At 39.7% G+C, this 72,089-nt stretch overlaps 4 protein-coding genes, 1 long non-coding RNA gene and 1 pseudogene across 5 annotated transcripts in view; all 6 read left to right on the top strand.

Annotated features, from left to right (window-relative positions):
- Window positions 1-1,592, top strand: part of LOC111333111 (UPF0764 protein C16orf89 homolog) — a 6,398-nt gene extending 4,806 nt beyond the window's left edge. The window contains exon 4 of the mRNA XM_022938631.2: window positions 215-1,592. Coding sequence (XP_022794366.2) covers window positions 215-330 — 116 coding nt within the window. The 3' untranslated portion in view covers window positions 331-1,592. The remainder of the gene's footprint in view (window positions 1-214) is intronic.
- Window positions 1,593-3,867: 2,275 nt separating this feature from the next.
- On the top strand, window positions 3,868-4,725 carry LOC148729220 (uncharacterized). Its single transcript, XM_088725115.1, has one exon. It carries the CDS (start codon window positions 3,868-3,870, stop codon window positions 4,723-4,725), a length of 858 nt encoding a protein of 285 aa, XP_088581241.1.
- A 277-nt stretch (window positions 4,726-5,002) lies between these two features.
- LOC148729219 (uncharacterized) lies at window positions 5,003-5,761 on the top strand (annotated as a pseudogene).
- A 19,528-nt stretch (window positions 5,762-25,289) lies between these two features.
- On the top strand, window positions 25,290-30,264 carry LOC148729218 (pancreatic secretory granule membrane major glycoprotein GP2-like). Its single transcript, XM_088725463.1, has 4 exons — window positions 25,290-25,385; window positions 26,443-26,512; window positions 27,153-28,805; window positions 30,059-30,264. Exons 1-3 carry the CDS (start codon window positions 25,341-25,343, stop codon window positions 27,542-27,544), a joined length of 507 nt encoding a protein of 168 aa, XP_088581589.1. The 5' UTR covers window positions 25,290-25,340; the 3' UTR covers window positions 27,545-28,805; window positions 30,059-30,264.
- Window positions 30,265-30,304: 40 nt separating this feature from the next.
- LOC148729217 (polycystin-1-like protein 2) lies at window positions 30,305-50,491 on the top strand. The gene is made up of 19 exons (XM_088725224.1): window positions 30,305-30,765; window positions 31,104-31,181; window positions 31,323-31,445; window positions 32,063-32,185; window positions 35,089-35,472; window positions 35,916-35,996; window positions 36,946-37,068; window positions 37,434-37,547; window positions 37,748-38,540; window positions 38,973-39,561; window positions 40,055-40,240; window positions 40,838-40,963; window positions 41,173-41,367; window positions 42,025-42,285; window positions 42,854-43,564; window positions 44,132-44,365; window positions 44,915-46,213; window positions 47,024-47,192; window positions 47,555-50,491. Exons 1-19 carry the CDS (start codon window positions 30,531-30,533, stop codon window positions 49,303-49,305), a joined length of 7,575 nt encoding a protein of 2,524 aa, XP_088581350.1. The 5' UTR covers window positions 30,305-30,530; the 3' UTR covers window positions 49,306-50,491.
- A 3,771-nt stretch (window positions 50,492-54,262) lies between these two features.
- On the top strand, window positions 54,263-56,175 carry LOC148729216 (uncharacterized). Its single transcript, XR_015988842.1, has 3 exons — window positions 54,263-55,061; window positions 55,162-55,287; window positions 55,971-56,175. It is a non-coding gene; the product is annotated as an uncharacterized LOC148729216 (long non-coding RNA).
- Window positions 56,176-72,089: the final 15,914 nt, after the last annotated feature.

Below are 72,089 nucleotides of genomic sequence, written 5' to 3'. Positions count from 1 at the left end.
TGACTCAGGGATGCTAATGTATGGAGAAAATGGAGAAAATAGATAATGGTCAATCTTAGGAGCCAAAGAGTTAATCAAAAAAATGTAATGTTGTGAAGATGCAACAACTCTAGCTGATAAGTTAGTCTTTTATCATTGCTTCTTTGCCAGGTACTGCATAAAAATTGTAAGGAGAAATAAAATGTTAATCGTTACCGTGTGGGTTTTTTTGCAGATGGATGCGAATCACACATCACCGGAGTTGGCACGGCCCTACTGTCAATTTACCTTCGTTTCGTAATTGATGAAGAGTTGTTAATAGTGAATTCAACTAAAGCTAGCAATTTCTAAGAACTTAACCAGGATTTGTCAAAAAATCAGGACTTATCACAAAAATATTTATGATCTCGAAGTATTAATTGTGTAAATAAGGTGCTGAAAAGATTTACAAACATTATTACAACTGTCGTTGAAATATAAAATGAAGGAGTGCTGGAAACGCGTTATATCGGAAAGGAGCAAACTAAATAGACATAACTTAAACTGCAAGTGATTAAAAAAAATTAAGCCGTTTAGTCAACTACACTTTTTTAAGTAGTTGACGCATTTCCAAGTGACTAAGGAAAAAAATTTAATGGCTCGACGTATGATGTTTGATTTAAATGAAAATGGTGCAAGTCGTTTAAACTTGAAATCCAATCTCTTCAGTACCAAGATTACTAATTTTTTTTCCTGCTAACTAAGGCATTTAGTAATTGTCCTGATGAAAGCACGTTCCGTGCACACCATGGCTCGCGAAGAGATTATTCATGAGATGCTGTCACAATTCGAAACTAAGAAAAGAAATTACTAAATAAGGCAAATCGAGTTATGAGCTAAAAACTTTCTTTGATCAAGTTATTTTCATGTCAAGATGGTGACACCTGCCTCTAAGAGTACTCTAATATCTTTATAGACCTATTTAGACAAAATGAATTCAAAATTATCAAGGACTGTGCACATATTTCAGGGGCTCAACCAGAAAGATCTTCTTTGTAATTCTATCCAAGCAATGATTGATTTTCCTGAGGGTAATTAACACGCAGTGTGAAAGAAGGTTGCGATTTTAAAGATGAAAACTCTAGACGAGTTATAGCTTTTATTTAAAGGGTGGTTTCAATACGCAGTTGATACAACAAAAATATTTTTACAAACCCACTATTCTTTCCCTTTCCTTTTCCGCGATATTCTCGAAACAGCCGAGAATCTTTTCGTCCATCAATTCTATAGTAAGTAGTACTTGATGTTTGCTGAAAGCTATTACATACAATTTTCTGGATTGACTTAGGCAGCTTTTTCCGATTTGATTGACTTATGTAGAGTATTGGATTGCAAGAACGAACAATATTGTACAGGTAGGTATTTGAAAGACACTGGATTTAGCTTAAAACTTTTAAAACTAATGACGAATTGAGAACAGTTGTGATCCTTGAACACTAATGAATACACTACAAAAGAGACATTTATAAAGAAACATTTTTAAAGGAAAGAAACAAAAGCCCTCATCCCAAAAGAAGGTGTGATCAATTTATTTCAACATATTAACTCATACAAGTATATTGTAAGTCGACTTGAAATATGATATGTCTTCTAATTTTTTTTAGTTTATTCGATTAATATCCATATGTTTAGATAGTTCTAAGAGAAGAATATAAGAATAGGATATTACCGATCGTAAAGTGTGATCGCTTTGGTGGGAGTTGTCTTAAAAGGACTATTGTCGGTGACAGAGACAACTTTTCCACAAACTGAGAAGAAGTCACCGTGGGCGTCAAGAAAGATGTTGGTTTTTTTTTTTTTTGGTCAGTTTTTCTGTAACTAGCATTTTCTGTGAGACTCGTACGCTCAAAACCCGTCATTAATTCTGGATTTCTCTTTAAAGACATATTTTATAATTTAGTTAATTCGCTTTCGAAGTCAATCGTTGCAAGTACTTTGTGGTGTTGGTAATATATTCTCCATATATAGTCCCATTTAAAACCAGGTGCGATCCCCATACCTGTGAGTATAAGACTGAAAAATAAGTGTTCACTCGACTTTGTTGATGATTCAGTTCAGGTGGCCCATACGTCAGATCCTGTCTCTAACAACAGACGCTGTCATAACTACCCTCACAAGAATGGTCAGACTACACGATACGATCATTTCTAATATTTGGCAAATATTACTCCTGGTCGCAAACTACCTACTCTAAAAAATCGCTAGCGCTCGATTGTAAATTCTCGTTATTACATTTCAGCTAATGTGGATTATTTGTGACAGATTTTCCTGTATTTGCTGACGACACTCTTATGTCATCATAGCCGACCTGGGAGCTATTATTGGCCACCGGGTAAGAAAGAGTTTCTTTCGGTATTCATATAAAACCAAAACCAACATGTTAAGAAGACGTTAATGAACTTGTGCGCGTGCTTTGGGACTACGTAGGCTAATAATATCGTAAGTAAATCAAGCGAACGTCGACCTTTTAATTTTGAGCGATTTTTTAGAGGGAAGAGTTGAAGAGTTTTCAGTTTATCGAGTAGCAGTTTTGTTTAATGGTCGTTGTCGTTTACCGTGAGTCTATAGTTTATCGTGTTGGAATTAAAGTGTTTGTTTGGATTTCCCGTTTCGCTTCGGAACATTTTTGGCGACCACGATGGGAGCAAGGTATGAGCTGTATTTTTTTAGAGATTTTGTTTGCGAGTTGAGTGCTATAGCTTCCGCTGAATCCTAGAATTGCGAAGTTGTTGAAGTTACCGTGAAAAACGACAAAACTGGACCGAGTGGAGTCGACAAACAGAAGCAAAAGGACGTTCTGTTGATAGAGATTAAGAAAAGAAAACGTAACGCTAAGACGAAATTGACAAAACTCAGACATGAGTTGGAAAAGTATGCTTAAGAGATTAAGAAATAACGGACATAGAAAGTGCGATTGAACAGCTGTGGGCAGCGCTAAAGGACGTACAAGAGATCTTAGAGGAAGTGGCCGCATTCTATGTGGAATTCGAAGAAGAAGCTGCAAAAAAAGAAGCGTTTGAAGAGTCCGAAACGATCGAAAGAGAAGTACAAAAAACGATTGAAGCGGGTCAAAATGCGATTAAAGTCCGCGCGTCCAAAACCGAATATATGAACTGGCCATTAAGCGAGAACACAGCGGATCGCTACGAGCAATCGGCCCGAGAAGATCAGCTTAACGAAAGTCACGGCAGCCACGACGTCCGGAACCGATATTTGAAGCCGTTAACAGTTCTCACGTTCAATGGTGACAAGAGAAAGTTTGAAGATTTTTTGGCCCTTTTTACAAGTCTCGTAGACGAGTCAATGGAGCCAGTACATTTGAAAATGGCAAAATTACGATAATGCCTTACAGGGAACGCTTTGGAAGCCATCCGTGGTCTTAGAATCACCGCCCCCGAATACGAGGAGGCAAAAGAAATATTAAGGACGAAGTATGGAGGTACGCGCCGGCTTTTGCGAGCCTACTTGGATCAACTAGAATAGGCGCCGTTAATAAGAAGCAACGATATCCACGCGCTGGAGAAGTTTTCTGACCTTGTTAGAATTACAGTGGTAAAGTCACAGGCCGAAGGAGGAGACGGTGAGTTATGAGATGTAACTCTTCACAGCCTGCTGGTAAAAAAGTTGCCTGAGTCGTCAGCTAGAGAATTACAGTCGCTGGAAAACGAACGCGCCAGACAAAGATCAGTCATAGCTTTCAGAGACTGGTTGAAAAACGAAGTGAGATTCCGAATAGAAGCGCTGGAAATGGTGGATGGGATTGAGTCGAAACCTGTCGAGCGCGCCAGATTGCCGAGAGTACCGAGGTACCAGGATCAGAGCAGGATGTGAAATTTACATACTGTTGCGATGGGGAAAGAGCCGCGTGGTGTGAAGCCTCCATGTTCTCTCTGTCACAGTTTCGATCACGGGGTGTGGTATTGCAAGGAGTTTTACGACAGAGGAGTGGATGACCGCTGGAAGATCGCGAAAGGAAGAAAGCTGTGTTTCCCTTGCCTAGCCTCTGATCATAGGGGAAAAGATTGGCTGAGAGCCCGCAAGTGTGGTGTAGACGGTTGCTCTCAAAACCACCACCGTCTTCCTCATGGAGGTGAAGTTTTGTCGGAAACTGGACCGACGACAACGTTGCCTTATGTTGAAGACGAGAGACGCCCAGATGTTCCACGGGAGGGGGCACCCACTGTGACCCTGACCAGCTGTAATGAAGGAACGTCGACTGAATCTTGTTCGTTACGAACTGTCCCTGTGTGGATGAAGGCCAATGGTAGAAAAGTAAAAATAAACGCCATTCTAGACGACTCATCGAACGAAACTTTCCTAAATGAAGAAGTTGCAGGGGTACTAAGACTGCAAGAGTCTTTCGAAAAAGTTCAAGATCATGTTCTCAACGACACCGTCGAAACGTTTCAGTCCATGCCATTACAAATTGAAATCGAAAGTGTAGATGGCAGGTTGTCAGAGGAAGTCAGGGTAAAAACATGTCCTCAGAAAGTCACAGGTAGTTACCGAGCTGTGAACTGGAACAAACATCAGGATAAATGGCCTCACCTGACCCAGTGCAGTTTTCCCAAGCCGGCAAATGATGGACTTGTCGATCTTTTGATTGGCATTGATAACGCTAAACTCCGTTATTCACATGTTGATCTCCGAGGAAATCTTGGTGAAAACCTATCGCCTGCCTCGGACCACTTGGGTGGAGTTGTATAGATGCGCCTGACGAAAGCGAAACCGCGAGGACACGATCCCACGTTATTCGTTCCTTGTTCACTAGAGAGCCAATTTAGAGCGAGAGAAGAGAGTCCTGTTGTGATGTCGACAACAGCTTAAAGAGATTCTGGGAAATTGAGAAGTCTGACGCAGACCGCGATGACAGACTCGTACTCACCGAAGAAGAAAGACTAGCTTTAAGCAAAGTGAAAGATTCCCTAAAGTACAAAATTGGAAGGTATCGTGTAGCCGTTCCTTGGAAAGAAAACAGACCCGATCTCCCTGACACTGAACCTATGGCACTGTCTCGACTACGAAGCACCGAAAGAAATTTGAAGAAGAACAGCCGTGTCGCCGAAGAATATCAAGCAACCATCCAGGCCTATGTTGGTAAAGGATATTTACGAAAGGTTCCCTCAAACAAACAGCTGCCAGCTAACGTATGGTATTTGTCGCATTTTCCGGTCGTGAGAATGGATAAATCGACAACAAAAGTATGAATCGTATTTGACTGTGCCGCTAAATGTAATGGTACTTCCTCAAATGACACGATTCATCCTGGGCCGAAATTACTGCAAAATCTTTCCAAAGTCCTCGTCCGTTTCCATCGAAACCCTGTTGGCATCGCCTGCGACATAAAAGAAATGTACCGCCAGATAGAGATTGAGGAGAAGGACCGATCTCACTTCCGACTTTTGTGGAGAGATCTTGACCCTACCCGAGAGCCAAATGTATTGGAGTTTAACCGTGTAGTTTTTGGAAAGAATTCAGCCCCTATGGAGTCGCAGCTCGTCGCGCAGGAAAACGCTCGAAGAAACCAAGACCGTTATCCCCTTGCCGCTGAGACCGTCCTTAAGTCAACTTATATGGACGATTCTATTGACAGCGTTGAAAACGATGATAAAGGAGTGGAGATATACCGTGAATTGAAGGAATTATGGGGAGTCGCCTGGCATGGAAGCCAGAAAATGGATCTCTAATTCACCGAAAGTTATTGAAGCGATTCCATCAGAAGAACGCGCCACAGAGATCGTGATTAGGGAGCTTAAGATACAGACGTTTTCGGGGCGACGGCGACGTTACAACCCAGGTAAACTGGGTCGGAGGTTGCCGTTTTCGCGCCATAATTGAAGTTGTTAAGATTCTTATGACGGCCGGCCTTTGCGACTTCTGCGAAGTTCGTCGAGTTTCGCTTAATAAATTGAGGCTTTTTTGTCATAGCATGGTTACGTTTGAAGAATTCCGCCACCTCCTCGTCCTTTACTATGACGCTAATCTTATTAGCGATGGAGAGTTCTTGGTTTTGTATGAAATATTTCCGTCTTAGCTAATATCCCTAATTTTCCAAATGAAGATCACCATAGATCTGAGGTGTCCGTTTTCGAGGTGTATCTACAAATTGATAAAGGAAATGGCAGCAAGCAAAAATTCCCTTTTATGTTAAGAATTCAAGTACTGTATGTGTACGTGCCCAAAACTTACCTCGACGATTTGGACTTCACTGTGTTGCCTCGGTCATTTTAACCTAAAGAGAAAAAAAAAAGGTTTCTTGAGTTGGCCGAGACATCGTGAGATGATTTGTGCGAAATGTGATAATGCAGTCACTTTAATACAAGTGACAAAATTGGCAGTATATTAAATAAAACAACAAGATCAACTCACGTTTTCACCACGACGGCAAACTCGCTGATCTCACGTCGCCGACGTGAAGGCGACGGCGAGGCCGCATGCGCAGTCAATCTCGTCCCAATCTTAATCGGTCTCCACGTCGCCGTCGCCCCGAAAACGTCTGTATCTTAAGCTCCCTATTAACAGTGGTCAAGACCTGATAACGAAGACACTGGGAATTTCGTGGAACAGTACTGAAGACGTGTTTACCGTTACCGCTACTCCGGTTTCCCCGGAATTTCAGACAACAAAGCGAAACGTCCTGCGTAAAGTAGCAACGATTTTTGACCCACTGGGACTCGTATGCCCGTACGTCATTGTGGCAAAGATTCTACTTAAGGAATTGTGGATGCGAGGTTACGACTGGGACCACGAATTCAAGATGAGATAGCTAACAAAATCGGGACTTGGTTCGAGCAATTGAAAAGTCTGCACGAGGTGACGATTCCTCGGTGTCTGCGAAGTCCAGAGCCCGTTAAGTCGAAGCACATTGTGACTTTTGTCGATGCCTCTCAACAAGCTTATGGTGCAGCAGTTTATATCCGCTGTGGATACGATAACGATACTGTAACCAGGCCCCTGATAGCAGAAAAGAGCAAAGTGGCACCACTGAACCTGATGACAGTACCCAGACTGGAACTCATGGGTGCGATTTTGGGCTTGCACTTAACACAGTCGTTACTGACGGCCTTAGAAGTACCGATGCAGAGCGTGACGTTTTGCTCTGACAGTACAGATGTTCTATGGTGGATTCGAGGACGCGGCAAGGACTTCCGATCGTTCGTAGCCAACCGAATTGATGAAATACAGATGTTCACTGAGCCGAAGCAGTGGCAGCATGTCTATACCAAAGAGAATCCAGCCGATTTATGTACAAGAGGGGTCACGCCTTCAGAATTAGCCAAATGTTCTTTGTGGTGGAATGGTCCTGACTGGCTGACAGATGATTTCAGTAAGTGGTCAAAGATGAAAGTCCTAGACAGGTCTAGTGAAATGCCAGAGATGAGAAACTGGAAAAGGAAAGAAGACACGAATGCCTATGCAACCCTTATGACGTGTAATCTTCAGAAAGGAACCGCACCGAAACAGAGCAATACGTTAAAAGAGTGGAGAATAGATCCGAAACTGTTTTCCAGTTGGACACGTTTGGTTCGAGTACACGCGAGAGTGAGAAGAGTACTACAAAACATGGGCAACAGAGCCAATAGGAATGAAAGTATGGGACTGTTTCCCGAAGAATTGAAGGATGCTGAATGAGAAATAGTGCGCTTGGCACAATGCAACGCCTCTTGTGACGAGTACACAGCTTTGAGCTCAGGGAAGCCGATAGCAAAGAAAAGCCAGTTGATAAAGCTTAACCCGTGCATCGACAACGATGGAGTTATCCGCAGTGATGGCCGATTAAAGTTCGCAGGCTTTCTTCCATATGATAGCAGATTTACAATCATTCTACCTCGGGGACATTGGGTGACGAAACTTATTGTGAAGCACTATCATAAGAGATGAAATCATGCTGCTGGAGTAAACTTCACTCTTTGCCAGTTGAGTGAGAGATTTTGGATTATCGCCGCACGCGAGGAGAATCGCGAGTGGGATCGTGAATGTAACAAATGTAAGAGAAGACGAAACAAGCCAGCTTGTCAGATTATGGCCCCACTCCCGCAAATGAGGCTCCGTTTCAGTTTCAGACCCTTCGCCCAAACAGCCGTAGATTTTGCAGGTCCTTTCTATACTGTTCAAGGACGCGGAAAACCACGACAGAAAAGGTAGCTGTGCCTTTTTACTTGCTTGGAAACACGAGCAGTGCATTTAGAGATAGCCTGGGGACTGGATACCGACACGTTCTTAAACGACTTCACACGTTTTACCAGTCGTCGTGAGGTTCCTAAAGAAGTGACAAGCGACAGAGGCACAAATTTGGTGAGTGCAGTGAGCGAGTTAAAGAAACTAGTCCATCAGTTAAACCGAAAACATCTTCAGACCAAGACAGTCGAACTTGGAGTGACATGGAGATTCAATCCACCAGCTGCCCCACATTTTGGAGGATCCCATGAAATAATGGTGAAAGCTGCTAAGAAAGCCACATACGCCGTTGTTGGAGAACGGGACGTAAACGACGAGGAGTTAATAACCGTGTTCGCAGGGGTGGAGTCCCTTCTTAATTCCCGTCCGTTGACTTATCAGAGTTCAGATCCACGAGACGATGTCCCATTGACACCTAACCATTTCTTGCAGGGCCAAATGGGAGGACAGTTCGCTGCTGAGGCCGTTGAAACCACTACTTTGCATCCGCGTCAACGATGGCGAAAGGTTCAAGACATTATTTCACGACTGTGGAGGAGATGGCTCAAGGAAGTTGTTCCAGCCCTTAACAGTCGACCAAAGTGGACTTCAGAATGCCGAGACCTAAAAGTTGAGGATGTGGTCCTTGTAATCCAGCCCGATACCCCAAGAGGACGTTGGCCATTAGGACGGATTGTTGAAGTGTATCCGGGACGATATGGCCACAACCGTGTAGCTAAAGTTGCTTGTGGTGTCAAGACTGTCATGAGACCGATTAACAAACTGGTTCCGCTTGGAATTAACTGTTAATTGCTTAGTTGGAAACACACTAGGACTACCTCCCAGTGTGGGGAGGGGGAATGTTAAGAAGACCTTAATGAACTTGTGCGCGTGCGACTCGCGTGCGCGTGCTTTGGGACTACGTAGGCTAATAATATCGTAAGCAAATCACGCGGACCTTTTAATTTTGACGTGCTCGATTTTTTAGAGGGAGTTGAAAAGTTTTTAGTTTATCGAGTAGCAGTTTTGTTTAATGGTCGTTGTCGTTTACCGTGAGTCTACAGTTCACCTTGTTGGAATTAAAGTGTTTGTTTGGATTTCCCGTTTCGCTTCCGAACACAACACAATTACATCTACCGGTGACAGAAAAAAAAGCGTTATATCCTAGGATCTCTTAAAAAACAACAACAACAACAACAAAGGAGACCACCTGGTTGTGGCTGGAATAATTGTAGTCTCCAGTGTGCGATTTGATCAAGCATTGATTGGCAGCCTGGGTGAGTTAAATTTTTCTACACCCATCACAAAGCGAAATAAAGAGACGGCATGAATGCTTCACGCTGTGTTGCTGATGTCTTTTCCTTGTTTCATCATGTCGGGTGGAAAGATTTGTACACCCAGCGTCAAACTTAAGGAATCTTTTATGCTTCATTTTCTGGAGAAGTCTTTTCCTGAGAACCCGTGTCGTCTAGATATCTCAAACGAAAACAAGTAAGTTGTTCATCCAATGCGCGCTAACTATCTAAAAACTAACCCCAGCAGCGCAACCTTCTGGAAGAAGCCACTCCGTCTGTAACCTTGGTAAAGGCAATCAAATGCACCATCTCCTCGTTGTGAGCTAGAAATACAGCATTCCTGTGAAACAGGCTTGATTAGCACTGCTTATTTCGCGTTATTGTTATCGTTGAAATATTAAGATTAGTTAGTGCGGTTAATGAAAGGCGGTTGTCTTTATTTATCGCAAAACGCTACGATTATGACACAATAAACGAGCCCAACCGCTCTGTCTCCTTCAATTCGAGTAGTGCTGAGGCAGGGTGTAACAAAGAAAATTTTACTCCTGAACGGTAGATTCGATTTATAGGGAGTGGAGGAACTGCCATTCCTAATAACCCACCACAGGTACACCAGTGCGGAGCAAGTAATCCTGGCTGGATTGAAGGAGGCCATCCTAGTGTTAGTGATGGGGTTGTAGATCGAACGCTCTGCTTTCGTCATGAGGATGACAATTGTCAGATTGACAAGTACGAAATTTCAATTCGGAACTGCGGCCAGTATTATGTTTACAAACCACCGGGGGACATTAAAGAGTGTTCTCTGAGACTTTGCAGTGGTACGTATGCTCGTTCATAGAAGCAATCACTGTTTCAGTTTGGGTTTATGTTGCCATTGTTGTGAATTACTTTATAGTTTACAAGCATGTCTACGTTCTTGAGAAATTCAATAAATAAGAAACAGAGATGGAAAAACTATACTTCTTCATATGTCACATAACTGTCTGAAAGAGTGATTCCAGCATAAACATAATTAGCACCTTCTTCACTAGATTCAGAGCGCAGACCCAGCAAGACGAAATAATTGAACAGTGAAAGGACCGTGTGGCGTGAAAAACAGGCTAAGTGCGGCTAAATGTTACCTTTCGAGAATGCTAATGAGATAATGACTTCTAGCAGCAAAGGTTCATAAACGGCTGCTTGTTTCCTTACTGAAATTTTGAGTTCCTTCCTTCTGTGTATTAAATGGTTCGAATGTGAGCAAAGATGTTGAACTACGAATATGTAAAAGTTTAAGTTGTTAAGAAAAGAATGTTTACAAGACAAGAGAGCAGCCTGACTTGATTAAATTACCTTAAAAAAATGCATTTAAGTAATATCTTGAAAGATTTAAAAAATCTGAACTGATTTATCAATTTGGCACAGAAATCCTCGACGAGTGTTTTTATAAACCTATTGGTGCTGCAAGTTCCACAATTATCCCTGAAAGTCGGATGACAGCTTCATCATTTTGGGAGAAAGACATAAGATACGCTGCCAAATACGGGCGACCTTTTAGCGAGGCAGGCTTTGGATGGTGTTCAGGGAACAACAGTGAAAGCGTCTGGCTCCAGGCTGACCTTGGTAAAGAGTTTTACGTGGGTGCTGTTGCTACCCAAGGAGGCTCAAGTTATACGAAAGAATTTAAGCTGCGTTATTCTAGTGATGAAGGAACATGGCAAACGTATCAGAATAGGAATGGCAAGGAAGTGGTAATTGTTGTGAGCGTTTGACTAGTTTCCAATTGAGTGACAGAAGTAAAAACCCTGTGACCGGTCCACTCGCCGATTACTTTTAATTAGTTTCTTTGGATTTGCTATGGCTCTGAATGTCCTAGTCGGGCACTGTAAAAACTGTGGATATTGACTTTTCAGAAAAACCCCCTACCTGTTTATCCAGATTAGACGACTGGCGTTGGGAAGTCACGAGAGATCTACACAAGTGGGAGATAAACAGATCGGTTAAAATGGGAAACAATCTACTAGTCAAACGATGAATAATCGACTGAGAATTATAATCACTCCTCAAACAAGCTTAATATTCTCGTTTCTGCGAGTAACTCGTGTACTATAACAAACTGCAGGACCATACACTAAATTTTCCATCGTCATTCTAACTTTTAAATTACTAAGGTGTTTGTAAATTGAATCCTGACAATGATACAAATTACAGTCATTCAACCAAACACAGAAACATGTCTCATTCTCCATTCGTAATACTTCAATATGTTTCCTAGTCGAGAAACTGCTTAGGTCACATTGAAATACGCGCGGTGTTTTCCTCATCTTTCCAGGAATTCCACAGAGAAGGAAAGGGTGTGGACCGTCACAAGCTGCCAATACCAATGGTTGCAAGATACATCCGCTTCTATCCAACGGGGCATATTGGGTGGGACTGTCTGAGAGTAGAGGTTTATGGAATCTTTAAAGGCGAGTTAATACTCAGCAAATATGATGAATTAATTTTAAAATGCTACACAGCTGTTTCGAGCGTAAAGCGTAAAAGTAAACACAACAACCCCGAAAGGTGTTGTGGATAGCCTTCAGCTCATGGTTCTTTGAGTTTAGGACTTCAGGGAAATCTGAGAAAATGTTACTGTAAGAAAGACGCGGGTTTGATGAATTTATTTGCTTATTTGACTTATCATTGATTATCGGATATTCAGATTACCTTTCGATATTGTCGTGCGCACTTTGTCCTTTTTTTCCGACAACCTTTCTCGAAACTCTGCAGCTATATACTTTCAAAGAAAAGCTCCCAAGTGTTTGACATTTGGTTTACATCGATGTAACTCATGCAATTTAAACTTTTCCCTCTCAGATTACAAGCCTGAATACCATCCTTGTGTGTATAGGGAGCTAAACGAGGCCTACAGATATTGGAGTAATGTAAACCGGACCTCTGGGCTGTGATAGTGATACGCTTACAAATGGCCAATGGTACCGTTTTACCGGGGACGCTGGTGTAATGATGGCGACATACTGCATTCCGCACTGAAGTTGCAGTGCCCACATGGCCGGCTGGATCATGAATGGAAGCTATCCCATAGGAACTTACCAAAAAGTATCGACAACTGTATGTTTTCACTGGAACCAAAACTGCTGCTATATTTCGTATCCAGTTCATATAATGAAATGCTTGGGATACTATGTTCATAAGTTGCAAAAGCCGGATAACTCTCAGGCTCGTTATTGTGGTGTCAAAGGTAAGTCTTGTTTTGTTTTGTTTTTTCTTCGCGAGCTCATAAACTGCAAAGTGTGCCATTATAAAATTACAATTTAGTCGCAGTAAATTAAATCTTTGAAAAAAAATCTAAAGACAACAACTCAATATATACCAGGGACTATCCTCTTGGCTTTATGTGTCTTCAGCAAAATTTCACAAAATTAATTGATGAGATTTGTCCAAATGTTTTTCACAGACGAAAATGATGCATGCCACGTTACTGATGGTTTCGCACAGTGCTGTCAACATCGTTTTGACGGAAATCCGTGCAGGAGTGAGTGTATTTCAGCAATATGAATTCTGCTTATTGTCTAAGAAAATTCCAAAGAAGTTTTTTTGCTTTTTTTCATTTGACCCTTATAAAGTTTTTCTCAAGCCTTTCGTCTTACTTCAATCTTCAATTAATTAACAGAAACTAGGAATCAAGCCAAAAAAGCAAATTGATGAATAAATGAATGAATAAACAAGACATTTACGAACATAAGTAGAATTCACTGATTTCTGTCGCAACCGGATTGTGAAAGGATAGTTCATGCCTTAACTATTTCCAAACTCGATCATTATAATGCTATTCCTGACTGGCTTTCTCCCGCAGCTAGATTATTGATGTGTGCCAAACACTGCAGAAAGACTAGTACCTAGATCTAAGAAAACCTGACCATGTGTGCGTATTACTCTCACGTAAAGAAACAGTTTCATATTTACAAATGCAAACTGCTTCTCGATACCAGCCAATATTTGAACCATAAGTTGTTCTACTACTTGTTCTCCTTAACATATGGGAATAGATCTTTTTCTTTTGCCTTCGCAAAGTAATGGAACTCTGTTCATGCCTTAACTATTTCCAAATTTGGTAATTGTAAAGCTATTCTTTACTAGCTTTCTTAATCACAACCAGTGGATTAGTTGCAATGTAGACCCAAACATTGTAGCAAGACTGGTAACTAGTTCTAAGACACATGACCGTTTATGTGTGTATCGCTCTTGTACTTCGTAACTTGAATTGGCTCAGTCCCAGTTCACCACTGTATCGGTTACTAAATACTCTTGATGACGTTTAAACCGTGAAATAAACAGTCTCCTGCTTACACAAGCGAGTGATTTTTCAATGCTACCCAAAAAGTCCTTTTAGGTCTTTCCAGCACCTGTAACAACGTTTTAGTTGCTGATGGAATGCTCTTCTAAGTATATGGTAATAGATCTTTCTCTGTTGCTTTTGCCGCTGTCTAAATCAAATTAACCAATGATACTTTCGATTGTCCTTTGTCCATGTTGAGGACAATACCGCATATTTAATAAGTGAAAATTTTGATTTCTATAGGCAGATCTGGACGAATGTGCAAGCAGAAACCATGACTGCAATAAATACGGTGTTTGTCATAACGAGGTCGGATCCTATACTTGTCACTGTCAATTTGGATACGTAGGAAATGGAACGTGGTGCGAAGGTACAAAAGTTATATTTCATTATTCTCGCCAAAAATTATTTTAAGATTCTTATCTCCCATAAGAGATGTCCGATGTTTACTTCGTTTTGTCACAGACTAAACAAATCTCGATCTGCTATTGGTTTATGCTCTTAGTTTGCCTAATATGCAGTCCTCCTTTGTTGAGCTTTGACAGTCTGGTTGAATCTTTCAAACAAATTGTTTCACGGTACCTTTTTGTCGATCCAAAGAAACTCTGAGATAACCGAACACATTTCTTCGACTACAGTTTCCCTCTTTTCATTTACTGGTGTACATCTGCTGTCAAAATCTCTCATTGTCTTCCCAATGTTCCACAAAATTTTATTAAATTGTTTGTATGTCATTGCGGCTTGTCCAGAACATTCTGAATGCATCGAGACATAACGTTCATGAATGCTGGTGTAAATACGTTTACCCTGAAGATCTAGAAGTTGATCCCCGCAGAACACAGACAGAAAGTAATACATTAGAGAAAGTAGTCTATTTGTAAATAACATAAAAAAAATCATTTAATCGATGAGTCAGTTGTGACATAGAGTGTTTCCCTTTACTTTAAATTGCGTCTCAGCGGCTTCTTGGTGTAAACTAATAGAGGACTCGAAGGAAATTTGAAGTTCGAATCATATTTTCTAATTTCCCGTTTTTAGGCGATCGAAGAAATATTTATGATTCAATAGAGGTTTTAATTCATGATGTTAATACACAGCCAAGCAGACCAATGAAGTTTAGACGAGACCAAACAAGAACATTGGTTGCATCTTTAAAAAAGGAAAACTTTCTTCCGCAACAGGCCTCGTTCTCTTGGAAGATAAGAAAACTTTCACTATCACCTTTCAGCATTTCTGATCAGGCAGAAGTGCTCATGCCCGACACTCTTGAACTGAACATAAGACCAAACCTGCTCTCGACGGGACTTAAAATGGTAAAATTTCAGCTGCGAGAAGTACCGGGATCTGAATTAACTGCTCTAGATTTTGCTTTTATTGAGGTTCTCAATGCGGCTTTGGAAGTCTCCATTGCGGGAGGAACTGAGGTCGTTCGATTTATAAATAAACTAATTACAGTGAATGCCAGTTCTTCGTACGACCCCAACCTGAGTGCTGGAAGTTTTTCGGGAATGAAATATGATTGGTTTTGTTTAATAATAACGCAATCTAACGTCTCCAGAAGTTATACTCCAGTGCCTAACGTCACTTTTCGAGGATCGGAGAGCAGATACGACACACTTGTAAGTGCAGCTGCAGGAAGAACCCTCTTTCAGTTGCCGGATGATGTCTTTCTTCAGGGCAGAGAAAGAGTCAAAGTGACTTTAGATAACGAAAAACTCACTGGCAATCAAACATACTACGTGGTTGTGATGGTAAGCAAAGATGTCCGGGTAGCAAGTGGCATACAGATCGTTCATGTTCGCGATGGAGACATACTCGTCATTCGTATTTTGTAAGTATTGTATGTAGATACAAAATAGTTAATGGTTACGGAAGCAGTGTTGGAATCCTTCCCATCTAAGATTAGAGCAGCCTTCTTTCAAATTCTTAGTGCTCAGTATGACAAATAGAATAATCTACTATCTACCAATAAATTTATTTATTTATCAGGTTGGGAATCTATATCGCTCTCTTATAACTGACTTTCCAGCTTGGACACAAATGTTAAATTGATTTATGTTGATATAGCTGTACGTAGTTACAGAAAAAGCCGCACAAACAATAATTAAACGGTGGCTTGGTTATGTATTTTAAAAAAAGTACTACTTCTTAAAAATTAATTAACAATCGTTTCCTTGCAAATACGAGCCATCTTAGCGCGGTAAATGGGGACAAACACAAGCGATTCGATGGACAGGAAGATCATTTTATATAAATACATTGTATGCACAGGTGCACCATGAATTGTGACTCGCCGGCCAGTGTGTCATCTCGTATCTCCCTAAGAACTGATTTCGATTCAATTCGTTGTCCTGTGTCCCTCAAGTATGGATGGAGCCTGCTGAAAAACAATGGAAACAATTCTCACCCTCAATGATGTCCTCAGATGCACTTTAAAGATCACCTGGGTTCAAAAGTGGATTAGGAAAACCTTGTGATTAAAGAACAAAATGCTTCTACCCGGGTCTTCCTACAAAATCAAGGTAAACGTTCTGTCTCCGGACGGATCATTTGGCTCGGCCGTATACCAGTTTGACACAGTGACAAGTCCATCAGGAGGAACATGCCATGGTGCACAGTTGGACAGGAAAGATGTAGGATCTGGGGGAACATTACCTGTCAAGGTTGGAAAGATGAGCATTCGCCTCTCAGCTATGAATTCTTGCGGGAGTTAGCAAATGGAGAACTCGACATGTTGTCTTTTGGAGTTTGACCGTACAGTGTTGTTTATATTCCACCTTTAGATGAAGAGATCATTCGGTTAAAGGTTACAATTGTAAATGTATTGGGAGCTGCATCTGCAATAGGACTTTCTATCAAGGTATTTATTTAAAAAGTGTTAAGTGACTGATTAATGATCTTAATCGCAGTTACTACCGAGGTCAAAAAGGGAAATTTCGTTATTAGGAGGTATTTGCGTGAATGGGAAGATAGAGAGAAAAGCCATAGATTCCTTGTTCTTATTATTCGCACCATACATTGTCCATCCACGATTGCCTGTTCAATTTTGGCCAATGAATGTAACAGTGCACTTGATCAGAAGACGGAGAAGACAATAAAGTTTTACAACTGGCCACACTGTCAGAAATTTCGTGAACGCAACATGTTCATAAAGACCGGAAGTTATTGAAACCGGATATCCGGTAGGAATTCTGGGATGTCTAAGACAAAAGGCCATCAAGGCGTCCACCGATGACCAAATGTAACAAGTCTACGTTGCACTTTTAATTAAATCGTTGTTAACTTTATACATCCTGTATTGAGTTCCATTCGAAACACTACATCGATACATTTTTTTTCCCGAACGGACATATAAATATCAATTTTCCGCCTAAATATGTCCGTTTCCTTCATTTTATAGTTGAATCAATCATCTATGTTGATGGCAGAAGAAGTGGACTACTACGAGTTGCAGGCAAGAATTGAAAAAATGGAGTCTTATTTTGAAATGAAACAAATAAATACGGCAATACAAGAGGCAGAGACACTTTTTTTTACTCAAAATGGTCGTAGAGGAAGCTGATGACAAAACATACCTTCTTCAAGTAAGTTCAGTATATTGAATAAGTGGCTTTGAACATAGACATGTAGCTGAATTAGCAAATAAAGAAGCCTTGCCAGGCTGATCAAAAAGGAAGATTCTAGAAAATAAGATAAAGGAATTAAAGGGCCGAGCTCTTGCTTTCCTCTTCTAGTTAAGTTGGGCAGGGTTTCACTACAAATCTTATCCAGCAGAACAAAGCAAAAAACCGAAACAGCCTCCAATTCTCTATAATCAACAAATGGAATGATACCACCTAATCAAACTTCATAACAGTGAATAGGCAAGCTCTATTAGAAAAAAAGTGATAGAAACGGTACAGCCAATTAATACATTAGCAAGGCCTGTACCTTACCCAAGACAGTGGAAATCGAAAATTCATAACTCTACTGAGCTTACAAATATGATAATTAATAGATAAGAAAGAGGAACATTGAGTTTCCTCCTCCCCTTTCTTTAGGTTTTAGAAATATGCATCACTTTGTTCTTCCTCCTCTCCAGGAGTAGTTCCTTTTGTATTGATAAGGACTGATAGGACTAACAAAATTGTACATAATTTTAGATAACTATGGGAAAGACGATTTTGGCCCGTTTCCGGGAATTGACTGAAATGACAACCAACACACTGCTATCATTAAAGTTGCCCGGCGAAGAATACACCACCATTCGAAATGAACTTCAATCGACAGTGCTTGGCAAACATGAATCAAATGACTTGAGCCTTTTAGAAATCAGCGATGGAAAAGCCGCTTTTGTATTTCCACTTCTGGATAGTAGAGCGTTGAAAGGTTGGGTTGAAGACGGCTTCGAGATTGGGGTAGAGGTTTGTGACTATTTCAGTTTATAAATCATAGAGGCTGGGGGTCAATCTTGGTCTATATCTATATTTGGTATATAAATGTTGGGTTAGAAAATATGAAGACTACGCTTTTTTCATCCCGGAAATCCTCTGATGAGTGAGCGACCACAAACAAGCTTATAGGGATGGAAGCGTAGTCTTTGTATTTTCCTAACTCGACATATATCGCGCTCTACTTTTATGTATCGAGCACTATAACACGGAAAAATCGAAACGCAGACTTCCGATATTTGGTATATATTTGGTATATATTTATATTTGATATATATTTATGTTTCACATGCTAATGGGAATGAAACTGTTCAGAATCTTTCGGTTATCCCAGCAGGACGGTAGGAATGATTTCTATAAAAGATTTGAATAACGATGAAAGATGCTGCAGTATTCAGTATTAACCAATCAATAGTGGATGTGCATCGTAACTCGAAATCGGAGCAGGCAGCAGCAGTTCGAATCCAGAATGCGGGAGAGTCAAATTGTTTCATCACTCTGCACGAATGAGATATCTTCAATTACATCATTTTATTTTCAAATCCTTTCCTTTATCTTGCAGATGATGAGCTATAATTTGAATCCATATACGACGGATAATAGTAGCAGTAGAGTCAGATCAAAGGTTATTAGCCTTGTCCTAAAGGATGGTACTGAGAAATTTCTTAACCCAACTGACTTACCCTCGGATATAGAAATTGATATTCCAATATCAAATTATGATCCTTAAACAGCACTCGATCAGATCATTTCTTAAATCCTGGCAGGATGCAGTATCATACGATAACCGTTCTTGAGGTCGATACTACCATAAAACTGACCATTACAACCAAAACAGCAGCTTCTATAACTGTGTATGTAAAATTCGCTGAACAGCCAACAGAGATCTCCTACGATGAGGTGATTCATTTATCCAAAGAGAAAAGATCAGCTAACACCGACTGTGAATTGGAAGGGAATTGCTATCTTAGTATCGTCGTAGAGGGCAAATATCAAGATGAATATTTCGTTGGCCTATTGGAGAACAGTGAATCTCGAAAAAAATTTTCAAGGTCTAGAGGTAGAAGATCTTTTCTGCCAGCGACAGCCACCCAAGAGAAGCGCGTTAAGTTCAAGGATCCTCCACCAACAGTTGCTCCTCAAGTGGAGCATGTGATTTTTGTCCCTCAATATGACTCTGATAAGTCAGTTAACTACAGTTTGCAAGTTGAGACAATATGGTGTGCATTTTGGTCCGAAGCGGAACAAAAATGGACAAATGAAGGATGCAAGGTAAGAAAGATACAAAGACAGAATGAAATAAGTGAAGAGGAAATTGCATTTCAGATCATTTAACAGAAGTTGCTTAAATATTGCTTTTAAGCTTTTAGTATGTTTTGATAAAACAAATAGCTTTAGTGAATAGTCACTTCATATACTCAGTATGTCAATCTAATCCTTTTCAAGACAGCAATATTAACCAGTGGATGTCCTCCAGAGTTAAAATGCATTGGGCGTCATTGTGTTGTGAGCAAATTTTACCACAGCTCGCAACCGGTTTCAGAAATTCCCTTGGAAGCCGGGTATACAGGCCACACAAGCCGAATCAAGAGCACTTCGAACGAACAGTTGTTTTTCCCCAGGAATAAAATTAATTTACAATAAGACCAGCTAATTGACAGCCATTAATGAATGAATGAATTTTTAGGTTAGCCGAAAATCAAGCCATTCATCTCTGAAATGTCTCTGTAATCACTTGACTGCATTTGGGGGAGACATTCTTGTTGCACCAAATACCATTGACTTTCTACTGTTCTTTCGGGCATTTGACGACGTGGATCCTGATGGCCTTCTTGTCTTGATGATATTGTGCTCTACCTTTCTGGTTTACTTTCTTGTTTTAGTAAAAGCACGCAGGGCTGATAAAATGGCTGTCACAAAGGTTGGTGTTAAATCAATAAACATTATTCAATGACAATAGAGATACTATAGGCATCCTGAATTCAAACAACTGCGATGAAATTAGTTGACCAGCAGTCAAGATGCGATCAAAGAAATGATCCTTGCAGTTGAGTTACAATTAAAGAAATTAAAGAAAAAAATCTTAAGAAAATGAAGCTTTCCTTCGATGCATGATTTTTCTTAATTCTTCGCGATTCCTTAATCACATCCCACCTGCGAGAATCATTTCTTTGCTAAGAAAGCTTAATTAACAAGTTAACAAATAAAATCTTTCATAAATTTAATTTTATTGACCATTTAACCTTTACATTACAGTCATTTTGGAAAATGAAAAATAAACTGGAAATTCAGTGATGAATAACTCCCGAAACTCTCGCTACTGTGATTCACGTCATGTTTTGAATTGCTTCGCAGCTATTTTATAGTTGATAACGTTTTTGAGTAGGTAAGACGTCGGGTAAAAAAATTGCTAGGACAAGCTTAAATTAAAATAATCTCTGTGAGTTACTATGTTCTGCCAAACAATAAATGGTGAACGGGCGCTAACTTTAACCGATCTACTTTTTTCCAGGACAGTCCTCTTCTTCCCGTGGCAGAGCATCAAAAAGGTGAATACATATACGAGGTATCCATAACAACTGGCAGATGGAAAAGTTGTGGCACTTACGCCAATGTATCCATGACTCTTCATGGGGCTGAAAGTACCAGTGACGTTATAAAATTGACTTATGACATCCCATGTGAAAGGAGACTGTTTTCTGAAGGGAACACTGATAATTTCCTTCTCCGACAGGAAATGCCATTAGGCGAGATACCTTTTGTGCAGATCGGTCATGACATTTCGGGAGAAGACCCATCTTGGTTTATCAGCGAGATTTTAGCCCTGGATTGTGAAACAGGACTGAGATGGCTTTTCAGTTGTTATCGCTGGCTTGCACTAGAAAGGGATGACGGTCAGACCACGAGGAGATTTTATGCAGATTATTTCAAAGCGCACGATGAATTTAAAAGGACGTTTAGCACACTGCGAAGAAATGGTTTCGCAGACGATCATTTGCGGTTTTCAGTGTTTTGGAAGCAGCCAAGACATCATTTCACTCGCGTTCAGCGAGCATCCTGTTGTTGGAGTCTTCTTTTCTTGTCAATGGTAACATCTGCCATGTTTTATGAAAAAGAGGACCTAACACAGACAAAATTACAGATTGGACCATTTTTAGTCGCTCCAAGTCAATTTTTAATCGCTTTGGAAAGTGCCTTGATTGTTGTCCCTGCAAGTCTGCTATTTGCGCTTTTGTTTCGTAAAAGCGAACCTGAGAAAACATTCAAACAAAGAGGTATACTTTCAGGAGAAACGGTGGAAAACGATCGTGTATTCTCCCAAATTTTTGCGTTTATATTGCATGGTTTCTCTGTGTAAGTAAGTTGTTTCCAAATGAAAAGCAATTGAGTGTGAGCACTAGTTCGGCTAAGCGTAGTAGTGTTTCAGATTTAGGTTCCTTAACAGTACGTTGATCAAAAAAATGTTTAAGGGCCAGAAGGCCTTCGCCATTAGGAATGACAGTGTAAAGAGACGTAATATCCATGGTGAAAAGAAGTTTGTTTTGGCCAAGGAAATTAAAGTCTTGAAAAATTTGAAGAGCGTGTTTACTGTCTTTAATATATGATGGTAAAGTTTTGACGATGGGAGCCATAATTTTGTCTAGATAGCTGGAGATAAGTTCGGTAGGGCAACTGCAAGCCGAGACAATGGGCCGACCCGGGTTGTTAGGTTTGTGAATTTTAGGTAAAAAGTAAATACGAGAAGTTCGATCAAAGTATCTTGAGCTCTACAACAATTCTTAGTTCAAAACTAGCACCCACTTTGGCAAAAAAGACGTAAAGGAAGGCGTCAAATCTTACAGTTTGTGCAGCTTATTACTTTGAAATAAGCTCCAAGCAGAAGGTTTTCTTTGTACAACTTCTTCAAACAAACCAATGGTGTAGCCATGGGCACCAAAATAGGACCTAGCTATGCCAATCTTTTTGTAGGTTTTGTCGAACATCAATTTTTCAGCCAATACAACGGGTCCAAACCTGAACTCTACGGTCGCTACATCGACGACCGTATCGGCGCTACCTCCTCTACCAGAGAGGAGCTCACTAAATTCATAACCGCAGTCAATTCTTTTCACCCGGCTCTGAAATATACTTGGGAAATTTCTGACAATTCTTTATCCTTTTTAGACGTCAAAGTTTCAATTGAAGGTAACGGTTTATGCACTAGTGTGTATTACAAACCTACAGACTCGCATAATTACATGTTATATTCGTCTTCGCATCCATCTCACGTTAAGAATTCCATTCCTTTTTCTCATTTTCTAAGACTTCGTCGTTTATGTAGTGGTGACTCTGATTTCCACCACAAATCAGAGTCAATGTGCCAGTTCTTCGATAAACGTGGTTACCCTGTTTCCGTCGTTCAAGCGGGTTACCACCGCGCTCAACTTATTGATCGACATTCAGCACTACAAACGTCGCATAAGGAAGATTCCGACCGCATTCCATTCACTCTCACGTTTCACCCTCACAACCACTCAGTTAAATCCATCATTCTTAAAAACTTTGAATTACTTCAAAACGATCCAGAGACAAGCACTATCTTTTCGCAGCCTCCGCTCATTTCATTCAAACGCGACAAAAACATAGGCAATTTTTTGGTCAGAAGTTCTTTTCAGACTAATGACCAACCAGGCACTTTTAAATGCGCTCGTGCACGAAGCAAAACGTGTCCTTTCATTCACAACACTGACAAAATATCGGGACCTAAACGATCCATTAAGATCACCGATCACTTCACGTGCACCTCCGCCAATGTAATCTATTGCATAACTTGTACTTATTGCAAAAAGATATACATCGGCGAAACAGGCAGAAGACTAGGTGACCGATTCCGAGAACACCTTCGAGACGTGGAAAGGAATGACAAGGACACATCGAAACCAGTCGCTAGACATTTTAATTTACCTAATCATTCTAAGCAACACATGGCAATCTGCGGTCTTTCCTTGCACTTAGGTGGCGCGGAAAGCCGTAAAAATCTTGAACAAAAGCTCATCTTTCAAACCGGTAGTCTAAATTCCACAGGGATCAACGAACGCTTTTCATTCCACTAATTTATTCATGTTATTCTCGTTGCCATGCTACCACCAATAACGTAGCTCCATTTTCTTCCTTTAAAAGCACACACAACCCACAATTCCTCTATTCGCTCCGACGAAGGGCTAACGCTCGAAAGCTTTTGTAATCATTACGATGGCTAATTTACCATTTCAACTTTGTTGATATATCCAAATTATTTCGTTACTCCCACCGACGCAGCCCCAAACAGTTTCTTTCGAAACTATCAGCCTTTATTCATCTGATTGGAAGCGTCTTGATAAAACAATAGACCTTATTAACAGTTGTTTCCTTCTTAGCGATGAGATGAAGTTTAATGGTTTAATATGTCAGGCCTATGATGTATTCAGTTGAGTTGAGTAAGGTACTAAGTAAGTGTTCTAATGAAAATGTGCTCCGTGCAAACCATGGCTCGAAAAGAGATTATTCGCGAGACGCTGTGAAATTTTTCTAAACTGCTCCTGTTTCTTCAGAATCAGCCATTGACGGAACAGTTTTTGCTTAAGTTGAATCCTTTCGATTTCGTTTGATTTCGTCAGTGTACTCATCCTGAAATAACAGTTTTATTTTTCATTTAGCACTTTTATAATAAAGATATTTCTTCCTTTGAGGATGATTATGGTACGATAACAGATCAATTCAAATATTAAATGCTAACCAGTGAAGGATCACTCACTTCAGCCGGAGAATCCCCCCGGCAGACGAATTTCTCCGAGTTCCCTGTTCAACATGATTTATCCCTGGCAACTCGTGATGTTTATTATCCACTAAGAACACGTAGCCAGGCTATGTCGGACAAATTAGAGCAATTTACTTAAGGTATAAAGAACTATTGTATTCTCAGTGAAAGTTAATGGAACTGAGTCTTCCTTGTCCTTAAAGACCTGAGCGGAGATTCATTCCCAGCGCTTAGCGATGAACTTTATCCACGCGAGCAAAAAACATAGTTCACTGCAAAATATACGTGAATATATTTCAAGGGCTCAACAAGAAATATCTTCTTTGTAATTCTATCAAAAGCAATGGTTGAATTTCCTGAGGGTAATTAACACACATGCACAGTGTGAAAGAAGGTTGCGATTTTAAAGGTGAAAACTCTAGATAAGTTATAGTTTTTATTTAAATGGTTGTTCCAATACGCAGTTGATACAACAAAGATCTTCTATAAACCCACTCTATTCTTTCCCTTTGTTTTATTCAATTTCAATTTGCATAATTGATGGCGAACTTGTCACGAGAAAAAGTTCCGTTGCCGATGACCACTTTTCATAAAACCGGATTAGGACTAAACCAAAACAAAATAGTTTTTTCGAGAGATACTTCTAAGAAGTTTTATATAAAGTGTATGAAGGTAATGAAGAAAACCGAGAACCCTTCAAATGATATTTTTCCTTAATCAGAAATAAATTAAAAAATTCAAAATTAGCTCACCGTATCCTATAGTAAAATGCTGTCTGATTAGCGATACAAATTATACAAAAGTAATAAGCATTTCGTGTGAATAGCGTTATTTTGATATTCTGTTTATTACTTGTTTAAAAACTCACAATCTACTTTAGTTAACTGATTACATTTACTTATTTAAAACCGAATCGAAAAAAGAAGCTCACACGTAACAAATCAAATTGAATACAAACTTCTTCTCCACAATACATATATCGTGTTTTCACCAAAAAATTTAACGATCTTAAATGCTAAGAATCGAAATGAACTTCTGTTTAAAATTTAAAGTCAAGAAAAATATATAAATAATAAAGAGACACCCACGTGCTAGATTCATTCCCATGATCACAGAACACTGAGGGTGATGATAATTGAAAATCGATCAAGACATCATGCACTGCTTTGTTAGCCAAATAAAAGTAGCCTTCTGTTCATTATTTGATACAAAGCAAAGCATCTCACTATGAATACATACTTTTCGCATACTGATAAATTATTGAGGATATTTTCTCAATGCAAAGTAGAAATCTCGGGTAAATCAAATTGGGGTGTGTTAACAAGAAATAATGCGAAGTCGCGATGTTCCCGAAACAGCTTAGAATATTTTCGTCCATCAATACAGTAGTAAGTAGTACTTGATATTTTGCTAAAAGTTGTTATATACTATACAATTTTCTGGATTACTTTGGGCAAGTTTTTCCGTTTTGGATTGACTTATACAAAGTACTGGATTAGGAGAACGAGCACTTATAGTCAAATCATTGCTTTAAAATTATACAGTTAGATATTTGAGGCACCGGATTTAGCTAAAAAAAAAAAAACTATTCAGGGAAGAGTTGTGATCCTTGAACATAAATGAATACACTACGATGATTTTAATCTTGAAAGAGACTTATCTTTTATTGACCAAAAAACACTTTTAAAGGATAGAAACAAAATTTCTTATCACAAAGTAGGTTTGATCGATTTATTTCAACTTATTAACTCATACAGGTATAATGTAAGTCGACTTGAAATATGATACGTCTTCTAATTTTTTTGTATTTATTTGGATTAAAATCCAATATTTCTTTGATAATTTTAAGAGAAGAATATAAGAATATGCAACTACCGATCGTTTAGTCTGATCACCTTGGTGGGAGTTGTCTTAAAAGGACTATTGTCGGTAACAGAGAAAACTTTTCCACAAACTGAGAAGAAGTACCATCGCAGTCGAGAAAGGTGTTGTTTTTTTGTCAGTTTTTCTGTAATTGGCATTTTCTGTGAGACTTTAGTAATAGCGTACGTCCAAAAACCGTCATCAATACTGGATTTATCTTAGAAGGCATGTTATATAATTTAGTTAATTCGCTTTCGAAGTTAATTGTTGCAAGTACTTTGTGCTGTTGGTAATATATTCTCTGTAGTCCCATTTTAAACAAGAAGCGATCCCTATAACTATAATAAGTAACTCTTCACTTGACTTTGTTGATGACTTCAGTTAAGGCGGCCCAAACGTCGGTTCCTATCCCTAACAACAGACGCTGTCATAACTACCCTCACCAGAATGGTTAGACTACATGATGTAATTTTTGGCAAATATTACTTCTGGTCGCAAACCACCTACTCTAAAAGAAAACGCTATCACTTGATTGTAAATTCTCGCTATTACCTTTCAACCCATGTGGATTATTTGTGACAGGTTTTCCTGTGTTTGCTGACGATTTTCTTACTTCATCATGGGCGACTTAGTAGCTCCGATAAGCCGCCAGGTAAGGAAGAGTTTTTTCCGTTATTCATACAAAACCAAAACCAACAAAATTTCATCTACGGGTGACAGAAAAAAAGCGAAATATCCTATGGATCTCTTTAAAAAAACCAACGACAAAGCAAGCCACCTGGTTGTAGTTAGAATAATTGTGATCTCCAGGGTGCGATTTGATCAAGCATTGACTAAAAGCCAAGGTGAGTTTAATTTTTTTGCTCCAATCACAACACGAATGCTTTACGTTGTGATGCTGATGTCCTCTCCCTTTTTCATCATCTAGGGTGGAAAGATTTATACACACTGCGCTAAAAAATTTAGGAATGTTTTATGTTGTATTCGTTGGAGAGGTCTTTTGCCTGAGTATCTGTTTCATCTAGATATTTCAAACGAAAACAAGCGAGTTGTCCCTCCAATGCAAAAATAGCCTCAGGTATAGCGGCGCACTGACCTTCTGGAACAGGCCACTCTGTTACCTGACTAAAGTTGATCAAATGCACCATCTTCTCTTTGTGAACTAGGGATACAGCATTTATGTGAAACACGCTCGATTAGCACTGCTTATTTTGCATAACTGTTTTTGTTGAAATACTAAGATTAGTCCAGCGGTTTTGTTAATGAAAGATGGTTGTCTGTATTTATCGCAGAATGCAAGAATTATGACACCATCAACGAGCCCAACCGCTCTGTCTTCTTCAATTCGAACAGTAGTGAGACAGTCTGTGACAAAGGACATTTTACTTCTGGTCGGTGGATTCGATTTATGGGGACAGGAGGAGCTGCCATTCCTAATAACCCACCACAGGCACACCACTGTGGAACAAGTAATCCAGGCTGGATCAATGGGGCCCATCCCAGTGTTAGCGAGGGGGTTGTCGATCGAGTGCTTTGCTTTCGTCATGAGAATGACATTTGTAAGTTTGACAAAAAGTACGAAATTTCAATTCGAAACTGTGGCCATTATTACGTCTACAAACCAGTAGTGAACATCACAGATTGTTCTCTTAGAGTTTGCACCGGTACGTATGCTTGTTCATAAATGGTTTCATTTTAAGCTTTATGATGGCATTGTAATGAATTTATTTCATAGTTTACAAGCATGTTTACATTCTTGAGAAATACGTTAAATAGGAAAAAGAGATGGAAAACAAAGATGGAAAACTATGCTTCTTCATACAGTGAATCCTGTTTTAAGCGGTAACCCAAGGGAAATAGGGGTTTGACTACTGAAAGGGATGAACATAAAAAAAAAACCATAAAAAAGCCGAAATTCTATGCCATAACTAGCCACGTAACGTACAAAATATGGTTAAAAAATGCTACCAACATTGATTTCGGAAGGAAATATTAAGAAAATTTTGCTTGAAAGATTGTTCTTAGTTTTATCTGACTGGTTCCGCTTTGAATGATTGTTCAATACAATTGAGAAACAATACAAAAAAGCTATTAGGATTCACTGAAAGGTTACAATGACCTATAATAGAGGTGATCGCTTGATAGAGATGAAAATTACACTACTTAATGGGAAAATAAATTCAGGACTTTGACAATCGACCGCTTGATAAACGGTGACTGCTTATCACGGTACCGCTTAATACAGGCTCGACTGTATATCATATATGCATAATCTTCTCAATTGGATTCAGAGCGCAGAGTGGCAATGTTCTTTGCTCATCACAATTTCTGCTATTCTGTGTACCTCCCTTTTGTATGTTGAACGGTTTGATTGTAAGCAACTGGTGATTTTTTAACTAGAATTAAGTAAAAATTATGGTTTAAGTTGTTAAGAAAACTAAAGATATCAAACCAGAAGCCAAAAAACAGACATTATCGAAAGTTGCTGATGTTTACAAGACAAGACACCAGGCTGTCTTGATTGAAATTACCTCAAGCAAAATTTAATAATAATATCAATAATAATAGCGATATTTTAAAAGATGAAAAAACAAAAGTTATCTGAACTGATTTATTAATTTGGCACAGAACACCTCGATGCGTGCTTTTATAGTGCTGTTGGTGTTGTCAGTAACAGTATCATCCCTGACAGTCAGATGACAGCTTCTTCCTATTCGGGAGACAAAATACCCGCGTTTGGACGACTTTTTCATCGTGCATGGTGTGCAGGGAACAACAATAAAAGCGACTGGCTCCAGGTTGATCTTGGTAAAGAGTTTCACGTGGGTGCTGTTGTTACCCAGGGAGGCTCTCATCATAATAGTTATACAACAGATTTTAAGCTTCTCTACTCTGGGGATGAACAAACATGGAAAACGTACCAGAATAGAAATGGTGGAGAAGTGGTAATTTCAATGAGCATTTGGCTAGTTTTCAACAACGAGTCACTGACCATAAATACCGAGAGTCCGCCGACAGCCGCCAAACTTCGTAATTCATAAAGGACCCTTTAAAGGAACCTTTTTTAAAAATTGTATCAAAAAGTTTTATCGCACTTTGCTTTCTCCAATTACGCCTAGATGGCAGTTGTTCCCTTAGCTTCGGAAACTTCGCACGCCACAACGTGATGCAATCCCGCTTTTAATTTTTTGTGTCCTAGCAGATGATCCTTTTATGTTTTTTGAATTGCAAATTTCTCTTTAAATTGTCAAGTTCCTCTACGTTTACATTTCAGTCTTCCCTTCAAATAACTTTTAAAAAGTTCCATTAGAAAGATCCTTTAGGGATATAGACATATAACTTATTAACCAAGCGCGAGGGCCGTACTGGGAGAATATCGGCCCGAGGTCTTGACAGTACGAACCGAGCGCAGCGAGGTCCGTACAAAAAAGACCGAGGGCCGATCTTCTTCCAGTACGGTCCCGAGCAAGCTTGGTTAATGAGAGATTTATTATACGACTGAAGTTCAAAGGGACACAAGTGTGGTATCATTCGGGACCATTCGGGACAGTGCCCGGTCCAATACTTAGAGAATATTGGACCGGTAATAGAGCATTTTGATTGGTTGGTTTTAGTTATTGGCCCTCTGACTGCCTGAGTCGTGTAATAATGTAGTATATTGATATTTCCTATTGCCCCGAATGTTATTTATCATCGTTCTGGTTGGGCATTGCGAAAACTTTGGTTATTACCCTCTTAAAAAAACAAGAAACTTTAACATGTCATTCTGGATTAGAAGGCTTTCACTGAGAAGTCACGAGAGATCTTCCGCCCAATTGGAAGATAAACAGATCGGTTGTAATGGGAAACAATCTACTGATCAACCGATGGATAATCGAGTGAAAATGACTGATCAATCATGATCACTCCTCAAATAAGCCTAATGTACACGTTAGGGCTATTCGCCCTAACGTGTACATTAAGCTTGTAATAACAAAAACTGCCTCATCCAACAACAACCTTTTCAGTATCATGCTAACTCTAAGATACTAGGGTGATTGTAAATTGACAACGGACGATAATCCAAACTGCGATCATTTAACCAAACACAGAGCAATATATCACTTTCTAATTGTAATATCTCATTATGTTTCTTAGTCGTGAGGGACTGCTTAGATGACATTAAAATACGCTGTTATTTTTTACTCATTTTCCTCAGGAATTCCACAGAAAAGGAAATGGTTCCGGCGTGGACCGCCACAAGCTGTCAATACCAGTAGTTGCAAGATACATTCGCTTCCATCCAACAAAGAACACAGGCTGGGACTGTCTGAGAGTAGAGGTGTATGGATTCGTTAAAGGCGAGTTGATCTCTTTCTGTTTTTCTTTTATTCCCATGTTGCTCCTTAACAAATATGACAAATGATAAAAAATAAAGCGCTTTACGCACTCGTAGAAAAGATGCTCATTGTTTGACATTCTTTTCTCTCCGACGTAACTCGCCGATGTAACTCAGTTTAAACCTTTTTCTCCTTTTAGACCACGACAAACCTGGATGTCATCCTTGTGTGTATCGGCCTCTGAATGGGGCCCATAGATATTGGAGTAATGTGAACCCTTCTTACCAAGGCTGTGAAAATAATAGGCTCACAAATGACCAATGGTACCGTTTTACCTGGGCCGCCGGATATATGATGGCAACTTACTGCATTCCGCGATTAAGTTGCAATAGCCAAATGGCCGGCTGGGTTAATGGAAGCCATCCCACCTCTAATAACCCTTTAGTTTCGACAACAGTATGCTTCCATTGGGGCCAAAACTGTTGTCATGTCTCGTATCCAGTTGAGATAATGAGATGTAGCGGATTCTATGTTTATAAATTGCAAAGGCCTATGGAATGTCAGGCTCGTCATTGCGGTGTTAAAAGTAAGTCTTATTTCTCTTTTTCGCTGTTGTTTTTCTTATTATCTTTTTTACTTTTGGTGTAAGTAACATAATTTACTCTCCTGTTGAACCTGGCATCAAACTATCTACGCTAAATACTCTCAGAAACCCTCTGATATTTTCTTTTTTTTCCTTTTCAAGCTCGCCAAAGCAAAGTGTGCTGTTTTTAAAATCACATTATACCCATGGTGACTTGAACTCCTCATAAATGAATCCAAAGACAACAGTTTAGTAGAGAGAAAATACTATCCACTTGGTTTTAGACTGCTAAGGAAGATTCGCAAAAATGATTAATAGAACTCACTCAAATGTTGTTACAGATGAGACTGACGCATGTCAAGTTACGGATGGTTTCGCACGGTGTTGTCAAGATGGTTATGAAGGAAATCCTTGCAGGGGTGAGTGTATTTATGAAACTTAATCCATTTTATAAAAATTAGAAAACTTTGAAGACGTTTCTCAAGACTTGACGGCTAAAAAGTTGTTACTCAAGCCTATCGCCCGACCTTAATCAACGCGAATCATTTTTATCTTGACAGATATCGACGAGTGCTCAGCCAACACCCACAACTGTCATTTAAATGCGAACTGCACCAATACTGAAGGTTCTTTTGCATGTGTTTGTAACGAGGGTTTCACCGGTGATGGCAAGTCATGTACCGGTAAGACTTATGAATTTCTTCGGCGGACTTACTCCAGGAAAAGTAGATATGAAAAAAAATTTACTCAAGTAATTGAGTAAATTTATGAAGGAAATCCGCGGAGTGGTAAGTTTTCATTACGATCATAGGTAGAATTCAGTGAATTCTGTTGCGATCGGATTGTGAAAGGATAGTTCATGCATTTACTATTTACAAACTCGATCGTCATTATAACGCTACTCCTGACTGACTTCCTAAATCACAACTATAATTGTGATGCGTACCAAACACTGCAGCAAGACTGGTACCTAGATCTAAGAAACCTGACCTTGCGTGAAAGAAGCAGTTTCCTGTTTGCAAATGCAAATTGTTTCTCGATACCAGCCAATATGTAAACCTCAAGGTGTTCTACTGCTTGTTTTCCTGAACATCTGGAAATAGATATTTTTCTTTTGCCTTCCCAAAGTTACAGAACTCTGTTCCCCTACATTTACGTAACTGAGAATCTGTTTGTAGCTTAGTGTCACCGCCTTAAACCTATCTTTTCAATTTACGTGTATGATTTCAAATTGTTCCTCAAACCTCGGTCCACCTTGATCAAACCGTGAATCTTTAATTCAACATTTTTCTCTTGACAGACATCGACGAGTGCTCAACTCAGACCCACAACTGTCATTCTGATGCGAAATGTACCAATACTGGAGGTTCTTTTAAATGTGTTTGCAACTGGGGTTTCACCGGTGATGGAACGTCATGTAACGGTAAGATTAAGTAATCATTTTCGGCAGACTTTTGAACAAAACTACACAAATTAAACAACTGCTGAATAAACAAAATAAAAGGCAAATTAATAAATAAATGAGGTAATAAAGAAGTATAGTTGTCAAATATCGCCATGGTGAACTTAGAACTACCTTTTCGCCGGGTTAATCTTGGAAGAAAGCTAAAACTCCGTTTTCAGCTTAAACCTTAGAATCTTAATCCTAAAACTTGCTGGAATTAAAATATATTTGCATAGATTGTCCTAATAGTAGAATCGCATAGCTTAAGGTAAACACGCGCTATTATTGGTCAATACGTCAACCGGAAGAGAGGGTATTTAGAGTGGAATCGCACTAATGCATAAAGTCGCCAGCAAAAATTATTGTTACGAACGTAAAAACGTAAATACAACTAGTGCTACGAAAATATGAACAAATATGAACAAATTTATAGAAAACGAATGTCTTCCAAATTTTGAATTGAAATCCAAATTTTTAGAAAATTGGAGGAAACCACTCACGCTCAAAAGTACGAGAAAACGCATAGAAAAAAAAATCAAAATGCCAGAGACGAGGGAAGAAAGCCAAACGACAGTTCTTGCCGAGGAAAACCAAACGAGCGTTACGAAAGAAAACCAAAACAGGTATCAATGCCGAAAAAGGTCAAGCATCTTTTCCGGAAATCCAAACCATTGTAGCCTATACAGAGGGCGAACTGGCCTCTTTAAGAGACAACATGGTTTCAAAAAACACTAGACGGCAAATTCACAAATTCGAGTGGTCGCAAAACAGTCATCCAAGCGCTCCGTGATGATTTCGACCCACCGGAGATATCAGAGCTCACTGGCTACTCCAATCCGCAATCCATATCCAGCTACAGCCATAATCCTCTAGAAATAGCGGCGAATGTCGAATAAGTTGGCCGGTTTCAACCCATGCCAAGCGCGACAACTACCAACAGCTATTTAAGTCATGCTTTACGGGAGATTGTTCTCAATAGCTTAGCCACGCCAAGCAACACAGCAGCTACTAGTGACCTTGACAGCAATGCCAGTCGTTCTAGTTAACTGATGGCAGGAGCAGTTGGCGGGATGTTTACTGGAGTAACTTTTAATAAGTGTCCAGTAAATATTTCCATAAACTTTCAGTCTAGCATTGATACTAACGAGCGACTCCCTGCAATGAAAGAAAAACAGTTAAAATTGTGACTTTTAACTTTTTTTTAATTGTTTTTCGTCAGAGTTTACCGAGAAATTCCAGTCTTAATCATTATATTTTGAATACACTTGTTTTTATAACTGTAAAGCACTTACCGGTTTTTTGTCGATCTTGCTTTGATACCGGAACGCTTGAGATTTTCATTTCGCTTGAGGATTTGACCATTCAGTTGTTGATTGTCGGCGCCACATTTTGTCAAGTTGAGTGGTAGCAGGCAAATCTCTGTCTTAAATAACTCCATAATTTGTACTTTCAGTTTTATTGCTGAAGATTGTAAAATGTGAGGCACTGCTTTCTCCACGAGTTTGAAGTAAAAGTGTGGTTTTCATTCTAAAAATATCTTGTTCACTCTATTCGCTAGATATTGACACCTGACTTTGAAAGGGTTTCCATCGTTTGCGCACTGGCGTGGCGCACAAAAATACAAAACATCTGGTTTCGCCCAGTGATTTGATGGCTTTAGCTATGCCACTCAAGAAAATTTCACGAGGTACAATTAAAATTGTCGACGGTTCAAACTTGAGCGACTTACCCTGCTTTCCGTTCCCTTAACAATGACAATTCTGACAGTTGTCTTTAAAATGGCTTTCTTAAGGGCGCGCGTACGGGATAAAAACAAACAATAACATTGTCGTTTTAATTTCTTGTTCTCTTATTTTTATTCAGTTATGCGATTCAAGAAAAACTCACTGCCTGACTCGTGAATTCCACCTTAAATTTCACTTGAAAAACCGATATCGCACGAATCGCTTCGCGATTCGTTAAATTTGTGCAATTTATTTATTGCATAAATAGCGCTATCTACTGTGAGGATCGTGCATCATACGTATCTAATACCGCAGTTCAAAATATATGAACTTCATATATTCATTGTATCTGATTTATCACTTTCACGGGTTTATTACGAATCAACTTAACGGCCTGCTCCCAGTTGGCTTGTTAGCTCAATTGGTAGAGCGCTGCACTAGTATCGCAGAGGTCAGTGGTTCGAATCCCGTACAGGCCTAATTTTTTTCAGGTCTGATTTTCGCTATTGCATAAATAGCGCTATCTACTGCGAGGATCGTGCATTATACGTATCTAATACCGCAGTTCAAAATATATGAACTTCATATATTCATTGTATCTGAGTAGAATTAATCTAACATTATTTTAGATTATGCAACTACTTCTGAATTGTAATAAGGGAAGGAAAAAAGCTTGTGAAATATTGTCAAAATTATACCAAGGAAGTAGACCTCGCCATCCATGTTGTGATAACCTTAATTTGAGTAGCCAATGATAAATTATGATGAGCAGTGTTCATTTCTTTGCGTAAAGAAAAATTCCATAGCGAATTGTTTCATCAGTGCTATCTGCTCGATCTTTAATGATTTAAGATTCTTGAAATTGTTCTCCGAACTCTATCTCATATCTTGGATTAGAGATGGACTCATACAACCTCCATCATAAAATTGAACGTTACGACCTTTTGGGTATCCTCAGATGTTCGCTTGCGTTGAAGGTTGCCTCGTCAGGTAACTCACTCACGCCCAATTACGCTTCATGTAAAAAGTATGAGGGACCCTCTTACAATTTCGATGATAAAGTTGAACTTTACGACCTTTTGGGTATCCTCAAAAGCTCCCTTAAGTTGAAAGGTGCTTTGTCATGTAACTCACTCAAATTATTTCATCTAAAAACAGTTTCAATACCAGCTGAGTGTAGCCCTTTGCAATACGAAGAACTTAATGAATCAGACAGATACTGGAAACATTCCCTAAGCCCTTTGTCCTGCGATAAATCTAAAATTGTAAGTGGTCAGTGGTACCGTTTCACCGGGGCCGCTGGTACAATGATGGCGCCCTACTGCATTCCAAAACGGAGATGTAATACCCACGCAGTCGGCTGGATCAGCGGTAGGCATCCCTCCGAGGCTTACGAGTTGGTGACGGCAAAGGCGTGTTTTCATTGGAATTCAGATTGCTGTTTGTGGCATAGACCGGTTCAGATACGAAATTGTAGCGGATACTATGTTTATGAGTTACAAGAGTGGAATCATTGCTATCACCGTTACTGCGGTGTGAAAGGTTTGTACCTTTATTTTTACGTAAGTGACACAACCATTAGTATTTTCGATTCAAACCAACATCAGGTTACTGAGAAAATAACTCAAATTGGGGAAGTGGAATTTTCTTATGAGATTGCAATTAAGCTGCAAGAACCAATGAACTTACCGTGCGTGATTAGATTTAGTAACTTTTGTGTTTTGCTACAGACCAGGTCTTAAATGCGAAAAAGCATTTTTTCCTCTTTACCTTTGCTAAAGCACATTGTACCAGAACGAGACATAATATATTATAAACTGTTGTGAATTAAAGCAAAAGGGAATTGGGCCAAGTGCAGTCAAGTAGAAGTTTGGGAACTTCAAAATAAAAAACGGAAATAGAACTCTCTTGATGAAAAGATATTTAATGTTGGGCGATCTTTTCTAAACACTAATCAGGAAAAATTACTTACATGATATTTCTAGACGAAAGCGAAGCATGTCACGTAATTGGTGGTTCCGAAAAGTGTATTTGTCAAAAAGGTTATGAAGGAAATCTATGCGGCGGTGAGTGTCACAGCAAGTTTTCATTACGAACATAGGTAGAATTTATCCATTTCTTGCAACCAGATTGTGTAATGATAGTTCATGCTTTTTTCATTATCAATTTCGATCATTGTAACGCTTTTCTTTATTGGCTTTCCTAATCACAACCAGTGGATTAGTTACAATGTACACCCAAACATTCGAGTAATCCCTCAATACCACCCAATTGCAACAACTTTTTAGTTACTCATTGAATGTCCTCTCGAGCGTATGGTAATGCCTTTGCCGCTGTCGAAATAAGGTTGACAGTGTGGCCGAGTGGTCAGCGTGTCGGCTCGCAATCCGCCGCTTCTGGGTTCGAGTCCCGCCCTGACCACTACCTGGATTTGTTTCACGGTAGCTTCGAGTTCAAATCCTCGGCCATGCTTGTAAACAGCCAACTGCTTTGCCTTCGGCCTGTTGGGATTCTTAATAATGTTATTTTCAATTTGGATTATTTGTTTCAGTTGTTTGGTGGACATTTTTTTAACCGCCTCCCGGTTAGCTCAATTGGTTAGAGCGCCGGATTGTGTTGTGCGGCGGGTCGAGAGTTCGAGCCCCGGCCGGACCGATACTCACGGTCTTGAAATAAGTGAGGAGAATTTGCTACCTTTCTATCTATCAAAAAATGGATAGATATTCTAGTCTTCTCGGATAAGGACGAATAAACCGTAGGCCCCGTCTCCTGCAGGGTTAGGGGTAGGAAACGTTAATTTCCCACGCACGAGATTGCTGTGATGTGGATGTCCTCCCCTGGGGCGGGATGGGTGGGAATTGGCCCTGAAAAGTCCCCATGGGGAGTGGTCAACTAACGTATGTATGTATGTATGTATGTATGTATTTTGACCAATGTTAGTTTCGATTGTTCTTTGTCCGTGTTGATAACAAGACTGTGTAGTTAAAAAGTGAAAAATTTGATTTCTACTGGCAGATTTGGACGAATGTGCAAGCGGAAACCATGACTGCCATAAATACGGTGTTTGTCATAACGAGATCGGATCCTATACTTGTCACTGTCGGTTTGGATATGTAGGAAATGGAACGTGGTGTGAAGGTACAAAAGTTATACTTCATTTTTCTCGCCAAAAAGTATCTAGGATTCTTATTTCCCATAAGATGTCTGATGTTTGCTTTGTTTTGTCACAGACTAAAAAAAAAGCTTGATCTGCTATTGGTTCATGCTCTTAGTTTGCCTAATATGCAGCCCCTCTTTTTTTAGCTTTGACAGGCTAGTGGGATCTCTTAGAAAAATTGTTTTACAGTACCTTTTCGTCGGTCCAAAGAAGCTCTGAGATAACCGAACACATTTTCTTCAATTAAAGTTTCCTCTTTTCATTTACCGGTGTAGATTTGCTGTCAAAATTATACATTTCCTTCCCAATGTTCCACACAATTTTATTTTTTTGTATGTCACTGCAGCTTGTCCAGAACATTCCGAATACATCGAGACGTCACCTAACGTTCATGAATGCTGGTGTAAATACATTTACCCTGGAGATCCAGACGTTGATCCATGCACAAGACAGGCAGAAAGTAATGAGAGAAAGTAGAGTAGATCTATTTGTAAATAAAATTTAAAGAGAAGTCATTTAATCAATGAGTCAGTAGTGATACGAAGTATTTCAATTAACTTTGAATTGCGCCTCAGCAGCTTCTTGATGTAAACTAATAAAATAGAGGACTCCAAAATAAATTTGAAATTCCAATTTTTTTTTCTTTTTCCCCATTCTTAGGTGATCTGACTAATATTAAGGATTCAATAGCGGTTTTAATTCATGATGTTAATACACAGCCAAGAAGTCCAATGAAGTTTAGACGAGATCAAACAAGAACACTGTTTGCATCTTTAAAAAAGGAAAACTTTCTTCTTCAAGAGGCCTCGTTCGCATGGAAGATAAGAAAACTTTCGCTATCACCTTTTAACATTTATGATCCGCCGGAGTTGCTCGTGCCCGACACTCTCGAGCTGTACATAAGACCAAACTTGCTGTCGACAGGACTCAAAGTGGTAACATTTGAGCTGCGAAAAATACCCGAATCTGATTTAACTGCTCTAGATTTTGCTTTTATAGAGGTTCTCAATGCAGCTCTGGAAGTCTCCATTGCAGGAGGAACTGAGGTCGTTCGATCTATAAATAAACTAATTTCAGTGGATGCCAGTTCTTCGTATGACAACGATTTGAGTGCTGGAAATTCTTCAGGAATGAAATATGACTGGTTTTGCTTAGTAATAACGCAATCTAACGTCTCTAGAAGCTATACCCCAGTGTCTAACGTCAGTTTTCGAGGATCGGAGAGCATATACGACACCCTTGTGGATGCGGCTGCAAATGGAACCCTCTTTCAGTTGTCAGATGATGTCTTTCTACAGGGCAAAGAACAAGCTAAAGTGACCTTAGATAACAAAAAACTCATTAGCGATCAAACTTACTATGTGGTTCTGACGGTAAGCAAAGATATCCGCGTAGCAAGTGGCATACAGATCATTCATGTTCGCGATGGAGACGTACTCGACATTCGTATTTTGTAAGTATAGTTTGTGGATACAAAACAGTTAAGAGTGACGGAAGCAAGGTTGGAATCCGTTCCTATCTAAGATCAGAGCAGCCGTCTTCCAAATTCTGAGTGATCAGAATGATCAAATAGAATAGTTTAAAATCTACCAATCCTCGCTCAGGAGCGATAAATTTATTTCATATTTTTTGCAAGGAGGGGGGAATTTGTATCACTCTCTCATCAATGACTCTCTAGCCTTGACACAAATTTTCAATCGATTTATGTCGGTATAGTTGTAGTTACCGACAAAAGCCGCACAAACAATAATTTGATTCCATTACATTCTTAAAATTAAATAACAATCGTTTCCCTGCAAATACGAGCCATCTTAGTGCGATAAAGAAGGAAGAATACAGGAGAATCGATGGCCAGGAAAAGTATGTCACATTTTCTTTTGCACAGGTGCACCTTGAACTGTGACTCGCCGGCTAGTGTATCATCTCTTATTTCTCTACGAACTGATTGCAATTCAATTCATTGTCCTGTGTCCCTCAAGTATGAATGGAGCTTGCTAAAAAACAATGGAAACAATTCTCACCCCCAATGGTCTACTCCGATGCACTTTAAAGATCTCCTGGGTACAAAAGTAGATTCGAAAAACCTTGTGATCAAAGAACAAATGCTTCTACCCGGGTCTTCCTACAAAATCAAGGTAAACGTTTTATCTTCGAACGGGTCATTTGGCTCTGCCGTATACCAATTTGACACAGTGGAAAGTCCATCAGGAGGAAAATGCCATGGTGTACAGTTGGACAGAAAAGATGTAGGATCTTGGCTAAACATTACCTGTCAAGGTTGGAGAGATGAACATACACCTCTTAGCTATGAATTCTTCCAGGAGTTAACAGATGGAGAACTCGACATGCTGTCTTATGGAGTTTGGCCTCACAGTGTTGTTTATATACCACCCTTAGATAGAGAGATCGTTCGTTTTAAAGTTGCAATTGTAAATGTATTGGGAGCAGCCTCCACAACAGGATTTTCTATCAAGGTATTCATTTATCAAGGGTTACGTGACTGATTAATGATCTTGATGGCAACTATTACCGAGGTTAAAAAGAGAAATCTCGTCAAGGTATTTGTGTGAAGGGGAAGATAGAGAGGAAAGCTATTGTCCATTCACGATTGCTAGTTCAATTTTGGTGTAAAAATATAACAGTGCACTTGATCAGAGGACGTAGAGGACATTAAAGTTTACAACTAGCCACAGTGTCAGCAAAATCGATGTAAAGTTAAGATAAACCGGGAGTTACTGAAGCCGGATATCCGGTAGGAACTATGGGATGTCTAAGAGAAAGACCATCATGGCGTCCACTGATGATCAAATGTAACACCTCTGCTTTCAACTGTTTATCAAATCGTTGCTAATTTTATACATTCTGTGTTGAGTTCAATTCGAAACATCACAATCGGTGCTTTTTTTCCGAAATAACTTATAACTATCGACGGTCCGCTTATATGTATGTGTTTCCCTTATTACATAGTTGAACCAATCCTCTTTGTTGACGGCAGAAGACGTGGACTACTATGAGCTGCTGGCAAGAATTGAAAGAATGGACACTTATTTTGAGATGAAACAAATAAATACGGCAATGCAACAGGCAGACACACTTCTTTTGTTACTCAAAATGGTCGTAAAGGAAGCTGATAACAGAACATATCTTCCTCAAGTAAGTTAACTGCACTGGATAAGTGGCTTCGAACATAAACATGTAGCTAAATTAACAAATAAAGAAACCTTGACTGTGCTTTGTTCTGTTGTAAAGGACTTTGGAGGCGGCTTGGAATGACAAAAGTGTTGGGGTAAACATGGAACTATGTCTCGTGTTTCTCTATACTTCTCGGCATGTTTACATATTTGCTTTATATCCAAACTTTATCAAAGTAATTAATATTAGCTTCTACTCATCGGGCTTTATGGTGCCAAATTGTGCTTCCAGTCGCATGATGATATTTAAAAATGAGTAGCAAAACAGTTTTCAACAATATCTCACCGCCGAGACGGGGTTTAAAAGGTTTAGTCTAGCATGAAGGGATTTTAAATTCGTCCGTGAGATCCAGCGTAATTATTCTAAAAGATCCCCAATATGCACGTCACAAGGAAATTAAATCGACACACAAAAACGTTTTAACTTTCCCCGCCCTTTTTGTTTTCTCCTTTGTTCGGCCAACGGTATGCAACTGTTATAGGCTTATTAGTTAACGTGTTTTTTGCTTTGCAGCTACATGTCTGGTTCCATTTAACGTATATTTTTTCCTTGCTACAGATAAAGAATTACGTTATTTCTAAGATCTGTGAAGTTCCAGTTGATAAACAGGAGCGGTTAGTCCAAGTTGCTGTTATCTTAAAGAAAGCCACACAGGATGACTCCCTTGTCACGCACAATACAACGGTATAACACTGATCTCCATTCTTCCACTACACTTGGTCTCAGAACGAGAACGCTTTTTGAAATTCCGACTAATAATAGAGTTCATGCAAGACGGTTGTGATATGGAGTGTAGGATAATAAAGATATGAATCAATGGATGACAGTAACACAAAGCTGTTTGCTTAGTGAAAAGTTTTACCCACAAGGACACATTGATATTTTTCTTCCAGTTCAGCGTTTTGAACAAACTCAACGAGATGTCGAACCAGCTTTCACTGAAAAATGTGCAAGAACGCAGCTCTGAAACCCGTCTTCTTTTTGAGGGAGCAAGATTGTTAATGCATTGCACCACAAATATCATGGATTCCAGCTCCAGCCGACTCCTTACGGGAAGTTTGTCTGGAAACTTTGATAAAGAGGAAGAGGTATTTCAAACGTAGTATATGTTTTCCACATTAAAGTGAGTGTAGCAATTCTTCAGAATTTTAAAGACGAGAATTTCAAATGAGCAAACATAAAACAGGTGTTTCTAAGATAGTGATTTCTGCGCCAGTGACCTATTGATCCATGTCGACGAGTTTTTTAATGTAGATCTTCTTAGGTTGATCAAAAAGGAAGATTCTAGAAAATAAGATAAAGGAATTAAAGAGCCGAGCTCTTACTTTCCTCTTCTAGTTAAGTTGGGCAGGGCTTGACTACAATCGTATCCAGTAGAACAAAGCAAAAAGCGGAGACAGCCTTCAATGCTCTGTTATCAATAAATAGAATGATACCACCAAGTCAAACTTCATAACAGTAAATAGGCAAGCTCTATTAGAAAGAAAGTGATAGAAACGGTACAGCCAAGTGATACATTAGCAAGGTCTGTACCTTACCCAAGACAGTGGAAATCGAAAATTCATAACTCCACTGAGCCTACAAATATGACAATTATTAGATAAGAAAGATGAACATCGCATTTCCTCTGTCCCTCTCTTAAAGTTTTAGAAATATCCATCACTTTGTTCTTCCTCTTCTCCGGGAGCAGTTCCTGTTGAATCGATAAGGACTGATAGGGTTATCAAAATTTCACGTAATTTTAGATAACTGTGGGAAAGACAATTATGGCCCGTTGCCGGGAATTGACTGAAATGACAACCAAGACACTGCTATCATTAAAGTTGCCCGGCGAAGAATACACCACCATTCGAAATGAGCTTCAATCGACGGTGCTTGGCAAACATGAATCAGATGACTTGAGCCTTTTAGAAATCAGCGATGGAACAGCCGGTTTTGTATTTCCACTTCTAGATAGCAGGGCGTTGAAAAGTTGGGTTGGAGACAGCTCCGAAATTGGGGTAGAGGTTTGTGACTATTTCAGTTTATAAATCGTAAAGGTTGGGAGTCAATCTTAGTCTATATCTATATTTGGTATATAAATGTTGAGTTAGGAAAATACGAAGACTACTGCTTTTTCATCCCTGAAACCCCCTGATGAGTGGGCGATCACAAACAGGCTTGTGTAGTCTTTCTATTTCCCTAACTCAACATATATCGCGCTATAATTTTATGTATCGAGCACGGTAACACGGAAAAATTGAAACGCAGACTTCCTATACTTGGTATATATTTATATTTGGTATATATTTTTGTTTGACATGCTGATGGCAATGACGTTTTTCAGATTCTCTCAGTTATCCCAACAGGACGGTAAGAATGATTTCTATAAGAGATTTGAATAACGATCAAAAGATGCTGCAGTATTCAATATTAGCCAATCAATAGTGGATGTGCATCGTAACCCGAAATCGGAGCAGGCTGGAGCAGTTCGAATCCAGAATGCGGGAGAATCCAAGTTTTTCATTGCTATGCACGAATGAAATATCTTCAATTACATCATTTTATTTTCACATCCTCTCCTTTATCTTGCAGATGATGAGCTATAATTTCAATCCATATACGACGGACAATAGCAGCCGTAGAGTCAGATCAAAGGTTGTTAGCCTTGTCCTAATGGATGGCACTGGCAAAGCTCTTAACCCAACTGACTTACCCTCGGATATAGAAATTGATATTCCAATATCAAATTATGATCCCGTAAACAGCACTCGATCAGATCATTTCTTAAATCCTGGCAGGATGCAGTATCATACGATAACCGTTCTTGAGGTCGATACTACCATAAAACTGACCATTACAACCAAAACAGTAGCTTCTATAACTGTCTACGTAAAATTCGCTGAACAGCCAACAGAGATCTCCTACGATGAGGTGATTCATTTATCCAAAGAGAAAAGATCAAATAGCGCCGATTGTGAATTGGGAGAAAATTGCTCTCTTAGTATCGTCGTACAGGGCAAATATCCAGGCAACTATTTCGTTGGCCTATTGGAGAACAGTAAATCTCGAAAAGAATTTTCAAGGTCTAGAGGTAGAAGATCTTTTCTGCCAGAGCCACCCACGCAAGAGAAGTGCGTTAAGTTCAAGGATCCTCCACCAGCATTTGTTCCTCAAGTGGAGCATGTAATTTTTGTCCCTCAATATGACTCTGATAGGTCTGTTAACTACAGTTTGCAAGTTGAGACAATATGGTGTGCATTTTGGTCTGAAGCGGAGCAGAAATGGACAAATGAAGGATGCAAGGTGAGAAAGATACAGGAATAGAATGAAATAAGTCATGACACGCGAAAAAAAATAAAAGGGAAATACATTGCAGACCATTTAACAGAAGTCGTTTAAATGTTGGTTTTAAGCTTTAAGCTCTCTGTATGTTTTCGAGATGAAATAAATAGTTTTAATAAATAGTCACTTCATAAATTCGGTATGTCATCCTGATCCTTTTCAAGATAGCAATTCGACATAAACCTCTTACGGGTTAATGTCGAATTAATTTGATGAGGTGCTTCCAGTTGGCTTGTCAGCTCAATTGGTAGAGCGCTGCACTAGTATCGCAGAGGTCAGTGGTTCGAATCCCGTACAGGCCTGAGTTTTTTTCAGGTCTGATTTTCACTATTGCTCAAATAGTGCTCTTAACTGCGAGGATCGTGCCCAAGTACGTTCCATTTCAAATCTTTTAATCGAAGCTGGGTATGTAGGCTACATAACTTGATCAAGAGCTTTTCGCACGAACAGTTGTTCTTCTTTTCGACGAAAAGCAACTACAATTACTCCAGCAAAATGAAAGCCATTGATGGATGAACTGATTTTTAGGTTAGCCGAGAATCCAACCATTTATCTCTGAAATGTCTCTGTAATCACTTGACTGCATTTGGGGGAGACATCCTTGTTGCACCGAATACCATTGACTTTCAACTGGTCCAGCGGGCATTTGACAACGTGGATCCTGAGGACCTTCTCGTCTTAGTAACATTGTGCTCTACCTTTCTGGTTTACTTTCTTGTTTTGGTAAAAGCACGCAGGGCTGATAAAATGGATGTCACAAAGGTTGGTGTCAAATCAATACATATTCTTCACTGACAAAAGTGATACTATGGACATACTGAATTCAATCAACTACGATGCAATTAGTTGACCAGCAGTTAAAACAAAAATAAAGAAATGGTCCTTATGGTTGAGTTACAATTAGAGAAATCAAAGAAAAAGATCTTGAAAAAAAGGAAGCTTAGCTCCGATGCCTAATTTTTTATTGCTTCTTTGCGATTCATTAATCGCATCTCACTTGCGAGGATCATTTCTTTGCAAAGACAGCTTAACAAGTTAGCAATTAAGATCTTTCATAATTTGAATTTCTATTGACCATTTTACCTCTACACTTACAGTCATTTCGGGAAAATAAAAACAAAAAAATTAAAATTCAGAGATAAATATGTCCTGAAACTCTCGCTAGTGGGATTCACGTCATGTTACGAATTCTTTCACAGCTTTTTTAAAATTAATATCGTTGTTGAGCAGGCAAGATACCGTGAGTTTTATGTTCAGCCAAACAGTAATGTTAATCGGTGTTTGACTTTGACCGATTGGCTTTTTTTTCAGGACAGTCCTCTTATATCCTTGGCAGAGCATCAAAAAGGTGAATACATGTACGAGGTATCCATAACAACTGGCAGATGGAAAAGTTGTGGCACTAGCGCCAATGTATCCATGACTCTTCATGGGACTGAAAGTACCAGTGACGTTATCAAATTAAATTGTGACATCCCATGTGAAAGGAAACTGTTCGCTGAAGGGAACACTGATAATTTCCTCCTCCGACAGGACATGCCCCTAGGCGACATAATTTTTGTCCAGATCGGCCATGACATTTCTGGAGAGAACCCATCTTGGTTTATCAGCGAGATTTTGGCTTTGGATTGTCAAACAGGACAGAGATGGCTGTTCAGTTGTTATCGCTGGCTTTCGCTAGAAAGGGATGACGGTCAGACCACGAGGAGATTTTATGCAAATAATTTCAAAACAGGCAATGAATTTAAAAGAACATTTAGCACACTGCGAAAAAAGGGTTTTGCTGACGATCACTTGTGGTTGTCAGTGCTTTGGAAGCAGCCAAGACATCATTTCACTCGCGTTCAGCGAGCATCCTGTTGTTGGAGTCTTCTGTTGTTGTCAATGGTAACATCTGCCATGTTTTATGAAACAGAGGACCTAACACAGACGAAAATACAGATTGGACCTTTTTTACTAGCTCCAAGTCAATTTTCAATCGCTTTGCAAAGTGCCTTGATTGTTGTCCCTGCAAGTCTGCTAATTGTGCTTTTGTTTCGTAAAAGCGAACCTAAGATAAACACTCAAGCAAGGAAGTATACTTTTGGGAGAAGCGATGGAAAAGTATCGTTCACTCTCCCTCATTTTTGCGTTTATATTGCATGGTTTCTCTGTGTAAGTACGGCTATCACTTCTGCCCTTTTCACGGTATTTTACTCTCTCATGTGGGGAGGAGAGAAGTCGGCACGTTGGTTAACAACCGTGGTGCTATCGGTGTCTACAGATGTCATAATCTCCCAGCCACTGAAAATACTTATCGTATCCGTCATTGTAGCATCGGGATGTGGATGTGATCGGAGGACAAGAAGGGAAACAAAGTCAATTAACGGACACAGTGGGGAACAATTAACTAGTGTTGTGGATCTTTCATCCTTGGATGTTGATCGTGCAAGAAAGTATAAGAGAAATGAGAGGAAAATGTTCGCATACTTCAAGGAACTGTTGTCCTCAATTACATTCTTTGCACTTTTTTTGATTGTCTGCTATGGAGAAAAAAACCACCATAGATACAAACTAAATGCCGCCACAGAGGGAAGCTTCCAGTTTCAGGATGACATGGGACGCTATAAGGTGCGTGCCCTCTGAAGTTAGGAAGGCAAATATCTAGCATTATTACACGACTCAGGCAGTCAGAGGGCCAGTAACTAAAATCAACCAATCAAAATACTCTATTGCCGGTCAATATTCTCTCAGTATTGGACCGGGCACTGTCCCGAATGGTCCCGAATGATAACGCACTTGTGTCCCTTTGAACTTCAGTCGTATAATAAATCTCTTATTAACCAAGCGCGAGAGCCGTACTGGAAGAATATCGGCCCTCGGTCTTTTTTGTACGGACCTCGCTGCGCTCGGTCCGTAATGTCAAGACCTTAGGCCGATATTCTCCCAGTACGGCGCTGGCGCTTGATTAATAAGATATATATATTATCGCAAGGATGATTAGCATAGAACTGAAACATGAACTTGCAAGCCAATAGCTTCTATATGACCTGATACCCCAGATGAAACTGATCTTTTAAAGTTTGCTGTTTGGAATTTGTAGTCATCGTTTACCACCCTTATGCACTTTCGTCAACTTCTACTTCTCCATCAGTTTCATTATTTCTCCCAAATATGCTATGGGAATGCACCATGACTACTTCAATGACAGCTGTAGACAATTTTTCTAAATATCGACCTGGGATAGGAAGTCGGATCCTTGAAAGTTTTTTGGAGAGTACGTCTTTAATTTTATTACTTTCCGTTGTTAGAGAATGATGCAGCTTCCCCGAAGACCCTGGACACATGTGGTCAATGCTAATGTAGTATCCCTTATTTCAGATTTATTTTGTTTTGTCTTGTACGCTGACAACAATTAACATATATTTTTTTAAAAAATAGATTACCGATGCTAGTCGGTTTTGGAGATGGGTGGAAAATATCTTTTTGCCTACACTTTTTGTAGACGATTGGTACAATGGACAGGTAGAGAGAGTTCCAGAATACATTGGAAATAAGAAATCAATTCTGGTCGGTATGCCTCGTCTGCGACAACTAAGGGTCATGAAAAGTAAGTATATCAGCTGTAAGAAAGAGGTTGTTTTGGTGCAATTTCTCATCTGAAATTTTGTAGTCAAATGATTATTTTAATGAATTTAAATAGCACCAGGTCTAATATTCCTTTTTCTTTTGGAAAAGTGATGACGACACAGCATGAGGACAAATTTCAGTTTTATCAAAACTTTAATGGCTTTTAATGTACTAATGAGAACTACTTTTGGTGTAAAAAAATAACGAAATTGAGCTGCATTTTGTGATATACAGATCAATATTCTTGATATTACAGATGAGCTCCATAAACTCGCCAAAGAGGGGATCTAAGGTATTGAAAAAGTCATGCTCAAATAATGAAATGCTTTCTTTCCCTTACAGATTCTTGTGAAGTTCAAGAATTGTTTAAAAACACATTCACATCTTGCTTCGATTTCTACTCCTCCGCAAAGGAGGAGAAAGGAACTTGGATTGATCCTAGAAAGATAAATAGTTCTTCAATTCTCTGCCCAGAAAATTGGGAATATGATGCAGACAGAAAGTTCGGCGGCTTCGATTTTTGGGGTCGTTTTTCTGTTTACAGTGGCGGAGGATACATAGCTAATTTAGGATATAACAAGGTCACTGCGAAAAGAGTTATCGACGACCTACAAGAAAACCAATGGATTGATCGGCAGACAAGGGCTGTGCTGGTGGAGTTCTCACTGTATAATCCACCAAGTAACCTTCTAGCAGTGATAACTTACTACTTCGAAGTCCTTCCTTCTGCCTTTGCTGGCACATTCAAGAGCTACGGAATTTTGCCTCTGAGTGCGACTAACTCTCAAGCTCATAGCACTTATCTGCTGTTTGTGTTGTTGTTCGGCATTCTGCTTGCTTGCTTTTTTGTTTTCCAGTGCATCAAACTCTATCGCGAAAAGTGTTGTTATTTCAGGTCGGTGTGGAATTGGCTGGATATGTCGCAGATAGTCGCTGCATCATCGGCATTACTTTTGCAATGGATGCGGACCAAGGAGGCTACAAAAGCTTTAGAAATACTGAAAGAAAATCCTTATATTCCCGTCAGCTTCCATCGTGCCTTACTTTTGCACGAGTTGGAAGAAGTGGCTATTTGTCTAACGACCGTGATTGCTACAGTACGTCTTCTGAAATGCTTCTATTTCAACCCAAAGATAATTGTTTTCACCAAGACCCTTCTTAGACTGTTTCAACCCACAGCTTCCTTTTTTATGGTGTTTTGTATAGCCGCAATGGCCCATGCACTATTGGGGGTCATTGCCTTTGGGTCCAATATGGATACATTCGCCTTAGTGCATAATGCTGTTTTCTTTCAGTTTCTAATGCTTTTGGGGCAACCATTCCCTGTAAATGAGCTCAAAGAAGCAAATCCTATTGTAGGCAGCCTTTTCTTTTTCACTTTCTTTTGCACGACCAGTATAATAATTTTGAATATGTTTATCGCCGTAATAAATGAACATTACACTACCTCGAACGCTGAAAGAGGAGGAGAATACTATGAGCTGGCGCAATTTATAAGTAAAAGAATTGTGGATATTGTCTTAGGACAGAAATCTGACCGAAACCAGAACTGGAGGAAACACGAGCTTTTTGAGCCAGATCCTTCTCCGGAGGAATGTTCCTCCGGTGGAGTTCAAAATGGCGCCTTTTCACCTAAGTGGACACCAGTCATGTACCGGAGCTGCACACATAAAATATCCAGGACAGGAAGATCCTTAGTAGGCGATAGTGAAGACTTCATAGAGTGTTCAGTTTGGGAAACGTACGGGCCAGAACATTTGTTGGTGGAAAGTTCCAAAAATGAAACAGGCTTTACACGAGTTAACCTCAATAAGTTTTCCAGTTACGTCGCCGACGCAAGACGATATAGCATCAAGACTGATTGGAATGCATTGAAAAAGTATTATGAAGATGACGATGACGAAGACAATGACGAAGGCGAAGACTGCGATGAAGACAACGATGACTATGGTGACGACGAAGAAGACGATTATGACGACGGCAACGAAGACGACAACGAAGACGATGAAGTTAATGATGACAATAACGAAAATCGTGGAGAAACAGAGAAGGAAAGACCAGAAAGGCCCGAAGGAGTCGCAAGAATAGTTTAAAAGCAAACTTATCCGTTTCAAACAATTTCTTTAGAAGAAATTAGTGAGTAGCATTTTTCAGACAATGGTTGTAAAACGTCTTTATTCTCCGACAGGTTTCGTCTAACTGTCGTAGACTTCCTCAGGGAGTACTTCAGGTAAATACTAAACGCTGGTATTTTAAGCCATATTTAACGGCTAATACGGGGGCCAACGACCATAAAGGCTAGTCCAAACTTGCGAACTGGAACAGGCAAAATTATGAAAATTTTGAAAAGTATTTAGGCAAGATGAAAAAAATTTTTTAAGGCCACAGTTTGCTAGAAACTTCTCAAATTTTTCACAACTTCCCCTTTTCCAGTTCGTAAGTCCAACCAAGCCTTAATGGTCATTGGCCCATCCTAGGACGCGCAGCAATACTTTGAAATGATTTTAAGACGTCATCTTGAGTTTGTGATTCTTGTACTATGGCTTAGTTTGGTTTCAGATCCCCTTAGGTGTAAACCAGTCAATGCAGTTTTGAAAAAAATCTTGCTATTGTATTCTGAAGAATGAATATTTGAACATTTAATTTGAACATTTATTTAATTTAATTTTTACTAAAAGTGAAGATGAGGGTGACCTTCGCAGTAATAGACACTACTTAAGCAGTAGTGAAAATGAGGTCTAAAAAAATGCAGGTCTGTATAGGAGCTGAGCCCATGACCTCTACGATACCGATAGGTTGCTTCGCAGTAAAACCCCCTCATTGATACACGAATGACTGTGAATATATGACTATCGTATATTTGAACTGCGGATTCAAATATATGATATCAAGTATATGATAGACGAAGCTCAAATATTTGGTTATTATATATATTTACAGTCATTCATTCGTGCTTTGTTTCCTTTCGCCGACCGCCATTCACAGTTCGCATCGTCATTTAAAATTATAAGTTCTGTTTTGTCAGTAAAACATGAAATGTTGCTCGGATGTACCTGCTCACCAAATAGGTAATTCTGCGCTGACCTTTAGTCCCACTGTTCAGCGTAAAAAATTTGTCAAGATAAAGTTCAAATATTGCATTCCTATGCTTCTGCCTGTAGGTGCCCAGCCAGAAAAATTCATGGTATATATGATCAAAACAATGATTCATTTAGTCTAAGGTATTGCTGTGTAAGTAAAAATTGACGACTTGAAAAATGAAAACTCTTAGTAAGCTTAGATTGTCAGTTGTCATATCGTTTGATTATGCCATTCACAGAAAAAATGCTTGAATATCCCGTGCTCCATTGTTTTCGTTATTCATATTTAATCACTGAGCTACAACTGGCTACTGCTATAGCTGTTCACTGACATTTGGTCGTCAGAGGATCTCTTTGTTTTGCCGTTGCTATCGTTCCAGTTGTTTCGTTACCCTCCCTCCCGCCCTGGGGGCTAACCCTTCCAAGGGGCTATTCGTTTGCTCATTAAAGATCCCAAAAAGATTCACGTCTCGTTTTCCCGTTGCGTCGTGCGATAGGTGAGTGGCGAGGGATAATTTACAGCTGTTCAATTCCCTTACGCGAAAAGCACGCTATTGTCATAAGTTTGCTGATGACTATTGATCAGAATACCGCATTCGGATAAAACAAAAACAACTAACCCTTACTTGAGAATTTTTTTTAAAAGAAATCCAATGACAGTGAAATAACAAAACCAATAAATTATTTGAGGCAATCAAAATAGATTTTTTTCTTTGTCCAAAAACCTAATAAAATCAACAAATGATCCGAATCTCATGCCGGTGCTTAGCGTGAATGATAAATTGACAAAGAAAATCTATTCATGCAAGTAGTCAAGAAATGTGTTTGGTCAATCATTTATGCAAGTGGGAATAAATTTGTTGTTATATTATGTTTGCGAATTGTTTAATATCTTGCAATATATTGCAGTAAACTGCAAAGGTGACTTTTTTGGCAGCACAGGTAACAGTTAGCAACTCGGAGTCTTCAACTAGATCCTACATGTACTAAATTAATGTCGTAATCGTGGCACTCTGCTTACAAGGATTTGTGTCTGAAACGTTAGTTGAAAAACTCATACACGTTATTACGAAAAAAAAAGCAGCCCCGGAGAGTGGAACGTCTTTTCATCACGAAAACCAAACAACCCAGAGGATACTAATGCATTGCATGGTTTCATGCCGTTAGTCTGCAATCGGCAGACAAAAGACATTGTTAGGCTCAGTGTACCAACGCTATGGCCTTAAGCTTAGCATGTGGGTAAATACATAAATACTTTTCTAACTTTCTGATAAATTATTGAAGGTGTGTGAGAGAGACTATCACAATGAAACTTTAAGAATTGAGGTGAAGTAAATGGAAACAGTTTCATGGGAGTAGTAAGAAGAAACTATGTCTCCAAGAAAACTCAGAGTTTTCTCGCAGATCAGTCCTATGGTTAGTAGTTCACTTACGTTTACCTATACGTCTTCATATATAAATTAATGCAATGCCTTTATTGCGCATTCATAAAAAATTTTAGTAATTATTTAATCACTTCTTCCGATTTGATTAAGCTCTGCGAAGTGATGGACATCGAAAACTTAAACCACATAACTCACTGATATACGAATAATACCATACAAAGAAATTTTTAGTTTATTTTCTTAAAAAAAACAATGTAAATAAAATCAAAGTATTTGGTAAAGATTTTCAACTGCAACATAATAACTTCAGATGAGGATATAAGAAAAGCTATGGCTTAATGAATATCCCCAGCCATGACATTTTACTTGCAACAGATTTTCCTGTCTTTCCTAACGACGTCATGGACTTTTCTTCTTCTTGTGTCGGGAACTGAAGCTGCGTCGAACGGTATGTAGGATGTTATTCAGTTATTTTTTCTGAAATCAATAATCAACGTATTTTGAGTGTACCAAAACTGAAATCAAACCATTCAAAACGACAACAAAGAAGAACAGAAATTGTCTCAAATGCCCCTCAGCGTTTTCCTGTTTATCACTGCTATTTCTTCAGTTTTGTGTAATATTTTTTAATGTATAGATAGATAGCTGGCAGTGGGTTTCAAGAGCGAAGATGGTAAGAGCTGTCAAAAGTAGGTATGTTCCTCAGAAATTCCAATCCATCTTCTAACTAAAGTGTAACAGTATCTAATTATTTTTTCCTTTCTCAGAAATATCTCTACCAGCTGAGTGCAACCCTTCAGGGTATCAAACGTTCCGATCTGCAATAATAATAATAATAATAATAATAATATTTATTTCTTATATTGCGCAGTCTAACATGCAGTAAAAGATATGATCGAATGCAACCAGATACAGAGGTTCTATAATCCCTGATTATTATCTCTGCGAAATTTCGTTCAGTGGTCGGTGGTATCGTTTCACCGGGGCGGCTGGAAATATGATGGCGACCTGCTGCATTCCAAGAGGAAGCTATTACTGCCGTATGCCAGGCTGGATCAATGGTAGCCATCCGTATGAGGCTTATCAGTTGATTTTGACAAATGTATGTTTCCATGGAGTGTCAGATTGCTGCTATCGGTCATATCCAATCCAGATACAAGACTGCAGTGGATATTACGTTTATAAGATGCAAGATATTACGTTTATTGGATGCAAGCTTTTCTTGTTTCGGTTGTTACTGCGGTGTTAATGGTTAGTACATTTATGAGGTAGCTTTAGTTAGTCATTTGGCCACAGCTGGAAATCCAAAACATCATCAGGCAATCGATGAAGTCAAAGAAATATGTGTTGTTAACCAAGCGTGAGGTCAATATGGCTGGATATTCGCCGAGTTCCTTTTTTGCATTTTTGTACACCGAGACCAAGTCGAGGTCCATAAAAATGCAAAAAAAAAAAAAAAATAGAGCGAGGCTATTATCCAGCCATCTTGACCGAAAAAGCTTGGTTAATAAAGGATTTATTATATTGCAAAAATTTTTCGCTTTATTAAGAATTAAGAAATGACTTGTGTATTTCGAGAGTCGGGAAAGAAAGCCAAATGTGTTTTATATCACAACAAACTCAAGAGAGTCGTTTCTGTTTTCTTTGTTTTGACTACCTTCTGCCGATTTTTGCATTTCCATTGCCGAAATTGTCCAAGAATTACAAAATTAGTTCTAGTTCTATTCTTTTTTTCATGCGCGGGATCAATGCGGGCAATCAATGCGGGCAATCAATGCGGGCAATCAATGCGGGCAATCAATGCGGGCAATCAATGCGGGCAATCAATGCGGGCAATCAATGCGGGCAATCAATGCGGGCAATCAATGCGGGCAATCAATGCGGGCAATCAATGCGGGCAATCAATGCGGGCAATCAATGCGGGCAATCCCGCTCGGTAGCCAATATGAACACAGGATTCACTTCATCTTGCCCACGGGTGCTGCGTGCACACCGTGATGTAACAATTACAAATATTGAAGAACACATTTCAGCAGAGTTCAAAAAAGCTTATGAATTAATGTTCTATTAATAATAATAATAATAATAATCTATTATTTATATTACGCAAATGAACATGTGGATATGATCAAATGCGCATCACAACACTTTTGGGGGGGACTTTGGCCGGACTGCATCAGCAGTTTACAAAAAATCGAAGGAAACTTATTTAAAGATGCCCCCTCCCCAATTCCCAGTAAACAGGCCAGAACGCATCACAGTAATCTCGTGAGTGGTTTCTTTAACGTCCCCTGCCTAACCAAATTAACTAATTACTAGATCCAGGAGACGGGACCTACGGTTTATTCGTCCTTATCCGAGAAGACTGGAATGTCTATCCATTTCTTGACATTATAGAAAGGTAGCGCATTCTCCTCAGTTATTTTAAGACCTTGAGTGTTGGTCCGGCCGGGCCTCGAATCATCGACCTCGACCTCCCGCACAACAGTCCAGCGCTCTAACCAATTGAGCTAACCGGGAGGCGGTTATTTATTATTTGAATTCAAGAGAGGATGAGTAGCTGATAATTATCAACAATGCTATTAAGTTATTTACAATACAGAGGTTACAAAACAAGGCTTATCTTACCTCGCTTAAACAACTTGTGGCACTATCAGCTGACTTGCGACGTACTTGCGTTCAAACGTTTCTTGAGATTTTCGAAATCAAAATTGGTTACAGGTTGTTTGCTTTGGAGTGTTAATATTTTTCCTTCCAGCCCCTCCAAAGACCTCCAAAGATCATTCACTGCGTCTTTGATGGTTTCCAGCTGTTTGAGCTTTTAATGATCACCTTCTAATTTGAACTTCATTTGTTTTATTTTGTTTTCTTTTTTTGTTTGTTTTTTCGGTTTTGACGACGAATTAAAAAGCGGTCAAAGGATAACTGTCTTTTCCTTTGTTTACTAAGAAATGACTCTAGAATAATTTCCTCAAAGTCATCTCAGTACAGGAGTGAATGTTGACTTTTTCACTCAAGCATTGCTCCTAAGTCCCAATCATAGTGCAATATCATCTTTCATACATTTTTTGTTTTTCGCAAATAAGCTGTAAAATGAAAATAAATATCCTCAGAATATTTAGCAGGAGAGCTCAGCCGAAGCCTTTAGCAAATTGAGCCCGAAGGAGGTTGAAATACGAGAAAAATTTCAGGAAATTGTATTTTTTGAAAGGAAGTGGCTTACTACCTTTATTAGGGTACAACTAGGTAGCTGCAAAAATGCTCGAGGCTGATCAACAAATTTCTTTTAAATGCTCTCTGCAGACGAACATGACGCAGGCCGAGTGAGTCATGGTGCCGACAAGTTTTCATGTGAGGATAGTTATGAAGGTTCTCCGTGCAGAGGTGAGTTCATTCATGAAACATGAGTAGTCTCCATCACTTTAATGGAAAGTAGAACTCGCTTGCCAAAATCATTACATTTAATACCGCTTGTATTTCCCAGCCCATCATTGGTAGATATCGACGAATGCTTAGCCAATACTCTTGATTGTCATCCATCTGCGAATTGACGGTTCTTAACTGTGTGTTCGTAACGATGGTTACACCGGTAACGGCAAGTCCTGTAGCGGTAAGTTCAAAGCAGTGCTTGTTCTTGATCCACACTTCTAAACAAAACTTGGCAACAAAATAAGATTTGACTACAAAATGCAAGCAAAGAAAATAGTAAAATAGATTTGAAAAGATATTATTAGGCAAGCAATCGGTTAAAAACTGATTTGCTTGCCTAAGCAAGTAGCTATTAGTTTCATTTTTGATGGAGTATTTCCGTGAGGCTATAAATTGCGAGTTTATGATATTATTAGACAATTGTAACGCCGACATCTACGAGTGGGCATTAACTCGGTTGCTATATATTGACAGCATGCTTAAGTTTTTTTGGTATCGTGGACTAAAATAATGGCCACTCAATGAACAAATGAAACATTCGCTTTCTACAAGCAAGTCTCGACAAATGCTTTACTGAAGAAGGTCTGAAAAGCGTAGCAATTAAGTGTAATAATAATTTATAGAGCTTCAGATGATTTAGAAATGATTTTCGCTGGTAAGCTGCTTTGCTTAAAATGCAGTAACTCTACTTTGAGCCGAAGAATCCGATCGGATTCTATTCTAAGGAGGGCCAAAGAAGGCTTGAGATGGCTTGAGTTCCCTGTTAAATCAGATTTCAACGATTTTAATTTGATGGTATTTGTCTCTTGTTTTTTCTCCAGATGATCCATTCGGTAAAATGTGATTGTTTTTTTTTTATTGCAGCTTGCTCAGAACACTCCGAAGACATCGAAACATCACCAAATGTGTTTTGACTGTTGGTGTAAACTATTTTAATTTAATGTAATTTAATAATAAGTTCTTATATAGCGCATTAAAATTGAACTCTATGCGCTAACTCTTTTACCCTGGAGCTGAGGGCATTGATCCATGCAGAAATATAACAGAAAGTAATTTATGAGAGAAAATAGAGCAGTAATAGAGTAGTAATAGAATAGTAGTACCCTGGAGCTGAGGGCATTGATCCATGCAGAAATATAACAGAAAGTAATTTATGAGAGAAAATAGAGTAGAACTTATCGTAAACACGGGAGAAAATATTAATCGTTTTATTGATATCTTAATTGAAAAAAATGTGCATGGATTAAAATTTGTGCTCATGAATTTAACACTTATCCAGCAGTTTGGAATTTCAATCCTAACTTTCTCTTCGTTTCCATTTTTTTTCTTACGTAATTTGAAAATTTTACTTGAGTCAGTAGAGGTTCTAATTTATGATATGGGCATAAAACCAAGCAGCCCAGTGAGGTTTAGACGAGATCAGACTAGAACACTGTTTGCATTTTTAAATAAGAGGAACCCTTCTCCACAAAGGGCCTCGTTCCACTAGAAAATTAGCCAACTTTTCCTATCACCCTTCCGAATTTCTGATGAGCAGGAGCTACTCGTAGACGACATTCTCGAGCTGACCATAAATCCAAACTTGCTGTCGACAGGGCCTAAACTGGTAACATTTGAGCTGCGAGTAGAATCCTGGACTGGACTTGCTGCTCGAGACTTTGCTTTCATCGAGGTTGAGGAAACCGCTCTAATAGTCTCCATTGCAAGAGGAACTGAAATTATTCGACCCATAAAGGATGCAATATCTTTGGATGCCAGCTCTTCTTGTGACAGCGGATCAAGCACTGGAAATTCCTTGAGAATGAGCTATGATTGGTCTTGTTTGATAAAAGCACAAACCAATGTCTCCAAAAGCAATTCATTGACTAACGGTACTTCTAGAGCCTCCAGCATCATAATTCATACACTTATTGTCGCCGCCAATAATGGAAAACTCTTTCAGTTGCCAGAAGATGTCCTTGTTCAAAGCAACAAAGGGGAAAAGTGACTTTAGATGTCAAAAAACTTATTACCAACAAAAATACTGTGTAGTTTTGACTGCATACAAAGTTAAACGCACAGAGTGCAATAGAAATTGTTCATGTTAGCGATGAACACGTCCAGGACCTTCCCATGATATAAATATAATATGTACCTACAGTGTAGTTCATTATTAAAAGTGCAAGGCTAGACTCCTTATTTATTGGAGTGAACGTAATTTCTGCTCAATTCTTAATGCTCAGAATGGACATCTGTTTAGAATGTTTAAAATTTTCTGCTCCCCACTCGGGAACGATAATCTACTCACCCCGGTATTTGTTTTAAGGAAATTAGAAATCAGTATCCCTCCCACAACAATGGCTTCGACCTCGAGGCAAACGCATTATTGCCAAGTTATCGTGGCGATATTTTATTTATTTAACCAAGCCTTAAAAACGGAGCTCTAGATAGTTATTTTACAGCCCTTCACTGTATCACTAGCTGTTGAAGAGTTCAAGGAAATTTTGGGACTAATAATTAATCTTGAAGAGGGTGGCCTGGATTCAAGGGCTTTTTAGTGGTAGGAGGGCGGGCTTTTTTTTAAATTCACTCACCAAATAGGGGATTCATCATCTCTCTATAGGTTCAGTGGACTATGAGATTGAATGTTACAGTGATAATGACTAGTTTATTTGTGAAAATATCTAGAGGAGGATAAAAAGCCGGTTATTGTGTACAGAGATCTCCTATTCCAATTTTTTAACCTATCAAGCTAAGGCAATCATATTCTCGCTTGCACATAATGGGGATGCCAATCCTTACCATAGCAACTTGTACCTACGGCCTCACGGTCACGTGACAGAACAAATTTTCTCAGCTTGAGGGGCTACCTATCATCTTTGATAAATATGGCGCTTCGCTGCATGCACTTCGCGCGCTGCGAGCTCATCTGTAATGGCAAAAATAGATGAATGTATAACCAATTTAAAACAATGATGAATGTAAAAAAAATATCAAAAAAGAACTGCATGGTTGTGTGTTAAAAGCGATTTTCACAGCTAACCCGATAATGACATACTATGTCTCACTGAAAATTAGAGAAGAATAATTTGAGAGAGGATAAAAATGGATTTGACGGATAGGTATATCAATTTGATTATGTTGCACAGGTGCACCGTGAACCGTGTATCACCAGGCAGTATATCATCTCGCATCTCCCTCAGAACTGATTGCAATGCAATACGTTGTCCATCGTTCCTCAATTATCGATGGAGCCTGCTTAAAAATGATGGAAACTATTCTCATCCTCAGTGGTCTCCCCAGTTACACTTTCAAGATCTCCTGAGTGCAAAAGTGGATACTAAAAAAATCTTGTGATTAAAGAACAAATGCTTATAGCTGGGTCTCCCTACAAAATCAGGGTAAACTCTCTATCTCCGAACGGAACATTTGGATGGGCGGCATACCAATTTGACACAGAGGCCGGTCCATCAGAAGGAACATGTTATGGTGTACCGCTTGATAGAAAAGATGTTGGAGCTTTGCTTAACATATCTTGTAACGGTTGGCTGGATGAAAAGATCCCTCCCAGCTATGAATTCTACCATGAACTAAAAGAAGGAGAACTGAATATGCTGTCCTACGAAGTTTGGCCGTACAGTGTTGTTTTTATTCCACCTTCAGATGATGATGTCGCTCTTTTTATGGTTACCATTGCTAATGTTGTAGGAACAGCAAATACGACACGATTTTCTGTAAAGGTATCCATAATCTAACCGTAAGAACAAGTGATTGGTAATAATAATAATAATAATGATAATAATAATAATAATAATAATGATAATAATAATAATAATAATAATAATAAAGCATTTATATAGCGCTAAGCTCGACTAGTTCTCCGTAGCGCTTTACAAAATTAGAGACTAATTAATATACAAATTAAAATATAAGAAATCGTAAATTAAAAAGCTTCTTTGAACAAGTATGTTTTAAGGTTCTTCTTCAAAATTGCAACAGATTCATATGTTTTCAGGGAATATGGTAAACCGTTTCAAAGCTTGGGACCGGCAATGGAGAAGGCACGGTCACCAAAGTTCTTTCGAAATGTTCTTGAAACCATCAGGAGCATTTGTGATGAGGAACGCAGTACACGAGAGCCATAATTCCTTTGATGCAACAATTCAGCAATATAAGTTGGAGCTAAGCCATGTAGACCTTTATAGACAAGTAGAAGTATTTTGAAGATAATGCGATACTTAACAGGTAGCCAATGAAGTTTCTTTAATGTAGGTGTAATATGTTCCCATTTCTTTGTCAAAGTAATAACTCGCGCAGCAGCGTTCTGTATAGACTGTAGCTTGTTAATCATATGGTCAGGTAGTCCATAGAGAAGGGAATTGCAGTTATCCAATTTAGATGTAATGTAAGCATGAATCACCATATCAGCATTTTCCGGTCTGAGATATTATCGTATCTTACTTATGTTCCTTAGGTGATAGTACGAAGCTTGACAGATTTTTTTAACTTGCTCATCCATTGTTAAATGACTGGTAAATGGTAAATGACTGGTGCACGATAAAATGCCAAATTAAATAAGATAAATTCTCTGCATGCCAAATTAGTAGTAAAAGTTATCGTTTTCATTACCCAAATTCTACAATCTGAGCACCGAGGTATCTTTGCAACAGGTTTCTTGTGGATGACTGTTCAAGTCATGCGCGGATGATATGCACCGCCTACTATGTGTGGTAGGACGTGTATAAAATTAAGTATGTAATCAGCCACAACATAAAGCAGAACAATAATCAGTTGCCATGTGAAGAAATTCGGCAAAAAAATTAAATTACTCCTTCCTCACCATCGTCTCGATTTCTTCTCCCAGCTGGATCAATCATCTCAGTTGACAGCAGTAGATGTAGACTAAGGTGAGCTGGAGGAGAAACTCTCTGCGTGAGAGTGAGACACAAGGGGTGAGCCTTAAATTCACGCCTGCCACTTCCACGGAACGCATGAGAACGCGGCCAAAATGGAGTCCCAAGCTCACTAGTCCCAAGGGACTTCCCTTGGGAATAGGCGCGTAGCTCCGGCAAGTCACGGACGCCGGAGTGGCTTGCGTGAGAGAGTGACAGCCGGTGCACCCTGAGAAAGAGTTAGCTTGCGAATGCGGTCATTGTTATACTTGTATGCTAATTGAAGAGATAGAGAAAAGCGCTGTACAGAGTCGACATCCAAGCATTTAGAAAAGTATATTTACCCAAGTGGATTGAAGACATTACAGAAAAGTTGGCTTTACTTAAAATTGAATGATGCTACAACACTACATTTGGAATAATAAAGCATTCGCCCAAAGACTGGCAGAAAGATGGTTCCAATGTACAAACTGTTGGCATTATACACCATTTTATGGTAGTTATTGTCTGAGATGTCATTTACCTGTACGAATAGTGGTCGACGAGAAGCCCATGGATATTCCATAAAAAACTTATGCAGTAGACACAAAATCATCATTTCGTGTGAAGCCAGTAAAGCAGTCACATCATGAGCGACGTGAGAATTTTGAACCATAGTGAATTGTTATATCAAAACAAGTATCTGTTTGATTTGGATGCCACTAAAAATAGGCGCCAAAGACTCAAATAGGCGCCAAAGACTCAATAAAGACATATTGATCTGAATGTATTTTATTAAATACTTTAGAACGAAATACAGAAGAAGAGATCACGAATTGTAAGAAATACTTTACAAGATAAAATACTTTCCTTTATTCCCAAACATGGAAAAATAGTGTAGACGTTGTACTGTTGTTATTGATAAAGTTTGTGTTGTATGAAAAGGTTTAAGACATCCTCAGAGAATTGAAACGCGTGTAGGATATTCAAATTTTGTTCAGTTTTCAGACGTGTGTGAATAATTAGTGGTTGTTATTCAACCGATAATTTTTTAAAATGAGATTATTATGATTTCATTCAACGACGTGTGTACTTTTTAATTGATTTACAGTGTGTGTATCAACGACTGATGCGTTTGCTATGTTTTTAAAAGGGTAAACGAACTTTCGAAGAGGAGTTTGGCAATGACGGCATCTCCGATGCCGAGCTTGTAAATATCGGTGAATTGTGTGACACGGATGAAGTCTCTGACCAGCAGATGATAGAATTAGGAGAGGAGATGGAGAGGGAGTCTTCACCGTTATTTCACTTTGATTTTGAACCTGTGGGCCGCCCAAAAAAAGCGCTGGACACTGTAAAAAAGCTGCGTGGAACAGCTCAGAAAAGGCATCTGCGTGAGGCCACTAAAAAGGTAAGTTTTATATGCTATCCTGGTTTCCATCTTTTTATGAATATTAATATCTGGTCTTGATCTTCTATTAAAGGATAACATCGGCCAAGAAATTACACGTGGCGTGGCAGATATGGTGCGTCGCGTGGTGGAAACAGCCAAGGCCCCGAATGGTAGAGACCTCCAGCCAAACGACCGGGTCATGTTTAATTTCTCGACGAAAAAGTTTAGCCATCCTCTGCAGACGGCTAAATTCACCGTGGAGGAAATAGCCGAGGATACTACCCGCTGGGAAACTTATCTGCAGACGTTGGCTAACCAGCTCAACTCAAACGAGAGTTTTGACGCCACCGACGACTTCCAGGTCGACAGGACCATCATTGCCGAACCAGACGCCGGTGGCAAAACATCCCTTAGCATTCTCGGGAAAATAAACATGACCACCGTTCTCCGACGGAAACAGTGTGTCTTACCAATCAAGAATGAGGATGACAATCTGTGTCTGGCGAGAGCCATATGTCTTATGAAGGCATGGTATCACAAGGACGAAGATCGAGACAGCAAAAGGTATGATTGTATTCTTATTACTCTTATAGGTATTCTTACTTACAATAATCTAATAATAATCTTAATTTTTCTTTCAGGTATTACCGAAATCTGCAATTGAACCCGTCGGTGCTTACCCGGTGTGCCAAACACCTACACACCCAAGCTGGTGTGCCGGAAGGACCATGTGGACGGGCAGAATTGATAAAATTCCAGGAGTATCTGGCTCCCGACTATAGACTGAAAGTAGTGAGTGTGAGGTAAATCTATGACTTTCATACTTCCATGACTTACTTACTTCCATGACTTACTGACTTTTTCTGAAATCTCAGGTACCCTTATTGTATCACCTATGAGGGACAAAACAGCGGTCCAATGGTTCTCAGTCTTCTGTTTGAGTCTGATCCCGAGGGAGGTATCGGTCATTACCACGGTTGCACTTCGCATGCAGCCTTTATCGAAAGGAGTTATTTCTGTCACGAATGCAACCGTGGTTTTGACAGCGATGAGTACTCCCACCATCCATGTGAAGGACGCCGATGTCCCTCCTGCAAAACGTTAGAATGTGGACCAAAAGATTCCCCGCCATCACTTCACTGCACCCAATGTAATCGACACTTCTTTGACAATTCCTGTATGTCACTCCATCGGGAAAAGGGAATGTGTCAAAAGCTGATTCGATGTGGTATCTGTTGTCACGAGTTCAAACCCAGCAAAAAGGATCCACATGGGGTATACCGTCGTTGAAATGTGGCAGTGCCAGTGGGAACAGCAAAAAAGTCAGATCCAGTCCTCCGCAACTTCACACAGTCACTTCAGATAACCACACCCCTGCAACCTCGAGAGGCCTTCTTTGGCGGCAGAACGGGAGCCACGACACTCTACCACCGTATTGATTCTACCCAAGGGGAACAGATCCGGTACGTGGATGTCACCTCCGAGTACCCTTGGGTGAATAAATACGGTGAGTATCCCATTGGCCATCCCACCATCATCCTGGAACCCGCCAACCAAGACCCCAATGCGTATTATGGTTTGATGAAAGTATCCATTCTGCCCCCCACACACCTCTTCAATCCAGTCCTCCCACATCACCAGAAAATTGGTTCCGCCAGCAAACTGACCTTCCCCCTATGCCGTTCCTGCGTCACCGAAGAATCTCTAAAACCTCTCCCTGAAAGAAACTACGTCTGCCCCCACACTGACGAAGAACGGATGTTAACCGGTACCTGGTGTACCCCTGAAATACACAAAGCCATCCAGATGGGCTACAAACTCATCCGTATCCATGAAGTATGGCATTTTGAGAAACGGCAGCGTGGGCTCTTTGCTCCTTACGTCGACACTTGGTTGAAGATCAAACAAGAAAGTAGCGGGTACCCCGCCTGGTGTCAGACGGAGGAGCAAAAAGCCCACTATGTCAGCCAGTATTAGGACAAGGAAGGCATTGCATTGGACCCCACCATGATCGTCAAGAACCCCGGAAGGAAGGCGACCGCTAAACTCATGTTAAATTCCTTCTGGGGAAAGTTTGGTCAGAATTGCAATAAGGCCAAAGTGCACCAATTCAGCCACCCTGCAGGTCTACTAGAACTCATTGATGATCCTCTTCAGGAAGTAGTAGATGTCAGAATCCTGTCGCCGGAATTGGTGGAAATTGTGGCTAAACGTCATGTGGAAGATCCGGAAAAGGGGAAGGCCGTCTATGTCTTATAGCTGCCTTTACGACCTGTCAGGCCAGACTAAAACTCTACGAGTCGCTGGAGGTAATTTTTTCACTTTCGTTACTTATTTTATAATTTTACTTTTATTTATAATTTTTTATTATTATCTCACAGGTATTACAAGATCGCGTCCTGTATTACGATACAGATTCCTTGGTGTATAAGTGGAGGCCAGGCGAATCAGAAATCCCCCTCGGTGACTACCTCGGAGATTTGACAAACGAACCAGAGGATGGCGACTATATCGTGGAATTTATCTCGGCCGGGGCCAAAAACTATGGCTACGTCACCCTAAATGGCAAATGTCGCGTCAAAGTCAAAGGGTTTTCCCTTAATGTCCGTGGAATGCAACAACTAAATTATGACATTATGAAAGAAAACATTTTAGACGAAATCCAACACCCGTTGGAGGAATCACGAAAAACCGAAATAATCAATCCCGTCCATTTTGTGAGGGACCCGGTAAAAAAAAAGATTAGAACTGAGACACAAGTGAAAAGTTATCGTCTTGTCTTTGATAAACGTGTGATGGAAGTGGGGCAAGTTAGGTCGTTTCCATATGGTTACGATAGGTTTGATGAAGACGATAATGATTTGATAGACTTGTTGGCGTTTTAAATATTTGGTTTTTTTATTTTTTTTTCCAAATAAATTAACAACATTGTTTACAATTACAACACTTGTTTTTTATGTCTGTTACAAGATACAACAAGGTTCGGGTCGTACGACGGCATGATTCTGTTTGGCCCATTGAAGTTTAGTCATGTGTCCTCCACTTTTACGATAGGCAGCATACCTCCTAGCATACCCTTCTTCTAGGCGTTTAATTCGATCCGAGACTGGTTTTCCTTTAGCAGTATTATACAACATCTTGGCTCCTGTAGGTATGGCAGTGACTCTGTTTTTTAAAATAGCACCTTCGATTCCCTTGCCTTTTTGTGTCTTTCTCCGTTTGCTAGAGGGTTTTTTTCCCTTGGATTTGCCTTTCCCCCTTCCTGCCATGATGCAAGTGTTGACACTTACACTCGTGATACATTACTTAATCCTTCTAAAGTGTAAAGTCACGATACTCGCACCGTCGTTGGAAAATTGGGCGAATTGATTCGTTTCCGATTCGCTGAGTTGCGTTTCCACTTCGTCAATGTGTTGATTTCGTAAGGGAATGTAATGAATGTGTTTCGGCTCGTAATAATAACTCCCTTTCAATTGTGGACGATACGCAAAGGTACGCATGAGATCCGTGATCTGATCCCCCATCATCACCGTGGCACATAGGGACGAGTAGAGATACAGTGTGCGTGGTGCCATACCGTTTTTATAAGTACATTCTTTGAGATTGGTGAAAGTGTAGGTAAACTCGTCGAGAAAAAAAATCAAAGACTTGGCTATGACGCTATCGGTTCCCATGAAAGCAGATTCAAAAAGCCCGTATCTATAATAATAATGCTGGGAAACGGTACGATCCTCTACAAATTGAGTACCGCGTTTCCTCATGGCGAGATTAGGTCCGCTTTTGAATGTGTCGAGACTCTTGTATTGAGTGGCCTTTATCCACCCAAAAAGTTCACACATGTCTTTCCTTAGAGTAAACTGACAGTGATTTCTAAACTCCCGCCGAGAGGGATACACACTCTCATCCACCTTTTCAGACGTCACTGTCAGCGTGCCTTCCTCCTCGTTGAAAATGGTATCAAATTGAAGCTGTTCTTTCCCCGGTTTATGTACTAGGGAATGTTTCTGCGTGAGTTTATTTAAGAATAACTCGTATTCTCTCTCGAATAAAATTTTGAGAAGATCGTAGACCGTCGTCATTCGGGTATCCTTGATATCACCATAAGACACCATCACTTCTATATCTTCATGTCCCGAGTCCATGTACACTTCGCGATACGTTTTCATCATGATAGATCCGTCTGAGAGACCCTTAAGAAAAGGGGTCAGGATCGATTCGGACGGTAAGGAAATGCATGACATTCCCACTTCCCACACTCCTTCTAAATCCATACGTTTATTAAGACGATTTTTCCAAAACTTGTTGGTGTTTCCGGGAAAGTATTTGACACTCCCATCGTTACTGGGTAACTTCAAGTAAAAGTCGCTCATGTCGCTGGTTACGCAGGTAATGATTGATTTCTTACTGTGTCCGTGTCTTTATTTAATCCTTCTAAAATGTAAAGTCACGATACTCGCTTCGTCGTGGGTAAATTGGGCTAATTGATTCGTTTCTGATTCGCTGAGTTGCGTTTTCACCTCGTCAATGTGTTGATTTCGTAAGGGAATGTAATGAATGTGTTTCGGTTCGTAGTAATAACTCCCTTTCAATTGTGGACGATACTCAAAGGTACGCATGAGATCGGTGATTTGATCCCCCATCATCACGGGAGCACACAGGGAAGAGTAGAGATACAGTGTGCGTGGTGCCATACCGTTTTTATAAGTGCTTTGTTTGAGATTGATGAAGGTGTGAGTAAATTCGTTGAGATAAAATATTTGAGACGGAACCACCACATTACCTCCCCCTTTGATATCACCACACCCTATTCCATTTCTGAGTACATGATACCCTGATTAGCTGGGATTTCTGGTGCCGGTAAATTTGTTACCTCGTTTTCCCAACACGAGATTACGGTCATTGATATAGCTATTCTTGTAATTGTAAGTGATGTCTATAACCCATCCAAAAAGATGGCATAAATCTTTCCGTAACTGAAAATGTACATTTTCTCTAAAGTCACGGAAAGATCTAAATTCGCTGACGACCACTTTTTCCGCACTCACAGTTATACTCTCATTGGCTTTGTCATACAATACATCAAACTGTAACGGATGATCTCCTTCGTCTAACGAATCGTAATTTTGAAGCTGATCCAGAAATTTTAGGTATTCTGTTTCAAATAAGACTTGTAGTAGATCATAGACCGTCTCCATGTGTCGATGCTTTACATCACTATGGTTTACCGTGGTATACACTTCAGTCAGGGCACCAGAACTACTACCTCTCTTGCGATACACGACTCTATGTGTTTTTAGCATGCCTGATCCATCGGATAATCCTTTGAGATAAGGTGTCAGGATCGATTCGGACGGTAAGGAAATGCTAGACATTCCTACTTCCCACTCTCCTTCTAAATCCAAACGTTTACTAAGACGATTTTTCCAAGAGTTGTTACTGTTTCCGGGAAAGTATTTGACACTCCCATCGTTACTGGGTAACGTCAAGTAAAAGTCACTCATGTCGTTGGTTTGCTGTGACACAATGAATGAATGATTTTTTTGCTGTGTCCGTGTCTTTATTAATCCTTCTAAAATGTAATGTGACGATACTGGGTCCAAATTCGGGTAACTCGGCCAGAGTGTTTTTCGTCGTTTCACCCACTTGCGTTTCGACGACATCGAAATGATTATTTCGTAAGGGGATGTAATGAATGTGTTTCGGCTCGAAATACGCTGCGCCTTGTAAATGTTCGTGGTATGGAAATGGCGTAATAAATCGGTCGTTTGATCCCCCATGGTCACTGGCGCACACAGCGAAGAATAGACGTAAAGATTGCGGTGGCTGACGGCAGTAGAAGGTGTATTGTGGGGATTATAGTGAAAGGTCCAGATAATATCACTGAGTAAAAAGCGATGCGTATCCCTGACCGAATCATCTTTCCAAGGAATGTCGTAATAAAAATACGAATTTTGAAGAGTAGTAAACGATCTACCTAAACTCCAGTTGGTACCGCGTTTTGCCAAAGAGAGATTCACCCCAGGGCGTGCCACCTTATCATTATCCACTTTCATTCCACGCAAATCGGTGAATTCAACCTGCGTGATTTCTGTCCATCCACCCCACTTGCAGAGGTCTCGATGTAACTCAAAGTATACGTCAGAACGAACGCGAACATCTCTCACATAAGCCGATTCGACTTTTTCACATGAAACTAACACGGTTCCTTTTTCTCGATCACATGTCACTTCAAATTGAAGTGTTTTGCCATTGGATAAATGACTACTCCACGTGTCATCCAGACTATATAAAAATTTGACTTGTTCTTCCTGGAAGAGGGCTTCTAAGATATCGAAGGGTGTAAGTAATGTATGCTTTTTGACCTCGCCATACGTGATGGAAAACGTCACTGTTTTAAAGGTCTTTTGCGAGTTTATAAGTAATTGGCTGGTCGTGAGAAGTACCTCATCGTCTGATAATCCTTTCAAAAAAGGTTCCAATCGGTTCTTGAGTGACAGAGCGTAAGGTAGAGTGATACTAGCTAACCCCACTTCCCATTTTCCCTGTAAATCGATGCGTGATTCAGTTGATTTTTCCAAGAATTGTGAGTGTTTTCGGGAAAGTATTTGACACTCCCATCGTTACTCGGTAGGGTTAAATAAAAGGAATCCATCTTCACTCCAATAAAGACACACACAAATGATACCTTTTCCACACACTTTATTTCTTTTTATGATTTACAATCCAGCTTTTACTTTGGCCTGCATGATGCGTTTCACAATGCGTTCGGTCATGGTGTTTTTACCGAATCGTTGAATACCAGTAATCATTTTACGATCGGCCGCGTGTTTATCGGCCAGATTTTTAGCTTTACTGTAATCGATATCGTGCTGTTTGGCTAACCTATCAAGACGATTAATACCTGGGTCTCCGCGTTTAAGACGCATGGCTAATTTCGTCCCCGGACCCATGTATTGATACCCCGGCCAATGAAATTCTATCCCTAGTTTACTAATCCATTTCTGAAGATCGATTTTTCCACCAGAATGCCTCCTTTTACTTCTTGCCCTTCCCTTGGCCTTTGCCTTTGCCTTTGCCTTTCGGCCCTTTGTATTCCGCATGTTCTATGGCTGCTACAGGATCCCAACCTCTCTTTTCCCACGGATCCCACACCTGTTCGATCCTTTTCTTTTTCTTTTGAATACTATGCCTCGATGACTTGGAGGATCCTAGCGGAGTCGAAGGTAACAATCGTTTTCCCGTAAGAATGGGTGTCGAAGATAAATCCTTAAGACTCGTCAACCCCAAGGAAAACTTGATGGGTTTTTTGGTGACACTACTGCTACCCGGTGTAGAAAATAATTTCTTGGGAGTAATGATCTGTTTTTTCTTCTTTTTCTTGGAAGTCGATGGTGTGGGAGTTTTTACTACGGTACCAGCAGCAGTTGGAACTTGGTTTGTTTTGACGGATCGAATCAAATCTTTGAGAAGGTTTTCTTGCACAGAATCTAATAGATTTCCCTGCTGATCGTCTTGACTAGGTCCGACGCCGGTGGGTAATTCTCTCAACTGATCACTTAATTGTCGTTCTTGCATTAATAATTGTTTTACCATGGTTTCTTTCAATCCTGCTTGCGTGCGTGTATCTCCGAGTAACATTTGAGTTTCGGCAGCGACTCGTGCAACTTTATCTAAAAGGGTACTTTCTGATATTTTCCCCTTATAAAAATCCACCAAGGCCTGAAATTCTTGTGGGTTGACGATTAGTTTCGTTTCCATAGTTTAAGTAAGGGTATCACAATGTGTTCGCTTATCCAACGTAACCAGGAACACCCCGTGCTGCTGCTGTTGTCGCCACTCTCGTCAAACTCGATATGAAAGGTAATACCTGCGTCTACTTGATCTTTATTCTCTTCGGTTTCTATCTTGGGTTCACTCATTTTACCGGACAACGACAGAACACTTCGTTCATTCCTCGCCAAAAGCCTCCACCCGTCTGAGCAGCAAGTAACTGTTTCCGTTTTTTTAAAGAGTTGACGCGCTTCCCCACCTCGCGTAACACCTTGCTATACTTTCTCAATTTGGCTACCGTCTGCGGTGACAAGGTAATGCGTCGTTTCAACATGTTCATGACCATTTCACTCACACTATTGATTTGATCTTTACTGGCATGTAACACTTTTTCCTTTCGAAGTTTTGAATTTTTTTCACGCAAGATAGATTTTAAAAAATCGACATTTCTTTTCATGTGATTCATCCTCGTCTTCTCGTAGCTGATTATAACGCTTTCTTAGCTCCAAATCCTGCGGCACCACTCAAGGCTCCTAACCCCACGGCTTTTCCTCCAGCAATGAGTGCAGGGAGGAGTGCGGCTAAAGGTAATATTCCCCCTTTTTGACCTCTCCTTTTCACCCTTTTTTTGGTCCTTCTCCGTTTTCTCACAGTGCGTTTACTGCGTCTGGCCATGAGTTTTTATAATCACTATCTGCAGACCTCTTTTCACTTGACCTCTCACCGACACAATGGAAAGAATTGGTGACGTCAAACGTTTTTATCTCCTTTTCCGTTCGAGTCTCTTGATAAAGCCTTTGGCCACTTTACTCAACGCCTGAGTATTGAGTATGTTTTTATACAAATTGTTTCCAAATAATGCGCCTATCAAGTCCCCTCCGCGTTGTCTCTTCCTTTTACGACGACGACTACGTTTGCGCATATCTGTAACATCTCATGCAACCTTCGTGTTTTAAGAGATGACTCACCAGTCTCATAGAATCGCGACTCGCCGGGTGTACATCAAAACACAAATAACCATACGGTCTTTCCTTGCATTCGTTATATACTTTCATGACCTCTTGCCATTTGGTGGGGTACATTTGCAAGAGTAAATTTCGTAATCCAATTTGATCTCGAGGATTTTTAAATGCAATGGTGTACTGTGCATTTCTAGAGATGGTCTTGGCATATTTCCCCGCAGGAAACATATCTTGACAAAGGTAACATACGATGAGATTTAAATGATGCGAATATCGGGTAAACAAATTGAGAATGTCTTTATCGTTTCCGCCTTCAGCCATCAAATCGTCCAAGACTAACATGCCTCCTTTGGTAACGTGGTTTTTGGCGACGCGGTTTGTGTAGGGTATAGGCTAAATTCTTTTCCAATTCTTTTTTGGCTTGTGAAAGGGAAATCTTTTGAGCTTTGGCATACGGTTGAACCCCTCCTAAACTCCCCACATGTTCAGGTGATTCGTAGTCAGACATGGCATTCCGTCATAGGGTTTGAGACGTATGAGTGACCTTCACACATGTGATCGTTTAAAAACATTTTTATTTTACATTCTGCTTTTACAATCATGTTATGCTGCTGCTTGTAATTCTTCCACTCGCTTTATTACATAGAGATGTAGAGGTTTGGTGTAAAATGTGCTTGAATATATGTAGTTGCTATGTTGTCTAAATTTTATAGCTTTTATTTTTTGTTTAAACGGAGTATCCAGGTACGGTTTGATGGTATTCATCTTCTCTTGGACTTCTATGGAGGGCTGACTTTCCACCAGATATACCACTCGTCTGATGGGATGAAATCTGACTTTCTTCATCTTGCGTCCTTCCCAAATGAACGTTATGACTCCTAGATACTCTTATACATTCATGACTATCCTTGATTGACACCTGTCATACCTAAACTCCTACGATATCCAAGTGATTGGTATTCATGGTCTTAAGTGTTTGTCTGGGGCATTTCATTCCGTAATAACACTTGCGAAGAATCAATGTCAGCCACACTTTGGTACAGTAGTAAGTCATCCAATACTTGCAAAGGTACTGGGAGTAAAGTCGGTGATAGATTCTATAGGAATATTTTCCCCGATACCATCTCATGAATAACATCAGGTGAAACACTCTTTGCGACAGGGGAAATCTCGATGGTCTCAATACGTAGGTGAACAAGGTAAGATCGCATCCATTAGGAACCCATTCGTAAGGAACACGTCTACGTTCTGACTCGTAGACGAGATTCTCTATTCTCCGACAAAGGAAGGAGACTACAGAGTAATGCAGGTAAAGTAGTTTCGACCACAGAGACATGGTTTACCCCCGATGCGGTTTACATAAAAATGACAGAGACTTGGATCACATCACACATTTTTATTTACTTGTCATAAGCATACTCAAGCAATTCTAGGTCGTGTTTAATACAGCGTAATTCAAAATCCGTGACATTTAATCTAGATGACACTTTCTTAAACTTTTCAAATCCGATCTACTCTGCTATTTCAAAAATGTCCTCCTTGGAAAGTTCTTCCAGCTGAGTGGCATTTCCCATGGCACGAGCTATTTGGAGTCCTTCTTGAAAATCTAAGAAATAAATTGATCTTCTATTACTTCTAAGCCATACAAAACGCCTTCGTGTAATAGTTTTAACAAAAGTGCTGTGGGAATCCTCCAGTTAGTATTCTTTTCCTCTAAAATCAAAAAACATCCATTACATGACAAATAAATGTTTTCCTACTTGTACTCTTATGGTGATCAAATCGTCATTGTCGTCAGAGTCTACAGAAAGAAATTTATCGCGTGAGAATAACGTAGTTTTTCTCTTTGGGACAATATCGCCACCACTGAAACAATTTACAATAATTGTCTCTACAGCGTAGATACAATTGATGGAATTTTTCTCTGACTTGGACATGGCCAATGTAGGAGTTTCACCACACTCGCATTTCATCGAAGCAATCCTTTCCAGGGTAAACCAATCGTGCC

This window comes from Stylophora pistillata, chromosome 6 (assembly GCF_964205215.1).
Source record: "Stylophora pistillata chromosome 6, jaStyPist1.2, whole genome shotgun sequence".
Classification (NCBI taxonomy): Eukaryota; Metazoa; Cnidaria; class Anthozoa; order Scleractinia; family Pocilloporidae; genus Stylophora; species Stylophora pistillata.
Note: the sequence above shows the minus strand (reverse complement) of the source record. Positions and strands in the feature narration are given on the sequence as shown.

Coding starts and splice junctions, on each gene's coding strand:
- LOC148729218 (XM_088725463.1), top strand. CDS start 25,341: ATGTTCCCGAAACAGCTTAGAATATTTTCGTCCATCAATACAGTA. Junction 25,386..26,442: donor TTTCGTCCATCAATACAGTA/GTAAGTAGTACT, acceptor TATTTGTGACAG/GTTTTCCTGTGTTTGCTGAC. Junction 26,513..27,152: donor TAGCTCCGATAAGCCGCCAG/GTAAGGAAGAGT, acceptor TATTTATCGCAG/AATGCAAGAATTATGACACC.
- LOC148729217 (XM_088725224.1), top strand. CDS start 30,531: ATGATGGCAACTTACTGCATTCCGCGATTAAGTTGCAATAGCCAAATG. Junction 30,766..31,103: donor TCGTCATTGCGGTGTTAAAA/GTAAGTCTTATT, acceptor ATGTTGTTACAG/ATGAGACTGACGCATGTCAA. Junction 31,182..31,322: donor TGAAGGAAATCCTTGCAGGG/GTGAGTGTATTT, acceptor TTATCTTGACAG/ATATCGACGAGTGCTCAGCC.
- LOC148729220 (XM_088725115.1), top strand. CDS start 3,868: ATGGGGAAAGAGCCGCGTGGTGTGAAGCCTCCATGTTCTCTCTGTCAC.